Genomic DNA, 72,089 nt, shown 5'->3' with positions numbered 1-72,089 from the left:
GTGGACATTGATCCTGCTCAGCACCGCTCCTACATTGGTGGGGGAGAGAGTCAGAGGTTGGTGGTCTGGTGTCACGTCTGCTTTGGTTGTGGTTGTGGGGTTCCCTCGCTCAAAACGAACATAAAAGTTGTTGAGCTCGTTGAGGAAGGAGACATCAGAGGATGCGGGGGAGGGTTTGGTGGTCCTGTAGTCTGTGATGGTCTGGAGTCCTTGCCACATGCGTCGGGGGTTGGAGTTGGAGAAGTGTTCTTCTACCTTCTTTTTGTAATGGTGTTTGGCTTTTTTGATGCCCTTCTTTAGATTAGCCCTGGCTGTACTGTAGGCGTGTGCATCTCCTGACCTAAAGGCAGTGTTGCAGGCGAAATATTGAAATATTGATTCCTCCAGTACAAGTTATTTATGTTCTAGAATCGATTCTCATATTAAAATATCGATATTTTAGTAATTTGGAGTAAATTTGTAGTTTATCATACAGGAACACAGTGGAAAGAAACTATATCATTCGGATCATCTAACCTTAAAGGAATTACTTCGTCTTCCACCTTACGGCAGTGTAAATGTGTCGCAAAAACATTACGTTTTTGTACAAAGTATCGGTATCGTCGATACCACCCTGAATTGTACTTAGTATCAGATCGGAAAGGAAATCAGTGGTATCGCACATCACTACTGCATGCTCCTGCTCTGTGGAGGTGTGTGTGTGTGTGTGTGTGTTTGGTTTTTTAGCCGTACTGACAAACCTTTAAGTTTAGTGACCAACTTCTGGGTTTTGTTATTTCCTTTCTTTTAAAGGTGATAGTGGCTTTTCAAAAGTCAAAGTAAACTTTATTGTCATCTCTGCTATATCCAGTGCAGTATACAGAGAGACAATGAGGCTCAGTTTACATCAGTGCAAAAACAAGCTAATAAATCGATATAAAAAGGAGAAGAAAATAAATAAATTTATGCATAAGAGTTACAATTAGAATTTACACTTTGGTGTGGTTTAAGGTGACTGGTGTAGCAGCTTGTAAACCCGGAGTAAAGAAGATTGTCCATAGAGCAGCATCAATTGTCCATAGGTCAGCGTGTCTTACAGGGGTAGTGCTGTGTAAAGTGCAAAAAAGTCAGATCACAGATTGTATGGGTGTGTGTGGTGGGGAGAGAGGGAGGGCTGATAGTGAGTTCAGGAGTCTGGTGGATCAAGCACGATGCCTGCAGCCTTACTGATGCAGCGGTTTTGGAAGATTTCCTGTATCACACGGAAATGCAGCTGGTCAGAACGCTCTCTATGGTGCCTCTGTAGAACGTGGTGAGGATGGGAGGAGGAAGGTTGGCCCGCTTCAGGGGTCACAAGAAGTGTAGGCACTGCTGGGCCTTTTTGGTGATGGAGGTGGTGTTGGTGGTCCAGGTGAGGACGTCTGAGATGTGAATTCCTCTTGATGCTGTTAACAGTCTCTACCATGGAACCATGGATGCTGAGTGGTCTGTGGGTGGAGCGAGTCTTCCTGAAGTCAACGATCATCTCCTTGGTTTTGTCCACGTTCAGTGACAGATTGTTTTTGCTGCACTAGAACGGCATCTACTGAACCTCATCTCTGTGTGCTGACTCGTCGTTGCTGCTGATGAGTCCAACTACGGCTGTGTCGTCAGCAGGGTTGGTCAAGTTACTTGAAAAAAGTAATCAGTAACTAATTACTGATTACCTCCCCAAAAAGGTAATCCCGTTACTTTACTGATTACTTATTTTCAAAAGTAATTAATTACTTAGTTACTTTTTAAAAACACGATTTACAACCTGAATAGGTGATAAAGCGATAGATCTTTCAGCCCAATTCTACTTTTTCTGCATAATCCATCATACAAAATGTAATCAAATGGAAACGTCTCTTTTTTTTAACTTGTTTTATTAGTTTTAATCTTTTAACTTTATGCATCAAGCAAAAATTAAGTTATATGCACCATTCTCTGACTGGAAGAAATTTGTTTAACATTTAAACCTATTTAAATAGGATTAATTTCAGGGATAAATTTTTGGATTAGCTGCTGGATTAGCTGCTGGATTAACAACTTTATTTTAAAAATCCTGCAGCTATTCAAATTAGCCACACCGTGGAATGTAAGGAGCTCTCTGATTGGTTGGATCAACAGCTAATCCAAAAGTTAATCCCTGAGCAAATAGGAAAAGGAATTTGAAATGCAGTTTATTAAAGTGCAATTGGGAAAAGGGGTTGGAAATGAAGTTTATTAAATTAGAATTGAAAAATGTTTTTTGAAATGAAGTTTTTAAAAAGCATTTTAAAAATCAGTTTATTAAATTGGAATTCAGAAATGAATTTACAAATGGAGAATTTATTCTACAATTCATTATTTAAGCGCAGAATTCTTTATTTCGATGAACGTGGCTGTTGTGGTCCTCCATACTTTAGTAGAATGTAACAACCACCCATCGGCCTCATCCAGATGCAGGATGAATTTTTAACTGAAAGCGAGCCTTTATTTTGGTGGCTGTACAAAAAACACTTCACAGCAATGAATGAAGGGATGAACTGAAAACACTAACAAAACTAAACTGGGTGAAGCTACACAAAAGAACATGATGAACAATGAAAACCCTAACAAACACCCGAAACCAGGAGCCCGAGCCATGAAACACTGAGGAGGAAATGCAGTAGCAACATGGAGGATGACGAATCAGCAACAAACAGGTGGCAACAAACAGGCTTAAATACACAGCAGGACAACAAGAGAATGGGGAACAGATGGAGACACAGCTGGGGCAATCAGATCACTTATCAAATCACTGAGAATCACAAAGCTAGAAACACAAAAGACTAAACTCTGGAAAACATAAAATCAAAGGAAAACCAAACATAAACACTGCAGACCCAGGACCATGACAGATGTGGCGTGAACCGCACTGACTTTAGCATAATTAAGAGTTTTGTAGATATTAACAAGCATCTTTTATAAGGTAGTAGTTGATGATAAAGTTCCAATCATTGTTATTGAAGTTCAGCCAACAGGTTTCGGAATGATACATTAGGAGAAAAGATCTTTGTTAAAGGCATTTTATTCTCTCTTTTTGCGTGTATAGAAGCATATATGTTGAATATAAAATAAGAAGCCCTTCTCTCAGAATCAGCAGCACCAGAAAATAGTGTATGTAAGACTGCAGCAGTATCACCATGAGTGTAAAGATTTAAAAGAGGCACTTTGCAGTTTTACAGCCTTAATCACTCAGGATCAAATTACATAATGTCAGCAGGAAACCACTTAACCACATCCAAAAATAATCCATCCTTCCTGCCTCAAATCACTTCCTGAAATCACTACAAACGTTGACACAATTCCTACTGCCGATGATATAGAAGATGCAGAAAAGCAAAGGCTCCTTTAATATAGTGATGAAGTCTACTCAGCGTGAAATTATTTGGTGTAAGTTACACTGCAGTAGTTTTACACTGCACTACATACTGTACATTAATGCGACGGTTTTGCACAATATCCAACTACACACCTCTGTATATTTTATATATTTTATTTTATTGTTTACTCTATTTAATTTGTAAAATATATACACACACACACACACACACACACACACACACACACACGCACACGTAGTAAAAAAAATCTAGTATACACATCCAGAAATGCATATACTATTATATATTGTACATATATTTATTAGTCTCAGATTCAGCCATTCTTATATTTTGCTTGTTTTACATTATTGTATTTTGCACAACTCTGTTGCTTGTGAAGCTCGCACACAAGAATTTCACTCACATGTACTGTACTAGTGTACCTGCACATGTGATGTGACAATAAAAGTGATTTGATTTGATTTAAATCAGCTACATTAATCCTTTCTAAAAGTGTCATGTGAATGGCCTTTTCTATGTATTTATAGAAATACCCTGCAACTTTAGGGCAAACTGTTACTGTGTTACAGAGGTTTTGCCAGTGTGTAACATGCTGGCAGAGGTCACACACAAAGCGAATAATGTATATTAATGGGTGAAATGCTTTTAATGTTTTAATGATTATTGGACAAATAATGCTGAAACTTATACACAAAAAGACACATCGCAGTGTTGGTATGAATAGCAAAACCTGACATTTAATTGGACAGCACAAAAAAAAAATCTAAATCTACCACAGTTTCTGCAAAATAAATCATAGAGCCCGTTGACTGTTTTGCATAAATTAAAAGGAAATGTGGCAGTGTATGAAAGTGGTCAGTGCTGAAATTGCTAAATGATAGCTGTAAAAATGAAATGTACACTTAATTGTAGCATAAAAAGTCTATCCACCCAGGAACTCTCCTGCTGACACGCCCAGGAACTTATTTGGTCAGTTATGTTGAAACACTTTTTAATTAGCTGAACTTTCAAAAGTCAGTGCTGGGACATAAAACTGTGCCTAGTTCTTAGAGAAGGGTGACAATAACAAAAACAACAACGCTTTAGAAGTGGCTCTGTCCAAGAATAAAGTTTTGTTTTGCCTTTCATTGTGAAAGCAAAGATGCGAACAGTATCTGATATATGAATAGTGGGAAGACAAATTGAACATGTTACATTACAATTTGGAAGAGTTGACCTCTGTTAAAACTGCTGAGCAACTCTTTTATATTTCCCCATGAGTTTTGCATGACTGCAGTATTTCCATTATTGTGTGTGTGTGGTCTCACAGTCAGGAAGAAAAACAGGACACATTTTTTAACCAGCCACACTAGCAGTCTGCCACTTTAATTCGTTTTGTCCGAAACTTGATGAGGGTCATGGTTTCATGTTTTGCCCAAGGCCCTCTCTAAACATGAACAGAAAGATTCAGTGAAGCAACTGCAGCCAGATTTGTGTTTTTGTCTTTTATTCTCACGACACGAGTACCCTACTAATGTCCCAGCACCTCTAGCATTTACTTTCTGCATATGACAGCCTCATTACTTGTCTGACCTCAGCTTGCTTGAGACACTTGACTCAGTGGCCAACTCTGATATCACCCTATATAATCCTCCAATTGCACATTTTAATCAGTCAAAAGAGGACTTCTGTGCCACTTTCTGTCTCTTTTTAAAGATCAACTAATTCCTTGGCACTGATACTGAAGTCCCGCGAATGACTGAATTCTGCTTGGACTTCACAGGACAGCATACATGTGTCTTTGTGTTTGACACTACTAGTCTGTGGCACGAGATTATAGCAACCAAGCTTTCTGGACATTCCCGGGTTTCAATTCATGCACAAAGGAAGTTTCAGTACTCAGCGGTGTGAAATTGTGATCATGGCACATACTCAGTTTCATATTCTTACAGAAGTAAAAAAAAAAAAACCCACAAAAATCCGATTTAGATTGTCTAAAAGAAAAAGAATGATTTGTGGAAACGTAATCTTTTGATACTTTCTCACACATCAAAAGAAAATTGATTTACTGAATTGGTAAATGGCCTGTATTTGTATAGTGCTTTTCTAGTCCCTCAGGACCCCAAAGCGCTTTACACAACCAGTCATCCACCCATTCACACACATTCACACACTGGTGATGGCAGCTACATTGTAGCTACAGCCACCTGGGGCGCACTGACTGTAATAAATCTTACAGCTGATTTACAGTCACAGTAGCTGCAGGCAGGCTGTGACTTGCCTGCAACTACCGTGATATTTAAAGGATTGTATAAAGATAGTTGTTTTGATAGCTTCTTTCTTGGCAGAGAGCAGCATGGCAGACAGATGAATAAAACACAGGTCTACTTCAAATAACTTTCCTTCTTGGGTCTCTGCCTCTCCTCACAGGTCTGTGGATAGAAACCTGTCTTTACAAATAAAGGCAGCTTTTCATAGCAAAACAAATAAAATAGAATAAATACAAATAAAACAAAATAAAAAACAAACACAAGTAATTTCTAAACAGCCTAGAGGCATGCAAGGATAAATCTTTCATCAGAGAACGCTGAATGATCTCTGACTGATGCAAGCAGAAATATAAACGCAAACGCCCACACAGACACGCACAGGAAATGATGAGCGAGCAACATGTTTGAGTCAGTGACGAAGAGCTGGCACTGAACAGTGTGCTTTCTGTCAGGGACTGATTAAACCCAGCTTTCACAGCTGGGTTTAATCAGTCCCTCGGTTTTAACATTCACATTTGTTGTAAAGATGATGTGTTTGCCAAGGATTTTTTAGCCTCTTTTAATCTCATCCTGTGGGTTTGTTTGGCTTTGAGGGTCCTCGACGTCTTGTTCGCATAATCAATCCTGTGACTGTGGCTGAATTTTCGGCTGCTTTCTCCAAATCTGTTCTTCCTGACATTGATCGTTCTACACCCTCTCCAGTTGATGATTTTGCCAACTCCTTCCTCTATACATGTTCTTCTTTAGAATCAGAATCAGAATCAGAATGGGTTTATTGCCAGATGTTGAGGTTTACAACATTAGGAAATTGCTGCGGTGCTTCAGTGCAGACAATAAGAATTAAAGTGCTATGTAGAAAGAAAGATATGTGCATGAGATATACATGAGATATATACATGAGAATAAGAATTATGAGTGCTACGTAGAAAGATATATACATGAGTGCAGGTGGTGATCAGTGCCAAACATATATACATGAGAGTAAGAATTATGAGTGGACGTTGTGGCCCCTATAAAGGTAAAACAGCTTAGAAGCTGCCCTCAACCATGGTTAAATGACTCTTTACGTGCTCTACGGTGCATTTGCCGCCAAGCTGAAAGACGGTGGAAAAAAGATAAGCTCCAGGTGTTTTTTGACCTCCTTTGCAGGACCCGCCTGGAATTCCAGAAATCTGTTAGGTTGCATAAGGCAGGTTTCCTGTCGGCTGTCATTACGGATCACAGTCACAATCCTTTGCTGTTCTCTTTATACTTGTTACCCTTGGGCCGAATCTTTGACTAATACAATATTTCCTTTCATTTTTACACGGATGACATTCAAATCTATTTTGAACTTGCTGAGGATGTCACGTCGTCGTTGCAACACTTTTTTGATTGAATTTTTCTTTATTTGATTTTGAGTGAAGTTGAAAACTGTTTACTGAGCAATTACCTCATTTTAAATGATAAGAAGACAGAAATTGTAATCTTTGATACTCCCATCCCTCGGGCTGAACTAACTGGTATTTTTGGGCCCTTTGCTGACTCCCTTTCTGATACTGCCAGGAACTTTGGTGTTGTCTTGGACAGTTCCTTCAAGTTGGACAAACATGTGTCCTCTGTAGTTATATCTGGTTTCTATCAATTACGTCTAAACTCTCAGACCAAGCCCTACATACCACGTAAGGACCTGGAAAAACGTATCCATGCCTTTGTTACATCAAGATTAGATTTACTGTAATTCCCTTTATACTGGTCTCCATTCTGCCCTTATTCACAAACTGCAGCTCGTTCAAAACACTGCTGCACGTCTCTTAACCGGAACTGGTAGGTGTGAGTCTATTACTCCAGTTCTCTCCGACCTGCACTGGCTCCCTGTTAAATTTCGTATTGATTTTAAAATTGTATTGCTCACTTTTAAAATCATAAATAACACCGCGCCCAGCTATCTTAAGGGTCTCCTCAGCTTTTATACCCCTGGGAGAGCGCTTAGATCAGCAGGCCAAAGGCTCCTGGTGCGACCTAGATCCCGCCTTAAGACCGGAGGTGGCCGCGCATTTGCCTCTAATGCACCCTACCTCTGGAATAATCTTCCCCAAGCTGATTCAATTCAATCTTTTAAATCTCGATTAAAAACGTATTTATTTAGCCTTGCCTTCCCTGCCTCCTAGACCCTGCATTTTTAACTGTACTGTAACTTATCTTTTTTTGCTTTTATTAATGTTGTTATGTTTTAACCTTAGCCTTTTGACTTGTGCCTACTATGCCTGGTATCATTGGTTCGTTATGGCTCCCACCTGTTAGTATATTCTATTTGTGCTTATATTATTATTTTATTTACTTGTATTTATTATTGCTCTTATTTGCTTTCTGTGAAGCACTTTGGCATACATCTTGTTTTTACATGTGCTATATAAATAAAATTGTATTGTTTTGTATTTAAATAATTTCCCCCAGGGATCAATAAAGTATTCTGATTCTGATTGATTTCAAACTTTCCTTTCCTCTCGTCTTTCTTGATCATTACTTCCTCATACACTTTCCTTTTTGGGTCTCTGCCTCTCCACACAGGTCTGTGGATAGAAAACCATCTTTACAAATAAAGGCTGCTTTTCGCAGCAAAACATAATAATAAAATAAATAAAAAATAATGCAGACTTTAGTGACTCTAAAACATTAGTGTAAACAAATAAATGTGCTGTACATTTACTCTGGATGTCTGCATTTCCAGGTGGGCTTCAGCTTATGACAAAGTTCGACTGCTTTAATAATAATGGATTGCATTTATATAGCGCTTTTCGGGACCCCTCAAAGCACTGTACAATTCCACTATTCATTCACTCTCACATTCACACACTGGTGGAGGCAAACCACAGTTGTAGCCACAGCTGCCCTGGGGCAGACTGACAGAAGCGAGGCTGCCATATTGTGCCATCGGCGCCCCCACAACTCTTGAGCCACGATCGCTTTACATATAGGACATGTTTATGACCACAAATCTACAAACCTTTGGTCCAGTTTGAGCATTGCTCAGTCTGACACTGGGGAGAATTTGCTGGGGCGTCCATTCTCTGGGAAACTTGCAGCTGTTTTTAATTCTTTCAACATGTAGAAGTGTTCTCAGTGTAGAGTTCATAGTATTTGAAAATGGCCTGAAGATCTTTTTCCAAACTGATGACCGACAACAGTTGCTTATCTAAGATAATCTGATGCCTTTGGCACATCATGCCAATGACTCACACCAGCCACTGGGGATCATGTGGCTGCTAATGGAAGTAGCAGAATGAATTCTAAAGTGTTCAGGGCTATGCTCTCTGCTCAGGTTATGGGTAATAGCAGTAACTGTGATATATTTGTTGAAGGTGAAAAAATATTTTTTATAGAGATGCACACTATTGAAGTTTATAAAAGTGTCTTTTTTTAAAAACTGGCATCACTTTATCAAGAATTTCCTGAATACACATATTGTCATCAGCACAGCCACATTACATTTTTATAGTTGAAAAACACCTTGAGGTTCTGCTTAAAAACTGCCTCCAAATTCATCAACAGTCACAATCTAAAACTAAAATCCATTTTTTGTTCAGCTCAGTTTTTTTCTGTCAAGCCACATTTCTATTTCTAAATATCTTAAAAGTGTATTTTGTGACCCAGAAAGAGTAATATTACAACTAAGTAGCTGCCGCCATTGTTGGAATTCAACATTTGCGAGATCTCGCAAAAGTTTTGCGAGATCCCAAGTTTGTTTTGCGAGATCTCCCAAAAGTTCATCGTAATTTTTTTTTCTCCCATGTCCCTTGCGGGGCTCCGTATTTTAAGCATAGAATCCCCTGAGTAATAAAACAAACAACAGTTCCAAAACGTGACCTCCACAGCAGAGTATTTCAGACTCCTGGCACACTGATCCCAATACTGAATACTCCCTTCACAGCTTCTCTCTAAATATTTACAAAGTGGAAACTCTCATCAATGTCCCAAAAGATAAGAGCGCCAGAATATGCACACACACACACACACTCACACACACACCACTGTTGGGTAAATAGTAACTTAGTTACATTACTAGTTACTTCTCTGAAAAGTAACTCAGTTACTTCAAGTTACTCGTTACTTTCAAAGTAACTAGTTACTAGGGAAAGTAACTTTGGTTTTACTCAGAATTCTCTTGTTAATGTGTTTCTTCCATAACTTTGCAGTCTTCTAGCTTGCTTACTTGCCACAAGTGCACTGTGCCACCTACCAATAGAAAGGATATGATAACGTGCATATTTCCACGAGAGAAATCCCACGCCTGGATCCCCGTTGACCGCCGCTATGATTCTAGCCTACGTCACAGCGTCATGTGCGCCTTTTACATCCAACACAAAAACTGCAGTCGTGGTGCTTTCGATTGTACTCAGAACTCAGAAATTCTGCCTTCTGAATAGGAAGATGTAGGCAACACCAGACTGCAGATGAGCTGCATACAGGGCTGGACTGGGACAAAAAATCGTCCCGGGCATTTTGACTAGAGACCGACCGCCATTATAGGAAAAATCATAAAGCCTTTGAATGAAAATAAACACTGTTGTGATAGTGATGTACACTGTTCTGATGGTATATATGCATCAATGGGCGACCGTGGCTCAGGGGGTTGGGAATCGCATCTGTAACCGGAAGGTCGCCGGTTCGATCCCTGGGCTCTCTGTCCTGGTCGTTGTGTCCTTGGGCAAGACACTTTACCCTACTTGCCTACTGGTGTTGGCCAGAGGGGCCGATGGCGCGATATGGCAGCCTCGCTTCTGTCAGTCTACCCCAGGGCAGCTGTGGCTACAACTGTAGCTGCCTCCACCAGTGTATGAATGTGAGAGTGAATGAATAGTGGCATTGTAAAGCGCTTTGGGTGCCTTGAAAAGCGCTATATAAAATCCAATCCATTATTATTATCTATCAATCGTTGGTTGTAAGATTCAGATAATTATTTTTTAAAAGTGAGACATTTTAAATGAGAATAAGAAAGAAAAGTATTTCTTTGTGCCCCCCTTTCCCTGTTAATGCCCTACCTGCCCCCTGGCAACACTTTGCTAGACCCGCCCCTGCACAGTTACCAGCTGTCAGCTACTTAGAAAAGGATCCTGGTGTTATTTGTCTCTCAGAAACAGTTCATAACTTCCCTTCAACTCATTCATGTCACCTAAAAGGTAAACCTGTTCCTCCATCACCTGTTCAGCTCTGATGATCCAGTAAGGACATCTCCTGGTTTCATCTTCATGTTTCCCTCTCACCACATATCCAAACCGACATCATGACCAGCAGCTTTACAGCTGTGGCTCCAGCAAACATCAGCTAATACTAGAAATTAATATTAAATAAATTATAACAACAGCTGATCAAGCTTAAACGTGCTGCTGTTGTTTAGCGCGACATCCGCTGGTTTCCTCTTTCGGCGCAAAGTGGGCGATAAACAAACAAGAGAGACGATCAGCTGATCATTGATCAGTTTCATGATTGAAGTAGAAACGGGAGAGGCAGGGGAGAGAATGAGAGAAGAAGAGGCAGCTGTCCAGCATAACGACAGAATAACTCCAGCTTTGTGTCTTTTTCATTGTAGCTGAATTACGGGACAAACTGTTCCTTTTCACCTCAATAAGAAACGCGTAATATTTTCTCTGAATACCAGACAGGACGGTTGGCAACTCTAATAACTTATGAACAAAATAAAGTTCAACATCAGTAACATAGCACCACCCAGCTGTATAGAAACTCCATCATGCTAGCTAGTACCCAGCACGAAAAAGTCAGCATAACAAAAATGAACTCCACCTAAACTTGGTTCATATCTGACCCAGAGAGACTGCAGGTCATAACTTCTTACCTGAAGTTCAGTTCACCTGACACTCGGACCGGCGCCCGCCTCGGGTCTCTCCTCTTGCCTCCCTTTTCCTTCATCCACCTGCTGGCCTCCACCACTTGCTAATGTTACTGAATCTGTGGAAGCTCCGCGATAGCCACCACACGAAGTAACGAGTAACGAGCCTATCTAAATCCCAGTAACAAGTAACGCGTTCCTGATTTTGGCATAATAACTACCGTGCTCGTTACTACAACAATAACGTAGTTACTGTAACGCGTTACTTAATAACGCGTTACTTAATAACGCGTTAGTCCCTACACCAGGGGTCGGCAACCGACATGCGGTTCTTTAGTCCTTATACTGCGGCTCCACGTGGTTTGGAAAAAAATTATAAGTATTTAACTGAAGTGTATTTTATTTGCGTTAGTTCTTTTTAAACTTGTAGTTCTAAATTGGAAGATTATTGTGATCTTGAAATATAAAAATAAAACTATGTTATTATTTTTCATCGCTCAAAATAAGCGTCACACTCGCATAAACCATACCCGCTGAAATGCTGTGCATTTATCAAGACTTTCAACCCCAGGTAGGCCAAGTGGTAAAAACAAACACCGCTCACACCTCACAGATGACAGCTTACTAGTGACTTCGTACAGCCCCGGTCTGCAGACGCTGTGCGCAGTAGGTCGGGAGCAGAAGTCCCCTTGTCAACATACCACGGCAGACCCGACGATGTTCGCATGAACATGCTTTTTTCCTTTATTGACTACTTTTCACACAGCCAGCTGTAGTTTTACAGCTCACAGCCTGATACATACCAACACAACAGCAGAGAGAGCACAGAATTTAAGCCGGCGAGGCTTGATTGCTGATGCCGCTCAGGTGCGTCCACCTCCCCTGAAGCGGCACTGCAGACTACGCCCTGCCACACACATTAACCACGTAAAATAAGTATTCATGCAGATATTTTGCAAATACTTATTTTTCATTTTTTAGCAGCATATTGCTAAAAGAGGATATAAGATATTTTTTAGAGGTGAATGTTGGATCTACGAACAGGCTGGCTATTGTATGGGATGCTTTGAAGGCATTTATTCGTGGAAAGTGCATAGGCTATAGTTCTAAGAAAAATAGAGAAGATAAGGAAAAGACAAAAACTTTGGAGGAAAATATAAGTAAATTGGAAAAACAATTAGCAGGAAAATTTGATGATAATAAATTTAAAGAGATTTGCCAGCTTAAATATGATCTTCATAAAATTTATAACAAAAAAGCAGAGCATGCCCTCTTTCGTCTTAAAACTAATTTCTATGAGAATGGTGAGAAGACAGGCAGGCTATTAGCCAGACAACTTAAGCAAATGGACAATCAGAATGTTATTACGGCAGTTAAAAAGGATGATAAATTAGTTACATCTTCTTCAGAGATTAACACAATTTTTAAAATATTTTATCAAGATTTATACACGTCCGATAACAAAGTAAGTATGGATCTGCTGAGTCCATACTTTGATAAAATGAAAATACCAAAAATCTCACAAGAGGGTAGGGACAAATTGGAAACTCCACTAACTGAGGTAGAAGTAAAAGAAGCTATCCGTGCAATGAAAGCTGGGAAGTCACCAGGAATAGATGGATTCCCAGCAGAATTTTACCATAAATTTATAGATTTGCTATGTCCTTTTCTAACTGAAGTAGTACATGAAGCCTTTGAATTTGGACGACTCCCTGCAAGTTTTAATCAGGCAGTAATATCACTAATTCCAAAAGGCGACAAGGATTTAACTGATCCAGGTAATTACAGACCAATAAGTTTAATCAATGTGGATTGCAAAATTCTATCCAAAGTTTTAGCAACAAGGTTGGAGGTTGTAATACCACAAATTATTCATCAAGATCAAGTAGGGTTTATCAAGAATAGATCTGTTTCTGATAATATGAGGCCATTACTACACCTGCTGTGGCTGAATAGAAATAACACAAATCCTGTATTGGCTATATCTTTAGATGCACAGAAAGCTTTTGATAGGGTGGAGTGGAACTTTCTGTTCAAAGCCCTGGAAAAGTTTGGAATAGGTGACAATTTTTGCAGATGGATTAGAACCATGTATTCTGGTCCAGAAGCAGCTGTATTTACAAATGGGGTACTTTCTCCTTTTTTTAGTATTTCCAGATCAACACGTCAAGGATGCAATTTAAGCCCATTGCTATTTATAATATTTTTAGAGCCATTAGCTATTCAAATCAGAGAAAATGCAGAGATTAAAAGGTGTATTTGGGGGAGGCAGAGAACACAAATTATTCCTGTATGCAGATGATGTGCTGATATTAAACCAAGACCCAACTAATTCTATCACAAAACTATTAGAGGTGATTAATACATACTCAATGTTTTCGGGGTACAAAATTAATTGGCATAAATCAGAGGCGATGCCAGTTTCCCAGGCTTGCAGTCATAACTTAATATCGGGCTTTAACTTTAAGTGGGTGGACAAGGGAATGAAATATTTTGGAATTGAATTGGACCCCAATATTGAGGATATTATGGCTAACAGTATGGGAAAATTATTAAACAAGATCAATAAAAACTTGAGTAAATGGAGTAAACTAAATTTGACATTGTGGGGAAAAGTGAACACAGTTAAAATGGTTGTGGCACCGCTCATCAACTATTATACAGGAATGCTGCCTATGTGTATCCCGCGACGGATGTTGTAAAGCTACAATAATATGATAAAAGATTTTCTTTGGAAGGGTGGTAAACCCCGTATTAACATAAATCGACTGTCCCAATCTGAGAAAGAAGGGGGACTAGCCCTGCCCAATATAGAGTATTATAGTATCTCTTTTGAAATGGCTAGATTAGGCAAACATTGGGCAGGGAAAAATAATATAGACTGGATTTTAATAGAACAAGAGCTTGCATCTCCATTCACACCAATTGATATTTTATCACAAAAAGTGAATAATCACGGTAAGACGCAAAACCCTATTTTGAAATTTTCGAAAATGGTATGGTTGGAGGTGCATAAGAAATATAAACTTGTGCCATATGTACAGAAGTATGCCCCCTTGTGGTATAATCCTAAAATTAAAATTGGTAAGCAGACTGTTTACTGGACACAATGGCTGAGAAGAGGTATCAGAACTGTTAGTGACCTATTTGAAGGGGGTGTTTTCATGTCGTATGAGGATATTAAAAAAAGTTTTGTTTAGAGGGTAACAGTCATTTCTGGAAGTATTTGCAAATAAGAAACTGTTTAAAAGGAGGAGTTACAATAACATGTGAAAGTAACTCGATAGAGAATTTCATGCTTGTTACAGGAAAAATGATTCTATGTTTCTTTACCTTCTTTTAAATGTACAAAGATGCCTTTTGTCTGCCCTCTGCCTATGGTTAGATTAGTTTAGAATTATCTTTTTAGACTTTCCCAGCAAACACATCTTGTTTCTGGGACATATTGTTTTAGATTGTTTTATCTTCCCTAGCTCTCTGCTGACGAGACTAGCACCATATATGGAGTTGTTTTATTTTATCTGTTTATTATTTGTTATCCTGTTCTCACTGTCTCTGTGCTCTGTGCCTATAAAAATTACCAAGCCACTGTGCATGGGGTGAGTTGTTCTTAGCAGCTCACCCGTGTACACGTTTGATAAAGAAAGTAACTTTGTCTCATTGTGTCTTTATTTCTCCTGGGTCTTTTACAGAGTTTTCCCCCAACAATGCTACTACCCCCATTTCTGTGTACAGCTGCGAAATGGTATAATATTTGCCCATGGATTAAAAACAATATAAATAAGAGCCTGAAAAAAGTATGGGAAAGGGATCTAGGGCGTACAATGGATGAAGATACATGGGATTCTATATTGTCGAACAATGGATTATACATTAGGGAAGCCAGGGGAAAATTTATTCAATACAAAATTCTTAACAGATACTATTATACTCCTTCAAGGCTGTATAGAATGGGGATTGGTAGAGATGACTTGTGTTGGAAATGCCAAAAAGCCAAAGGTACTCTGATACATGCCCTCTGGGAATGCCCGCTGGTTTTTCCAGTTTGGAACACTGTACTGAATTATTTGCAGGGGTGGACACTTTGTAACCTACCCAGATCACCTAAATTATGTTTACTAGGAGACAAAGGAGAGGTGCCGCAATTAAGTAAACACCAGTTTAGAGTGTTAAGTACTGCATTGGTAACTTGTGCCCGTGTCATTTTGGAACACTGGAAGGACTCTCATATTCCAACGCTTAAAATGTGGAAAGACAGAATGATTGGGAATGTTGCGTGCGAAAAGATGCTGGGAAAAATACATCATGTGACAGAAGCTGCGCTGGAACAGTGGGACAATTTTTGCACCTACATGTCTACCTGACTTGGACATTTGAGTTTAAGACAACATATGTTAAAACCTCACTTGTTTTGTTTTGTTTCGTTGTGTTTTTTTTTTTATTTATTTATTTCAGTTATTTATTTTGTTTGTTTGTTTTTGTTTGTTTGCTTCTTGCTTTTGGTTGTTGCATCTCTGTATTTGCTGTTATAAAATGCAAAATCTAATAAATACTTGAATTATAAAAAAGAATGAATCTTTTCTTATGGACTCAAACACGTTTTGCTGAAAAACTGAATATGGAACAAGCAAAGCTTAATACTAAACAATATATATATTAGCTGTATAATACCAGTAGGCCAGCTCTAATAGTAATTTGGTATGGCTTTGCCAAATTTGGCCCGCGGGCCAGAGTTTAACACCTATGCCATAGAGCATGTTCTTGGTGTGCGTTTTGATGTGCGCAAAGATAGAACAACAGGGACATACAGGCAAGTTCCTGTCAATGATAAATTCATGTACGTTCCTATCATGGGATCCTGTTAAGAGATATACTCTAAAACACTTCTTCAGTAGAGAATCAGAGAAGAGAAACACGCAGAATTTCTTGCTAGCAAGGGCAGCCTCCAGAAACTGAGACTCGCACTGAGAAACTGCCCCGGTCTTTATTTATACTTCAGTGGGTGCCTGTGTGTGTGTGTGTGTGTGTGTGTGTGTGTGTGTGTGTGTGTGTGTGTGTGTCCATAAACGACTTCCCTAAACCTGCTGGACTGGAAGTCCAGCAGTTCATCTAAACAAAAAGCACTTAGACTAGAACAGACATAGCTACGTTAATCCTACCGTAAAACAATAAGACAAGGTATGACCTGGTGAAGCCAGAACACCCTGGAATGTTACAGACCTCCTAGGATGAGACATTCTTTCAATATGCCACCAACTATATACTTCTAAACACAAATGATTACATGCAGTATTCTACCATATGTAAACTCATATCATTAAAAGATTATACTGACTACTAAGTAAAATTTTCCATTGACAGATCCCTTTCATCTATGTTTCGAAACAGTGAACTTTGTAGCAGTTTCCAAAAAACAAAACTAAACATGGAGGGATTTTACAGAGATTTAAATGACGGCTCCTACTTCAAAAATCACAGTTTATTCTCACAACAAGAACATGCTCTCCAGATCCAGCTCTACTATGACGATTTTGAAACTGCTAATCCTCTAGGCTCAAAAAGGGGAGTGCACACACTTGGTTGTATTTATTTTGTTTTGAGAAATTTGCCACCAGAGTTAAGTTCTGTGTTGATGAACATTCATCTTGTAGCCCTTTTTCATTCAGAAGACTTAAAAAAATATGGGTTTGATCCTATCCTAAAGCCACTTGTTGATGATCTAAAGATTTTAGAGACTGAAGGAATGCCCTTTTCAGCCACACCTGTGAGAGGTTCGCTTTTTCAGATTACAGGTGACAACTTGGCTTTACATAGCATTTCTGGTTTTGTTGAATCATTTAGTGCAAACTAGACACCCTTGATAGGAAGAAGTGGAGGAAGGCATGCAAGATAGCGGACCCTGCGTCGCGAGATATAAACCGCTAGGAAGAAGAAGATTATTTAGTGCAAACTATTGTTGTAGATTTTGTTTAACTGATAAGACAGAGTTGCAGTCAGTTTTTAGTGAAGATCATGTAGGCTTAACACTGCGTTACAAAGAACTTCATTACAAACACTGTGGTGCCATTCAAGGAAATCCTGCTTTGGTCTCAACATTTGGTGTAAAAAGAAATTGTCTACTCAATTCACTTCAGCTGGTCCATATTTCAGACAACTATGCTGTAGACATAATGCATGATCTACTAGAGGGAGTGGTGCAGTATGAGTTAAAGCTTGTGTTTCAGTACTTGATTAAGACCTCTTTGATATCCTTGAATTCATTGTCACAGAGAATTATAAGCTTTAACTACGGATATGCACAGAGAAGGAACAGGCCAGGTGGGCTAAAACTGGATGACAACAGCAAAGATCTTGGGCTTAATGCTGTGCAGTCATGGTGTCTTTTGCGGAATAGCCCATTGATTTTTGGTGATATCGTTTGCAGAAATGATGGACATTGGAACTTGCTACTTTTGTTAGTTCAAATTGTGAACATTGTTTTTTCACCCATTATAACTCATGGCATGACTTGCTATTTGAAACATCTGATTGCCGATCATCACAAGGCTTTCAAATCTCTTTTTCCAGAACGGAGTTTGATTCCAAAGCACCACCTAATGATCCATTACCCACGCTGCATTAGAAAAATTGGGCCACTCATACATATGTGGTGCATGAGATTTGAAGCAAAGCACAAATTCTTCAAAAGATCTGTAAAGAACTTTAAAAAATATCACAAAAACACTAGTAAAAAAACATCAGAATCAATTAGCCTTTCATTTTGAAAATTTTTATTTAAAAGATTACAGTTTGGCTCCATTAATGAAGTCTTGGCCAGCAGCTTAAACGCAGTGAAGCACTGAATAAAACGGTCTCAACAATATATTTATATATATTTCAATGATCACTTAAATGCATTTGTTATTGAGGATGGATTAGATGTCTTTGCACTGATCTCTGTAGATGATCTGGTGTACTATAGACCTTATGATAGGCGATTTTCAAATGGCACTGATGACAAAATGTACATTGTCCCATACTGTTATTTTGTATAACTTGTTTACTTGTGGTGTATCTGAATACAAAGTATTTTGGAATGTTAATGTCTTGTATTTCTTTTTAATGGGTAGATGTTAGAAATATAACACCTTGAAAAGTGTTAATTTAAAACTCAAAAGAGTGGACAGATATAGACACTTTTCTAGTGTTAAATTTAACACTCACAGTGTTAATTTCACACCAGCGATTTTGCTGCAGCTCCCGTTTCTGCTCGGAGACAGCTCGTACTTTTCCACTCTCCTTTTTCTCCCTCCTCGCGCTCAAAGACACATAACAGGTATGGCAGTCCATTCTCCCTGCAGCACAGACTACACTGCCCATGAGGCTACATTCTTTAGGACTGTAGCACTCTGCCTGTTGCCTTCATATTAAATCATTTTTTGAATAATAATTCTTAAAAATGTTTCTTCATGTCATTATGTGGGCCACAAGTAGGGGTGACATGGGCCAGGAGATTGAGACCCAGGCATTAGAGCCTCTTAATGCCTGTTTTGTTTGTCTATCACAAGTAGAGAGGGCATAGCCTAACATATGAAACAGGAAAGGACTGCCATGTAATCCATTTATTTCAACAAAGTAACTGTATTATGAATACAATACCACCTTTTTAATCATGAGTGATGTATCTTATCATCTTTTAATTTTTACCGTTTGTACCTGTTTGGAGCATGTTGATAAAAAGCTAATGAAGAGACTCTCCAATGTCAAATGTCCAAGGAAAGACAAAAAACCTCCTGCGAAGAAGCCAAGAAAGGATGGGAATGAAAGCGTTGCAAAAAGTGACAGCAGTGGGGAGTCCAGTGCATCAACTATTATTCTAGATAAATCACCAGTTAGATCGATGGGCACCCCAGTGCACCACCAGGATGGCAGTGATGAAGAATGTAAGTATAATATGATGCACCCTCTTATTACAGCCTGAGTGTAAATGTGGTTTGGACGATACTTTTTGTTTTTTTGTTAAAAATTCTGCTAACAATGGAACACAATTACTTCACTGTTTATCTTGGAGTCTTTGTGTTCCATTTAATAGTGACAACTTCACAGGATTAATGAACAATTTTAAGATAGGTGGTTAGTTAATTTGTTGATCTAATTTACAGATATATTTTGGTATTTTTGTTTTATTGTTTTGCACCAATAACATATATATAAAGCCTTACTGTGGCAATAAATGATTTGCACACCTCTGCTCTGTGTGTTTAGCTGGTTCAGCTGACTTCTTTGACAGCCAAAAGACCCAGGCAAGACACTACAATACACTTCAAGAAATATACAAGCCCAAAAAACCAAACAAAGCTGCTGTTACCCAACTGCTGAACCTGGAGTTTGAGTCTAGAAGACAATTCATTAACTCTGATGCTATAAAGGAGCAGGACAGAGCAGTGAAGATACTAGAGGCATATCCTTGTTTCAGAGAACTGGACCATGTAAGCCGCACTTATTTCTTTTAGCCATCCTGTTATTCCTTTGGGGACATTTTGATATGATTTTCAAATTTCTTAAATACTGGCCCTCATGTTTAAATTGTTATCACTTATTGTCAAGACCAGATACAGAGCTAGACAGATCTATCTCAGTTGGGTTTCTGTCTGTATTTTTCAGGTCCTTGATGAGCTGCGGAGAATTATTCAACCATCCAACTTGAAATACATTTCTGAGATGAAGGATAGATGGGAAATCTTCTACTCGAAGGTGCAGTTTTATGGTGTCATGAAGAAAGTTATGAAGCCGCCAAAAACTTTGGATGGAGGTAATGCTACAGTATCTTGATTTGTCTACATTTATGCTTTGCAGATTACATTATTTGCAATGCTTAATGGTGTTGCCCTGTCTTATTTTTCTTTTTTCAAACCAGTGGAACATGCAGCAGCTGTGTTCAGAGCCCTTCCCGTGCTTTTCCCTTCCAGCACAGTACCACCTAAGAAGCTGGGCATCTGTAGTGAGGCTTTTTTCCATGTCCTAAAGGTAAGGCTGGAATATTCTATGTGTATATATTGTTGAATTTTGCAGTTACTCATGTTTTCATTTTATATATTTTACTGTGGAGTCAGTCAAATATTCTTAAAGTTCAGATCCCCATAACATGTTGATGTTAGTAAAACCTACAAAAAAAGTTGATCTATTTTAAACTCTAATGCAACTCAAAAATTGTGTTTCTTACGGTCTTGTTCTAATCCTCTTTTTTTCTGTCATGTAGACTTCAGAAGACCCTGAAGGCTACCTGCGTCAGCGACCCCTGGCTTGTCCAGTTCTGCTTGTCTCTGAAGGCAACTGCATGATAGCTGTTGGAACCACACCGGTGAGCACTTTTGACCGGAAGGATCTTAATGAGGGACTGCTCTATCTGATGGCATATTACTATGCCCTCCACCTCACATATCCAAAGTGCATTTCCACGCTGCTGTCTGTCTTGCAAACTGAAATACTCAAAGACTCCATCCATGACCGAGATTCAACCCCTTCTTACAAGAAGGCGCTTGGTGAGTGGAAGTCATTCATTGAGTGAGTCTCCCAGATGACAGACTCCATCTGCCTTGTTTATCAGACTCAGTGTTAGTCAGTGAGGTTGTTTTTTTTTTCTTTAGAAAAGTTGTTCAAATGTAAAACACATGTTTGTTTGTGTGGTCGTTAAACTTGTTCTTCTAAAATGTTATGTAATATAGGATTTGAAATAGTGATTGTTTTAAGCTTCAGCAAAATTTATTTTTGATACCAGCCATGAGTGTGTTATACTGTTATTATTCATGTTAAGAGTATCTGGAATATGCACTTCTTATATTGGCCATGTTACACAGTACCCTGTTGAAATGTATAATTTTAGACATGATTCTCCTGGAACAGACCTCAGTGAGTTACTGACCCATTGCTGTGTCAATAAAAGCGCAAAAACTAAGAGTGCTTTTGCTGTCTTAATTTAAGATGAATTCCCTTATTTTTAGTAGCTTTTTGAAGAGATGGTGTCTTATTCTCAGGAATTTTTGCTGATTATTGTTCTCAGAGTCGAAACATAATTCTTATAGTTAGCTCAATCAAGAAAGAAACAATTCAGTTTTAAGAAAATTTGTCCTATAGTAAGGTGTTTTTTTTAATGTGAAAAATCTAAATTAAGGTGTAGAATCTTAAAGTAAGCAAATAATTCTTGAAAACAGCTTGTTCAAGAAAGCATAATACTCATTTTAGGTAGATATTTTCTAAATATCAAAGTGTCTTTTACTTATAATAAGTCACATTTTCTTCAAATAAGCATACATTTTAGACAATTTTGTCTAGTTAAAAGGCATATGGCAGTTAGATTAATTTGCTAGTTTTAAGAATTCTAGTCAAGCAACTTTTGCTTACCCCATTGGCAGATTTTTTTTGCTCAAAACAAGAAAATTTTGTCAGATTTAAGAATATTTAGCGTGTTTCAAGTATAGCTGTTTTTGCAGTGCAGCCATTGACCAAATTTAGGCTTACTGATACATTTGGGTGAAACCAACCATTCCAATGTAAGGAACAAACACCCACCGATATATAAATAAAGACCAGGGCAGTCACAGAGCTGCGAGTCTCAGAGCCCTCACTCTCAGTGCGAGTGCTCTGTGCTGCCCTTGTATACAAGTAAAACTGTGTTTCTCCTCTCTGATTCTCAACTGAAAAAGTGTTTAAGAATGCATCTCTTGACAGTCTCTTATATATAATACATTTATACATACAGTGTCAAAGGAACCTGTCTTTGAATGAAGATTTAAGGTGACAGGAAATATAAATAAATACTGAAGCTCAGTATTTGAAACAGAGTTCATTCACTGCTGTAATAACTAATAATGATTGAAATAATAACTTATTATATTTGCATCACCAAAGTGAGATGACTTTAGTCTCATGAACAACATTAGCTAATTGTTATTTACTAGCTAATCTTAAATGATTGTTCAGTACAGAAGTGAAGCCCAATAATCATGATTTCACAGTCCTGTGGTCTCAGCCTCAGATACTTATCAAATCAAAGCTCATGTAGAAACAAACAAACAAATGAACAAAAGATTTTCTCCTTTATTTCTGTCAAACAAAGCTGTATGAAACGTTTCCAGCAGTTAGTGTCATGGTTGCTAGGCAACCTGGGCAGCGCAACGGAGGCTAGACCGTCCCATTTCAGAAGCCTTGCACTTCCAGCCTTAGCAGTCTTTGAGTACGCGGCCCGTGTGGACCGTCAAGGCTGCGTACTTTAAGGCTGCAGACCCTGAATTGGGATACAGCCAACATGTCCTGAAGTTCTCCAGAGGCCTGGTAATGAACTAATCACGTGATTCAGGTGTGTTGACCCAGGGTGAGATCTAAAACTCAGGGGTTTGGGAAGCGCATCTGTAACCGGAAGGTCGCCAGCCAGTTCGATCCCCGGGCTCTCTGTCCTGGTCGTTGTGTCCTTCACCTGCCACCTACTGGTGTTGGCCAGAGGGGCCGATGGCGCGATATGGCAGCCTCGCTTCTGTCAGTCTGCCCCAGGGCAGCTGTGGCTACAACCGTAGCTGCCTCCACCAGTGTGTGAATGCGAGAGTGAATGAATAGTGGCATTGTAAAGCGCTTTGGGTGCCTTGAAAAGCACTATATAAATCCAATCCATTATTATTATTATTATTATTAAAACCTGCAGGGACACCGGCCCTTGTGGACGGGGTTTGGGGACCCCTGGTGTAGATGAATCCTTAATGTGACTGTTTCAATTAAAGAAATGTTTTTGTTTGATTTTTCTTTTTTATTCATTTCTTATTTATTACTTGGTTTTAAATATAGCTTTTTATACACTTTACAAGTCTGGCTCCTGTGCTCAGATATGTTCACCGGGTCCGTTCTATTATCTGCTTACATTTTTCTCTTTTCAGTCTGGACATTTTTGTTCCACACCAAGGAGTATGTATGGGAATCATAGATACTTGTCTAAACTCACATCTACACATTCAAAAACAAAACAAAAAAACTCCTACTCAGTCTCTATTACAAACACAATAAATAAAGTGGTTGGCTTAAAAAATATATAAAAATAAAAATTTTTACATAAACAAAAACTAAAATATATTCCACAAATGCATCAAAAGCCAAAAACTGAAAACACAGAACAATGTCTACAGTCTTCCATATGTGAGGGACAGATATGTGGGATAATTACACATACACAAGAGTGGACCAAGTAAAGTGCTATACAAATACAGACCATTTACCATATATAAGAGTGAAATAACGTGACAGTATGAAAATGAAAACGTGCAGAGAAGACCGCTTTTTTCACATCTCTTTGTTTTTGCAGTGATTTATGAAAATAATAAAAGCATTGCGGTAGGTAATTTTCTATTTATACTTCCATGAAACACAAACACATTCGATGGATGTATGAGGACTGTACAGTGAGAACTTATCTAGAACAACTGTTAACAGATAAGATCACATTTTAGGGGTAAAGCTAGCACAGCTGGCTTAGAAAAAGGTAAAAGTTCAATTTTTTATGGTGGCTTCGCTTAATGTGCATTGTGCAATAAAAAAATAATAATATTTAATTTTTTTTAGGCACTTTTAGCTTTTCAGCTGAAGCTTTATCACAACATACTTAATACATACAAGGAATAGAAAAAAAGCCACCAAACCTTTCCCCAAATATGCACACATGAACAGAGGCAATTAGTCCATTAGCCATAAAAACGTAACTTTTTTCTTTTGCAGTCGCACTAAATATAGTAGTCTGCACAGTGGAACACTTGAACACACAGAGACACACACATATATATGTTTACTCACTACATGCATAATCTGTGTCTTTGTGTTTAAAATTATTCTAAATATGACAAAAAACCAACTCGTTATTGTTCGTGTTAAAACAGATTTTCTGCAGTGCACTTCTTCTGGTAAGACTTTGGGCACTTAAAACCAGCACAGCAGTAAAACATTTTGCATGAGGCGGACAGAAAACAATCTTGATGTGCGACTGCAGAGCAGTTACATGAACAGGCATGCTGCGGCTTGTTTGGTCCCACTCTTCTTCACATTGGAAGCTTATCCACCTTTGGGCGCAGAGGCCTTCACAGACCACCTTTACTTCACCTGGACTGTGTAAGTCCAGATCTGTGTAAGGCAGATCCTCATATCCAGATTTATCCAGATTCTCAGCAGCTCAGAACTTCTAATGGTGTGTTCTATTTGGGCAAGGGCTTTAAATTATGGTGTTTTCAGGTGAATTTATGATGATGGAACTCTCGGGCGTCTGTATGACAAAGAGAAAGAGAAAAGCACTTAGTCAAGTGTGTCTTGTTCTAATCCTCTTTTTTTCTGTCATGTAGACTTCAGAAGACCCTGAAGGTTACCTGCGTCAGCGACCCCTGGCTTGTCCAGTTCTGCTTGTCTCTGAAGGCAACTGCATGATAGCTGTTGGAACCACACCGGTGAGCACTTTTGACCGGAAGGATCTTAATGAGGGACTGCTCTATCTGATGGCATATTACTATGCCCTCCACCTCACATATCCAAAGTGCATTTCCACGCTGCTGTCTGTCTTGCAAACTGAAATACTCAAAGACTCCATCCATGACCGAGATTCAACCCCTTCTTACAAGAAGGCGCTTGGTGAGTGGAAGTCATTCATTGAGTGAGTCTCTCAGATGACAGACTCCATCTGCCTTGTTTATCAGACTCAGTGTTAGTCAGTGAGGTTGTTTTTTTTTTCTTTAGAAAAGTTGTTCAAATGTAAAACACATGTTTGTTTGTGTGGTCGTTAAACTTGTTCTTCTAAAATGTTATGTAATATAGGATTTGAAATAGTGATTGTTTTAAGCTTCAGCAAAATTTATTTTTGATACCAGCCATGAGTGTGTTATACTGTTATTATTCATGTTAAGAGTATCTGGAATATGCACTTCTTATATTGGCCATGTTACACAGTACCCTGTTGAAATGTATAATTTTAGACATGATTCTTCTGGAACAGACCTCAGTGAGTTACTGACCCATTGCTGTGTCAATAAAAGCGCAAAAACTAAGAGTGCTTTTGCTGTCTTAATTTAAGATGAATTCCCTTATTTTTAGTAGCTTTTTGAAGAGATGGTGTCTTATTCTCAGGAATTTTTGCTGATTATTGTTCTCAGAGTCGAAACATAATTCTTATAGTTAGCTCAATCAAGAAAGAAACAATTCAGTTTTAAGAAAATTTGTCCTATAGTAAGGTGTTTTTTTTATGTGAAAAATCTAAATTAAGGTGTAGAATCTTAAAGTAAGCAAATAATTCTTGAAAACAGCTTGTTCAAGAAAGCATAATACTCATTTTAGGTAGATATTTTCTAAATATCAAAGTGTCTTTTACTTATAATAAGTCACATTTTCTTCAAATAAGCATACATTTTAGACAATTTTGTCTAGTTAAAAGGCATATGGCAGTTAGATTAATTTGCTAGTTTTAAGAATTCTAGTCAAGCAACTTTTGCTTACCCCATTGGCAGATTTTTTTTGCTCAAAACAAGAAAATTTTGTCAGATTTAAGAATATTTAGCGTGTTTCAAGTATAGCTGTTTTTGCAGTGCAGCCATTGACCAAATTTAGGCTTACTGATACATTTGGGTGAAACCAACCATTCCAATGTAAGGAACAAACACCCACCGATATATAAATAAAGACCAGGGCAGTCACAGAGCTGCGAGTCTCAGAGCCCTCACTCTCAGTGCGAGTGCTCTGTGCTGCCCTTGTATACAAGTAAAACTGTGTTTCTCCTCTCTGATTCTCAACTGAAAAAGTGTTTAAGAATGCATCTCTTGACAGTCTCTTATATATAATACATTTATACATACAGTGTCAAAGGAACCTGTCTTTGAATGAAGATTTAAGGTGACAGGAAATATAAATAAATACTGAAGCTCAGTATTTGAAACAGAGTTCATTCACTGCTGTAATAACTAATAATGATTGAAATAATAACTTATTATATTTGCATCACCAAAGTGAGATGACTTTAGTCTCATGAACAACATTAGCTAATTGTTATTTACTAGCTAATCTTAAATGATTGTTCAGTACAGAAGTGAAGCCCAATAATCATGATTTCACAGTCCTGTGGTCTCAGCCTCAGATACTTATCAAATCAAAGCTCATGTAGAAACAAACAAACAAATGAACAAAAGATTTTCTCCTTTATTTCTGTCAAACAAAGCTGTATGAAACGTTTCCAGCAGTTAGTGTCATGGTTGCTAGGCAACCTGGGCAGCGCAACGGAGGCTAGACCATCCCATTTCAGAAGCCTTGCACTTCCAGCCTTAGCAGTCTTTGAGTACGCGGCCCGTGTGGACCGTCAAGGCTGCGTACTTTAAGGCTGCAGACCCTGAATTGGGATACAGCCAACATGTCCTGAAGTTCTCCAGAGGCCTGGTAATGAACTAATCACGTGATTCAGGTGTGTTGACCCAGGGTGAGATCTAAAACTCAGGGGTTTGGGAAGCGCATCTGTAACCGGAAGGTCGCCAGTTCGATCCCCGGGCTCTCTGTCCTGGTCGTTGTGTCCTTCACCTGCCACCTACTGGTGTTGGCCAGAGGGGCCGATGGCGCGATATGGCAGCCTCGCTTCTGTCAGTCTGCCCCAGGGCAGCTGTGGCTACAACCGTAGCTGCCTCCACCAGTGTGTGAATGCGCGAATGAATGAATAGTGGCATTGTAAAGCGCTTTGGGTGCCTTGAAAAGCACTATATAAATCCAATCCATTATTATTATTATTATTATTATTAAAACCTGCAGGGACACCGGCCCTTGTGGACGGGGTTTGGGGACCCCTGGTGTAGATGAATCCTTAATGTGACTGTTTCAATTAAAGAAATGTTTTTGTTTGATTTTTCTTTTTTATTCATTTCTTATTTATTACTTGGTTTTAAATATAGCTTTTTATACACTTTACAAGTCTGGCTCCTGTGCTCAGATATGTTCACCGGGTCCGTTCTATTATCTGCTTACATTTTTCTCTTTTCAGTCTGGACATTTTTGTTCCACACCAAGGAGTATGTATGGGAATCATAGATACTTGTCTAAACTCACATCTACACATTCAAAAACAAAACAAAAAAACTCCTACTCAGTCTCTATTACAAACACAATAAATAAAGTGGTTGGCTTAAAAAATATATAAAAATAAAAATTTTTACATAAACAAAAACTAAAATATATTCCACAAATGCATCAAAAGCCAAAAACTGAAAACACAGAACAATGTCTACAGTCTTCCATATGTGAGGGACAGATATGTGGGATAATTACACATACACAAGAGTGGACCAAGTAAAGCGCTATACAAATACAGACCATTTACCATATATAAGAGTGAAATAACGTGACAGTATGAAAATGAAAACGTGCAGAGAAGACCGCTTTTTTCACATCTCTTTGTTTTTGCAGTGATTTATGAAAATAATAAAAGCATTGCGGTAGGTAATTTTCTATTTATACTTCCATGAAACACAAACACATTCGATGGATGTATGAGGACTGTACAGTGAGAACTTATCTAGAACAACTGTTAACAGATAAGATCACATTTTAGGGGTAAAGCTAGCACAGCTGGCTTAGAAAAAGGTAAAAGTTCAATTTTTTATGGTGGCTTCGCTTAATGTGCATTGTGCAATAAAAAAATAATAATATTTAATTTTTTTTAGGCACTTTTAGCTTTTCAGCTGAAGCTTTATCACAACATACTTAATACATACAAGGAATAGAAAAAAAGCCACCAAACCTTTCCCCAAATATGCACACATGAACAGAGGCAATTAGTCCATTAGCCATAAAAACGTAACTTTTTTCTTTTGCAGTCGCACTAAATATAGTAGTCTGCACAGTGGAACACTTGAACACACAGAGACACACACACATATATATGTTTACTGACTACATGCATAATCTGTGTCTTTGTGTTTAAAATTATTCTAAATATGACAAAAAACCAACTCGTTATTGTTCGTGTTAAAACAGATTTTCTGCAGTGCACTTCTTCTGGTAAGACTTTGGGCACTTAAAACCAGCACAGCAGTAAAACATTTTGCATGAGGCGGACAGAAAACAATCTTGATGTGCGACTGCAGAGCAGTTACATGAACAGGCATGCTGCGGCTTGTTTGGTCCCACTCTTCTTCACATTGGAAGCTTATCCACCTTTGGGCGCAGAGGCCTTCACAGACCACCTTTACTTCACCTGGACTGTGTAAGTCCAGATCTGTGTAAGGCAGATCCTCGTATCCAGATTTATCCAGATTCTCAGCAGCTCAGAACTTCTAATGGTGTGTTCTATTTGGGCAAGGGCTTTAAATTATGGTGTTTTCAGGTGAATTTATGATGATGGAACTCTCAGGCGTCTGTATGACAAAGAGAAAGAGAAAAGCACTTAGTCAAGTGTGTCTTGTTCTAATCCTCTTTTTTTCTGTCATGTAGACTTCAGAAGACCCTGAAGGTTACCTGCGTCAGCGACCCCTGGCTTGTCCAGTTCTGCTTGTCTCTGAAGGCAACTGCATGATAGCTGTTGGAACCACACCGGTGAGCACTTTTGACCGGAAGGATCTTAATGAGGGACTGCTCTATCTGATGGCATATTACTATGCCCTCCACCTCACATATCCAAAGTGCATTTCCACGCTGCTGTCTGTCTTGCAAACTGAAATACTCAAAGACTCCATCCATGACCGAGATTCAACCCCTTCTTACAAGAAGGCGCTTGGTGAGTGGAAGTCATTCATTGAGTGAGTCTCTCAGATGACAGACTCCATCTGCCTTGTTTATCAGACTCAGTGTTAGTCAGTGAGGTTGTTTTTTTTTTCTTTAGAAAAGTTGTTCAAATGTAAAACACATGTTTGTTTGTGTGGTCGTTAAACTTGTTCTTCTAAAATGTTATGTAATATAGGATTTGAAATAGTGATTGTTTTAAGCTTCAGCAAAATTTATTTTTGATACCAGCCATGAGTGTGTTATACTGTTATTATTCATGTTAAGAGTATCTGGAATATGCACTTCTTATATTGGCCATGTTACACAGTACCCTGTTGAAATGTATAATTTTAGACATGATTCTCCTGGAACAGACCTCAGTGAGTTACTGACCCATTGCTGTGTCAATAAAAGCGCAAAAACTAAGAGTGCTTTTGCTGTCTTAATTTAAGATGAATTCCCTTATTTTTAGTAGCTTTTTGAAGAGATGGTGTCTTATTCTCAGGAATTTTTGCTGATTATTGTTCTCAGAGTCGAAACATAATTCTTATAGTTAGCTCAATCAAGAAAGAAACAATTCAGTTTTAAGAAAATTTGTCCTATAGTAAGGTGTTTTTTTTATGTGAAAAATCTAAATTAAGGTGTAGAATCTTAAAGTAAGCAAATAATTCTTGAAAACAGCTTGTTCAAGAAAGCATAATACTCATTTTAGGTAGATATTTTCTAAATATCAAAGTGTCTTTTACTTATAATAAGTCACATTTTCTTCAAATAAGCATACATTTTAGACAATTTTGTCTAGTTAAAAGGCATATGGCAGTTAGATTAATTTGCTAGTTTTAAGAATTCTAGTCAAGCAACTTTTGCTTACCCCATTGGCAGATTTTTTTTGCTCAAAACAAGAAAATTTTGTCAGATTTAAGAATATTTAGCGTGTTTCAAGTATAGCTGTTTTTGCAGTGCAGCCATTGACCAAATTTAGGCTTACTGATACATTTGGGTGAAACCAACCATTCCAATGTAAGGAACAAACACCCACCGATATATAAATAAAGACCAGGGCAGTCACAGAGCTGCGAGTCTCAGAGCCCTCACTCTCAGTGCGAGTGCTCTGTGCTGCCCTTGTATACAAGTAAAACTGTGTTTCTCCTCTCTGATTCTCAACTGAAAAAGTGTTTAAGAATGCATCTCTTGACAGTCTCTTATATATAATACATTTATACATACAGTGTCAAAGGAACCTGTCTTTGAATGAAGATTTAAGGTGACAGGAAATATAAATAAATACTGAAGCTCAGTATTTGAAACAGAGTTCATTCACTGCTGTAATAACTAATAATGATTGAAATAATAACTTATTATATTTGCATCACCAAAGTGAGATGACTTTAGTCTCATGAACAACATTAGCTAATTGTTATTTACTAGCTAATCTTAAATGATTGTTCAGTACAGAAGTGAAGCCCAATAATCATGATTTCACAGTCCTGTGGTCTCAGCCTCAGATACTTATCAAATCAAAGCTCATGTAGAAACAAACAAACAAATGAACAAAAGATTTTCTCCTTTATTTCTGTCAAACAAAGCTGTATGAAACGTTTCCAGCAGTTAGTGTCATGGTTGCTAGGCAACCTGGGCAGCGCAACGGAGGCTAGACCATCCCATTTCACAAGCCTTGCACTTCCAGCCTTAGCAGTCTTTGAGTACGCGGCCCGTGTGGACCGTCAAGGCTGCGTACTTTAAGGCTGCAGACCCTGAATTGGGATACAGCCAACATGTCCTGAAGTTCTCCAGAGGCCTGGTAATGAACTAATCACGTGATTCAGGTGTGTTGACCCAGGGTGAGATCTAAAACTTTGGGAAGCGCATCTGTAACCGGAAGGTCGCCAGTTCGATCCCCGGGCTCTCTGTCCTGGTCGTTGTGTCCTTCACCTGCCACCTACTGGTGTTGGCCAGAGGGGCCGATGGTGCGATATGGCAGCCTCGCTTCTGTCAGTCTGCCCCAGGGCAGCTGTGGCTACAACCGTAGCTGCCTCCACCAGTGTGTGAATGCGCGAATGAATGAATAGTGGCATTGTAAAGCGCTTTGGGTGCCTTGAAAAGCGCTATATAAATCCAATCCATTATTATTATTATTATTATTAAAACCTGCAGGGACACCGGCCCTTGTGGACGGGGTTTGGGGACCCCTGGTGTAGATGAATCCTTAATGTGACTGTTTCAATTAAAGAAATGTTTTTGTTTGATTTTTCTTTTTTATTCATTTCTTATTTATTACTTGGTTTTAAATATAGCTTTTTATACACTTTACAAGTCTGGCTCCTGTGCTCAGATATGTTCACCGGGTCCGTTCTATTATCTGCTTACATTTTTCTCTTTTCAGTCTGGACATTTTTGTTCCACACCAAGGAGTATGTATGGGAATCATAGATGCTGTCATGAATCGCTGTGCGGCAGGCAGGAGTTGGACCCAAAGTGCAGGACTCACAGACTCAGGGAGGTGAACTCAAAACTCAGCTTTATTTGCTGGCAGGGAAAAAACATACAAACTAATCTAAACTGGGAACTTGGAAAACTCACAGAGAGACACACAGGGAGATCCACACAGCATGAGGGATGATGCAACACTGACTCAGAGAAACACAGGGTTTAAATACACTGGGAAGTAACGAGGGGAATGAGACACAGAAGGAGGGCACAGCTGGGAGAAATCAGGACTGACGAGACAAGCAAAGCAGGACGCATTCACATGAGACACAGACCATCAAAGTAAAACAGGAAGTATCACACAGAGACGCGAACTTGACACAGTGGAGACAGCAACTAAGAAATACAGAGACATAAACCATAAGGCAGAGGTCTAAGAACCAAAATACACAGGGAAATACTCAGCTGGGAACACAAGAGACTAGACTAGAGAGAGTAACAAAAGACCAACCATGAGAACATAATGCACAATGCAGAGTGACAGAAAACAAGAAACTCAAACATGCAAAGACACAATTACACAGAACAGAGGGGGCACAGAGAGACATGAAGGGCAAGGGATCAAAACTAGAAGCCATAGAATAAATCACACACAAGTACAATAATCACAAAGAACTAAAAACGCTGGGTCAGGAGACCCAGGACCGTGACAGATGCTTGTCTAAACTCACATCTACACATTCAAAAACAAAACAAAAAAACTCCTACTCAGTCTCTATTACAAACACAATAAATAAAGTGGTTGGCTTAAAAAATATATAAAAATAAAAATTTTTACATAAACAAAAACTAAAATATATTCCACAAATGCATCAAAAGCCAAAAACTGAAAACACAGAACAATGTCTACAGTCTTCCATATGTGAGGGACAGATATGTGGGATAATTACACATACACAAGAGTGGACCAAGTAAAGCGCTATACAAATACAGACCATTTACCATATATAAGAGTGAAATAACGTGACAGTATGAAAATGAAAACGTGCAGAGAAGACCGCTTTTTTCACATCTCTTTGTTTTTGCAGTGATTTATGAAAATAATAAAAGCATTGCGGTAGGTAATTTTCTATTTATACTTCCATGAAACACAAACACATTCGATGGATGTATGAGGACTGTACAGTGAGAACTTATCTAGAACAACTGTTAACAGATAAGATCACATTTTAGGGGTAAAGCTAGCACAGCTGGCTTAGAAAAAGGTAAAAGTTCAATTTTTTATGGTGGCTTCGCTTAATGTGCATTGTGCAATAAAAAAATAATAATATTTAATTTTTTTTAGGCACTTTTAGCTTTTCAGCTGAAGCTTTATCACAACATACTTAATACATACAAGGAATAGAAAAAAAGCCACCAAACCTTTCCCCAAATATGCACACATGAACAGAGGCAATTAGTCCATTAGCCATAAAAACGTAACTTTTTTCTTTTGCAGTCGCACTAAATATAGTAGTCTGCACAGTGGAACACTTGAACACACAGAGACACACACATATATATGTTTACTGACTACATGCATAATCTGTGTCTTTGTGTTTAAAATTATTCTAAATATGACAAAAAACCAACTCGTTATTGTTCGTGTTAAAACAGATTTTCTGCAGTGCACTTCTTCTGGTAAGACTTTGGTCACTTAAAACCAGCACAGCAGTAAAACATTTTGCATGAGGCGGACAGAAAACAATCTTGATGTGCGACTGCAGAGCAGTTACATGAACAGGCATGCTGCGGCTTGTTTGGTCCCACTCTTCTTCACATTGGAAGCTTATCCACCTTTGGGCGCAGAGGCCTTCACAGACCACCTTTACTTCACCTGGACTGTGTAAGTCCAGATCTGTGTAAGGCAGATCCTCATATCCAGATTTATCCAGATTCTCAGCAGCTCAGAACTTCTAATGGTGTGTTCTATTTGGGCAAGGGCTTTAAATTATGGTGTTTTCAGGTGAATTTATGATGATGGAACTCTCGGGCGTCTGTATGACAAAGAGAAAGAGAAAAGCACTTAGTCAAGTGTGTGCTTGACTGGCGAAACGCATGGCTGATAATTTTTAATGGAGGTTTCTGTGGCAGAGTGACTGTAGTCAGCTCTTATCAGTCCCAAAGATCTGACTGAGTAGTCCATATCTTTGGGTAAGCTTTCAAATGGAGCATCCTGGGCTGTGTATTTGAACTGTGATCTTTTCCCAAAACCTGAGTAGTTTTCTTGCTTAGACCTCCATGTATCAGACAATACAATAGAGATAGAGGTAGTCAGTAAGTGAAAGTACATTTAAAATAAAAAGTCCAAAAGACATGCTTCAAACTAAATGACTGCGTTGAAAGTCTTTTTCACACCGTGATTTCTTTGGACTGTTATAAAAGCGTACATCTTTTATAACTTTATGAAAACAAGTATTTGGTGCACAAGTTTGAATTTATTTTGGACTTTCTCTAATCCGCACTGTGTCAGAATTATACATGCGTGCTCCAATATATAGATCAGCCACCCTCATTAATATTAATGTAAATGTCCTTTAGCCACATCAACCAAGTGCTTTTCATAGCCAAGAACGGTCTTATGGCTGGATATCTGAACCCTCTCCTTGACCAAACTGGTAGAGTCATTCGTGTCAAATTCTGTAGAATTTTAGCTTTAAATATCACACATACTTTACATACTACATACTGACATTTTCAGTGGCCTTTCTTGCCATCAAAATAAACCTGGATCTGTAATTTGGGACATTTAAAAAAATGTCTGCGTGCTTGCTAGTTGAAAATATGTAAAAGAAAGATATTTAAACAGACACTGGTAAAAAATAATAGTAAAAGTCAGCTTGTGATCATCTCTGATCAACAGCCTTATTAAATGCAGAGTAGTTTGGGCCCATTAGCAGGATTCATCATGTCATCACTTAAAGACCAGTTACAATAGAAACAGAGGTGAGAGTCAAGTTACAAAAAAATAAAAAGCCAGTTAAAATGAATGTGAAGTCCAAAAGACACGCATCAAACAAAATATCCGTGTTGTGTCATGTGGCCTAAATCTTTTTTCACGTCGTTGGCAAAGATGTTGTGGAAATTTGGGGACTCCTGCAGAAACCCATATTTGAACAGACTCAATAGAAAGACTTGCAAAAGTCAGCTGGTGATAATTTCTGAATGGTGTATTGCTGAATTTCACAATAATGCAAAATAAAACAGGTAGATTATTTTTCAACATGAAATTGTTAGTCACAAAAAATAAGAAAATGCTACTTTTGTCTAACGTTTTTTTAATCAGCTCCTCACAAAGGAAACTTAACCCAGTGATCTGTGCGTTTCTTCCCAGCTGAGAGAAGTCCAGTATCGAGCACATAAGCAGACACAGTTTTGTTTTGTTTTGTTTTGTTTTTTTACCTACAGTTGTTGGAAAAATAGATTTTTGTAGTTACAGCTGGACCTCTGCTGACAAAAAAAAAAAAAAAAAAGCACACTTAGTGGGAACAAATATCAAATCAGTCAAGGCTGTGTTTCCATTCGGGTCTTGTCTGGTCTCATCAGTCAAGGAAACCACGTGTTTGAAACATTAAGTCTTTTACAGGCACCGTTTATGAAAGTAGTAGTACAGTAAAAATTACCGTTAATAAAATGGGACCCTCTTCAACATCCCTGGGAAATGTGTTTTGCTAAAAAGAGAAGAAAATAATACTGTTAAAGCAAAAACACGCAGACCAGGGTTTAACACAAAGTTGACTCTCTACCAATGTTAAGAAACAGATAAATCACTTCTGTTGTTCTTATTAATGAAATGTAATATCTAAGTAAGACTATCAAATAACTGCAAGTTTAGTTGTATCCTAATCCTCTGTGCTTCAGTTACAGTGAGTTAGCATCCACATTCTACAAAAATACCTGCATCTCTGTCATTCTTACTTCTTCCCTCAAGTTTGGAATCTGAAGCAGAAATGAAACAGAAGCCATGGTCAACCTTCATTTCCGCATCAATGTGACAAATTTGTGCTATTACATAAAAGGTTTAACACTCTGTCATACTCATGTTCTCACAGAAACTGATTCAAATCAAAAATCTACGTGTAAAACTCTCAAGTTCCCTCGCTTGCGTGTGACTTTCAACTTGCAAGTACAAATTCGTTTAAGTCGATTGGTCTTTGGATTGTTAAATTTGTGGTTGCCATGACAATCAGAAATCAGATGAGTTTGGCTTACTCAGCTTTACTGAGCTTCAGGTCCTGGAAGGGTGATACAGTTTGAAGCTGGAGGATCTCTATATTAATATCCCATGAGGCTCATACAAGCTAGGTCCCTTAACTTTCGGTAGCTGTTGGAAAGATAAAGTTGTGCTATACCAGTCAGAAATACCATTATTACTTTAGTATTACGTTAACACAAAGTCAGGGCTCACCCGGGACCTTTGCTGTGAGTCACACGGTGCAGCATAAAGGCCCTTTTACAACAGATACGGCATGCGCTGCACTCATCGCTAACTAAGAGTGAAGGATCCAACATTTGTTGCGCTGGCCGCTGTCGTTTTTTTGCAGCAGCTCTTCGTGTACTAGATGCGCCTGCTCCTTGTCGTTTCAAAACATGTACCTCTCTTACTTTATATCCTCTACAAGAAGTTGTGTTGTATTATGTTGAAATGTTCAATAAAACACGTATCGCTCATTCATAATGAAGAAAGCTTTGTAACTGTCCCGACTAGTGAGGAGTCTGTTGTTTCCACAGCACTGCTCTCCCCCTGAACTGAGCAGTTGAAAAGGCTCTGGGTCTGTATAAACACATAAACCTGTGACTCAAAAAATTTACCGAACTCAGACACGCACAAAATGTTTTCATTCGTGGTGATGAAGGAAAACACTGGCACATGAAAGGGCATTTACCCTTCAAGGGCCTGAGGCTAAGTAAAGCCCACCCATCTGTTATCTGATTGGATTGTTAAATTTGTTACATGACATTGACCGATCTGCTGAAAGGAACCGGGTCAAACTTCATAACTGCAAGTTGAAAGTCACACACAGCCTTGAGAGCAGAGTTTTACACATAGTTTTTTGCTTTGTATCTGTAGCCAGACCTCAACAAAAATATTTGTAACTTGTGTAAATAGTTTTTACAAACTCATAAATTCTCATCGATCACAAACATAAAATTTTCAGATATTTTGGTTTACAAAGTACTCAGTCCACAACTACACATTGTGATTTACAAGTACAAAATATTTATGACCACAATGTGAGCCCATATATGTCTGGGTACATGCTGCTACGCCATTCTTTAAGCCACATGTATCACACACACGGCCCAGGGCCCAGAATCAGTCTGGCAAAGACTCTAACCGGAGTCTTCAATCATTTTGTTTTTCAGTGGGGTTTTTTTTGTTTTTTGTTTTTTTAAACAGGAAATGTTGGTAAATTTATGGAATTACCCTCTTTTATCTGGAATTTTACACATTTATTTATTTTTATCAGCATTTGCTGTCCTGCTTTATTGTATTAAATTAAATGTGTAGTTGAACATCCTTACATCCCTGCATTAAGCAACATTCACATCTGAGCTGCCACTCACCTGCTGAATCTGGTTACGCATGTACAGATAAATTGCCATGGGGACAATGATGTTCGTCATGATAAGAACTCCTATTAAAATCTTTTGGATGTCACTTCCTGTTTGAGAAGAAGTTGAACATGTATTAATTTTCAAAGTAACACTCCCTTGATAACACATATTTATGCATGAATAAAGTTTTTAAAGTGCATGAACTATTAATTTTTGTCTTGTTTTCTATAGTGTGGCCAATCTGTAAGATTCACACATTTAATAAATATCGTACATGCTATATGGTTGTTTTAAAACAATTATGTTGAATTCTGTATTTGTTTTATCAGTTTTTGGAACCTGAAAAAGAAAATGAGGACTTGGGCTCTTTTGGAATGTCGGTACTACAACAAACTTGTCAATATACATTTTACTGAAGCAAAGAATAAATAAATAAACAAAAAACACAAGCTTACCCGTTTCTTTTTCTGAACCTATGAAAAAACAGGAAAGACTGTATGAGAACATCTGCAAACTAAACGTGTGTCGAGAGTATTGCGGTTTGTTTCTTTCAGTACATAGCTTGTTATAGAATGTTAATTATAATGCCAGTGCAATCTTGTTAATATATATAATTGTATCAACCCAAATAAACACTAAAATATTAATAAACAATAAAAATGAACTAAAACTATACAAGTGGACTTGGAGAAGGCATTCGACCGTGTCCCTCGGGGTGTCCTGTGGGAGGTGTTGCGGCAGTATGGGGTGTCTGGCCCATTGCTACGGGCCATTCGATCCCTATACAACCATTGCAAGAGCTTGGTTCGCATTGCCGGCAATAAGTCGGACTCGTTCCCGGTGGGTGATGGGCTCCGCCAGGGCTGCCCTTTGTCTCCGGTTCTGTTCATAATTTTTATGGACAGGATTTCTAGGCGCAGCCAAGTGGCGGAGGGCTTTCGCTTTGGTGGCCTCAGAATCTCATCTCTGATTTTTGCAGATGATGTGGTTCTGTTGGCTTCATCGGGTGAGGGCCTCCAGCTCGCACTGGAACGGTTCGCAGCCGAGTGTGAAGCAGCGGGAATGAGGATCAGCACCTCCAAATCTGAGGCCATGGTTCTCAGCCGGAAAAGGGTGGAGTGCCCACTCCGGGTCGGGGATGAGTTCCTGCCCCAAGTGGAGGAGTTCAAGTATCTCGGGGTCTTGTTCGCAAGTGATGGGAGAAGGGAGCCGGAGATCGACAGACGGATTGGGGCTGCAGCTGCAGTAATGCGGACGCTGCACCGGTCCGTCGTGGTGAAGAGGGAGCTGAGTGTAAAAGCGAAGCTCTCAATTTACCGGTCGATCTACGTCCCTACCCTCACCTATGGCCACGAGCTGTGGGTAGTGACCGAAAGAACGAGATCGCGGATACAAGCGGCAGAAATGAGCTTCCTCCGAAGGGTGGCTGGCCTCTCCCTTAGAGATAGGGTGAGAAATTTGGCCATCCGGGAGGGGCTCAGAGTAGAGCAGCTACTGCTCCACATCGAAAGGAGCCAGCTGAGGTGGTTTGGGCATCTGACAAGGATGCCCCCTGGGCGCCTCCTGGGTGAGGTGTTCCAGGCATGTCCCACCGGGAGGAGGCCCCGGGGCAGACCCAGGACACGCTGGAGAGATTATATCTCTCGGCTGGCCTGGGAACGCCTTGGTGTTCCCCCGGATAAGCTGGAGGAGGTGGCTGGGGAGAGGGAGGTCTGGGCCTCTTTGCTTAGGCTGCTGCCCCCGCGACCCGGCCCCGGACAAAGCGGATGAAGATGGATGGATGGATAAAACTATACAAGTACAACTGCAAATTAAAGTAACTCTTAATTTCAGTATCAAAAGTATATTCAAAAAACTTACAAATTCCTCCCTGTGAACCTATGGGAGAAAGGAAAGACTATGAGTACAATCGCAAGGAACGGTTTTTAAATCAGAGTACAGCATCAAGTTAGTTAAACTGATCTGTTCAGCTGTAAGTACCAGAGGGGGGATGTGGATCAGTTTCATCTGCTTTAGTGTTAAAGAAATTGACGACTGGTGCACTACAAGGGCAGCAATGAGAGATAATGGTTTCACATGTGGGGGACACTTTTCCCTTCTCATCTTTTCTTACTGTTTGTTCACTAGTTTTGCATTTGGCTGCTGGTAGCATGAGGCGATATGGATACAGAGGTTGCACAGGCAGTTCATCTCATCCAGGATACGTGTTATTGTCAGAAGGTTTGCTGTGTCCCAGCACAATCTCAAGAGCATGGAGGAGAATCCGGGAGATAGGTTTTTACTCTAGAAGAGCTGGACAGGGACAGAGAAGATCCTTAACTCATCAGCAGGGCAGGTATCGGCTTCTTTGTGCCAGGAAGAACAAGATGAGCACTGCCAGAGCTACAAAATGACCTCCAGCAGGTCACTGGTGTGAATGTCTCTGACCACAAAATCAGGAACAGACTTCATGAGGGTGGCTTGAAGTTCTCTAGTGGGCGCTGTGCTCACTGGCCGACACTCCGGAGACTAATCATCATATCCTCCTATAAGATCTCACATCATTAGATGTTTCCAGGTCCAAACTTCTCTTCAGCTGCCAAACTCAAACAAATACTGCGGGCTTCACTGAGAGTTAAAATCTGTCTAAATTATTTCATCTTCAATATAATGATCAGTGTGGCTGCTCTACTAGATGAAACAATAAAGCTTAACATCCAGGCATCCCTTAAAAACAGGATTTATGAAATTTATGAAATATGAAATTTAACAGAGTTAGAAGTTAGCAGGGAGTTAGGGTTAGGGTAGATGGTTAGTTTCCATCTAAAGATGATACACCAGGTTCTTACTGAGGGATTTTTGAAAAATTAAAATGTACAGCTCTGCTGTCGCTTCAGACATATATAAAGACAGTAAAATAAACAGCAGTAAAGTTTGTAGGGTTACTGAAGTTAGCTCTGTAGCCAGCCACCGTTATATGCCAGCAAGCCTATGGATAGCATAATATAAACACATTATCACAGTAATGCTGGAGGATGAACAATCCCCCCCCCCCCCCCCCCAATAAAAGTGAAAAAAACAATACAAAACATCGGGTCCCTGATCCCAATCACATAACAGAAAAAGGATGAAAGACGACCAAACTTCAGCCAGGAGAATACCTGATATAATCTATCCACAATACGAGGTTAGTCATTAATATACTGCTGCATGGTTTTGGATATAATATAATTCCTGATCCTCAGCTGCCGTTAAGGTTTCAAAAACGGAGCTTTAAAACATGCTGCAGATGAATAGTTGTAATAAAACCTCAGAGGCCAACAGTGATTACTGACTATTTTTCAAGGCCTGTTAAAAAGAAAATAGTCTTGTTGAACACTGTGTAGTTTGCACCCAGAACCTGGACCAGGACTTGAACACAAAAGCGAATCTAAGTCCCTACCCTCACCTACAGTCATGAGCTTTGGATTGTGACTGGAAGATCGAGACTCCGAATACAAGCAGTGGTAATGAGCTTGCTCCAAAGGTGGCTGGCCTATCAGATTAGACTCTCTACTCGTGCATGTGGAGAGTTTTTCAGAATCATTGTTAAACTTAAGTTATTTATTTGAACTAAAACTATTACAATATATTTTCCATGACACATCAAATAAAGTTCTATTAACGTAACTTACGTGAATTCACCAGGAATGATGCTGCTGTTGTACTTGTTGTTGACGATGTCGTTGATGGTGCTGTTGTTTTTGTTGTTGATGCTGTGCTTGGGTTTTTTGTTGTTACTTCAATGGTTGGTGTTGCTTCGATGGCTGGTGCTGTTGATGATGTTGCGTCGATGGCTGGTCCTGTTGGTGGTGTTGCTTTAGTGGTTGGTGTTGTTGGCAGTGGTGTTGATGGTGTTGCTTCAATGGTTGGTGCTGTTGATGGTGTTGCTTCAATGGCTGGTGCTGTTGATGGTGTTGCTTCAATGGCTGGTGCTGTTGATGGTGTTGCTTCAATGGCTGGTGCTGTTGATGGTGTTGCTTTAGTGGTTGGTGTTGTTGGTAGTGCTGTTGATGGTGTTGCTTCAATGGTTGGTGCTGTTGATGGTGTTGCTTCAATGGCTGGTGCTGTTGATGGTGTTGCTTCAATGGCTGGTGCTGTTGATGGTGTTGCTTTAGTGGTTGGTGTTGTTGGCAGTGGTGTTGATGGTGTTGCTTCAATGGTTGGTGCTGTTGATGGTGTTGCTTCAATGGCTGGTGCTGTTGATGGTGTTGCTTCAATGGCTGGTGCTGTTGATGGTGTTGCTTCAATGGTTGGTGCTGTTGATGGTGTTGCTTCAGTGGCTGGTGCTGTTGATGGTGTTGCTTCAATGGTTGGTGTTGTCGGTGAAGGTTTTGGTGGTGCTGTTGGTGGAGGTGGATTGAGTAAACACAAGAGTTTGTAGCTATTTTTTTTCATGTGTTAATTATGTTAGCGGTCATAAAATTACATTTTTGGGGAAATTCTAGACTGTTTCCAAATTAATTATTTAAAATTCAATATCACTACTTATATTTAGTTTGAATAGAAGGGTAATTTAAAAGGCTGGTGTAAGTACTACAGAAACTGCTGATCTCCTGGGATTTGCATCTATACAGTGGGGCAAAAAAGTATTTAGTCAGCCACCGATTGTGCAAGTTCCCCCACTTAAAATGATGACAGAGGTCAGTAATTTGCACCAGAGGTACACTTCAACTGTGAGAGACAGAATGTGAAAAAAAATCCATGAATCCACATGGTAGGATTTGTAAAGAATTTATTCGTAAATCAGGGTGGAAAATAAGTATTTGGTCACCTCAAACAAGGAAAATCTCTGGCTCTCACAGACCTGTAACGTCTCCTGTAAGAAGCTTTTCTGTCCCCCACTCGTTACCTGTATGAATGGCACCTGTTTGAACTCATCATCTGTATAAAAGACACCTGTCCACAGCCTCAAACAGTCAGACTCCAAACTCCGCCATGGCCAAGACCAAAGAGCTTTCGAAGGACACCAGGAAAAGTATTGTAGACCTGCACCAGACTGGGAAGAGTGAATCTACAATAGGCAAGCAGCTTGGTGTGAAAAAATCAACTGTGGGAGCAATCATCAGAAAATGGAAGACATACAAGACCACTGATAATCTCCCTCGATCTGGGGCTCCACGCAAGATCTCATCCCGTGGGGTCAAAATGATCATGAGAACGGTGAGCAAAGATCCCAGAACCACACGGGGGGACCTGGTGAATGACCTGCAGAGAGCTGGGACCAAAGTAACAAAGGTCACCATCAGTAACACACTACAACGGCAGGGAATCAAATCCCGCAGTGCCAGACGTGTTCCGCTGCTGAAGCCAGTGCATGTCCAGGCCCGTCTGAAGTTTGCCAGAGAGCACATGGATGATACAGCAGAGGATTGGGAGAATGTCATGTGGTCAGATGAAACCAAAGTAGAACTTTTTGGTATAAACTCAACTCGTCGTGTTTGGAGGAAGAAGAATACTGAGTTGCATCCCAAGAACACCATACCTACTGTGAAGCATGGGGGTGGAAACATCATGCTATGGGGCTGTTTTTCTGCCAAGGGGACAGGACGACTGATCCGTGTTAAGGACAGAATGAATGGGGCCATGTATCGTGAGAGTTTGAGCCAAAACCTCCTTCCATCAGTGAGAACTTTGAAGATGAAACGAGGCTGGGTCTTCCAACATGACAATGATCCAAAACACACCGCCCGGGCAACAAAGGAGTGGCTCCGTAAGAAGCATTTGAAAGTCCTGGAGTGGCCTAGCCAGTCTCCAGACCTCAACCCCATAGAAAATCTGTGGCGGGAGTTGAAAGTCCGTGTTGCTCGGCGACAGCCCCAAAACATCACTGCTCTCGAGAAGATCTGCATGGAGGAATGGGCCAAAATACCAGCTACTGTGTGTGCAAACCTGGTAAAGACCTATAGTAAACGTTTGACCTCTGTTATTGCCAACAAAGGTTATGTTACAAAGTATTGAGTTGTATTTTTGTTATTGACCAAATACTTATTTTCCACCCTGATTTACCAATAAATTCTTTACAAATCCTACCATGTGGATTCATGGATTTTTCTTTCACATTCTGTCTCTCACAGTTGAAGTGTACCTCTGGTGCAAATTACTGACCTCTGTCATCATTTTAGGTGGGGGAACTTGCACAATCGGTGGCTGACTAAATACTTTTTTGCCCCACTGTAACTGTCTGTAGGGATCACAGAGAGGACCCTTCTGTGAAGGGTTGCACACTGACCAGTACATTTAAAACATGACACTGTTTTACAAATGACTGTTGTCCACTCGAAGAGACCAGATCCTTAAAAAACTAGAACTTTCTGTTACAAAATGCTTATTTAGCTATTTGACAACAGTTTGGTGTTCTCTAGCACAAAACAAAGAAAAACTTACTAACAAAACTTGAATTGTCATTGAAATGTTAATCTGAACAGATAATACTTAGTAAATATGATCAAATATGTATTTTGTCCATGTGTGAAACTCAAAGCTTCTGTAAAGTCAAAATATTTTTTACGAAAAAAAAAAAACCCTTGGAGGTTTCTTTAAACATTTTTCTTGAATGGATGGAGTCTGACTGCGTTTAATCTCATTTTTGGGCAAAGAATAGAAAGACAACAGCAGCTGTCAAGCACTGAAAAAAAGGTGAAATATTCGTCTTTTGCAATAAAATGTCAGTGTCTGGTCTGCGCTTCCACAGGCCCCACTGGTTTTGAAACTTATTCCCGTTAACGAAGTAAGGAAGCAAGACGAACAGTTCAACCGGTTTTTCACATGCTAGTAAGGGAAGGATCTCAGAGCAGCCCTTCTGCCCTCAGTCTCAGACCACTTCAAAGAACCATCACCCCATAGCAGCCTTTTATTCTGTTACACACAGTTTACACAAACACCCATTGTAAATCCCCCCATGGTCACAAAAGGTTAAAAAAACTGTGTGTGTGTGTGGGGGGGGGGGGGGGAGTCAGAAACAAGAGAATGCCTTTAATCATATAGTTCGAACTAAGACTTACAAATTTAAGTCTTACAAATTTAAGTGACACAATGACATTATTTAACAATTTTAACCTGACAGTCAGTAGCACTGTACGTGTATGTGTGTCCTCTTTTAGATGTGTTTTAGTTTTTCTGCTTTTAATGACTAATCTTGGTCGAATTTAACGTTTATGGCCATATGAGGGTCATTTGGGCGTTTTTTGTTTTTGTAAAGTAAATTGTCCTGACTTCTTTGAGAAAACATCTCTCTGTATATCTGTATATCTTCTGTCCTGTACCTTTAAAGTGATATTTACTTGAAAAGCTGCACTAAGAGCAGCAGTCTGTCCACAACGTGGAAGTCAGAGAGAATGCATGAAGTAGCAAAAAAATGTTGAGTGAAAGCCTGATTCAAGAAAGTGGGGAAATAAATAAGATGCAAAAGTTATTACACAAAAAGAGCTGAAGTATATTTTAAGATGGGAAACAGCAGTAGTGCGGCAGTCGGCGTGATTTATAAGATCTAACATCAGCTAGAAGCAAAACACAAACATGTACTGTTTCAGCATTAATATCCAGTCCAAGCCAACTTTATTTCTGGAGCACTTTAAAATCATCTTTGACCAAAGTGCTTTCCAGTAAAAAACAATGAGAAAAGTAAAACTGTGACAAAACTATAAATAAAATGTGTTTCCTACCTGGGGTGGCAGAATCTTCCCCACAGACTTTTTCTAAACAAAAAAAGAAAAAAAGAAAGAAAAATACAAGCAACAAGTTGTGAATTTTAAAATCAGCACACCGAAACAAAACAAGAGGAAATGTGGATGTAGGTCTCAGTACCTGTACACACATCCACACTGACAGACACAATAGCAGCATGGATACACATCACACACACACACACACAAAGTCTTGATGTTTTGAATGTCTCTGTTCATGGTGTGTGTGTGTGTGTGTGTGTGTGTGTGTGTGTGTGTGTGTGTGTGTGTGTGTGTGTGTGTGTGTGTGTGTACTTACTGTATACTTCACAGACTTCAGGTGGTTTTGTTTTATCTTTGGTGAAAAGAAGAAAAATGTTAGCGGTAAGAACCAGAAGTTCATTTTAGGTTTATTGTAGGAGATCCACATTTTACGGTTTGAGGAAGACCTGCTCCTTTTCTTTCTCTGAATTTCTAAAACGTCTAAGCTCGTTACAACAGTCGGTGTCACAGTGTTGCTTCTCACAAAGACATTCAAGCAGCAAGTCTTTAAACTAACCACAGCTGAATGTTAGACAAGTATCAAAATGAGGCGATACCTCGTAGACCCTTGGCTATATTTGTCAAGCACATGAAGTGGTAGAAAGGGACACTGATGTTCTCATCCGCCTCGTTACATGGCGGTTTATAGTCCTGCAGGACAAACAACATGTTTATCAGATATAATCCTTGTTTAACCTGAGCAGGAAAAAACAAACAAAACTTGAAGAAGAAGAGATTTTTTTCCTTGCCATGTTATTCTCGTCCTTAAAACAGTCCCGTAGAAAGCAGGTATTTTCTGTTTTGCTGTTATCACAGTCTTCAGCTTCCGTTAAACTACATACAATGATGTCCTGCAATGAAAGAAGGGCACATTTATCATTAACCAAATATAAGTCACTCCAACATAAACTTAAATACATTTGGACATTTTCTAGTTTTTAAACAATGTTTCACAAAGTTACCTCAGACTTGTTCATTATTTTGACAGGAATATTCTCTGGCAGCTCACTTGATGCGTTTGCCTTCCAAGTACAGAGAGATGGTAAAGAAGCAAAAGACATCATTAGTTATATATTTGTTTATTATTAGTGAGTGATCATCACAACTAAAACTGCAACATGTCCAAAGAGAGTTAAATATACAAACACACAAATCTGCTGGGGTTAGAGGCTCCCAGAGGGCTGCAGGTTGTCAAAAGCCTGATCCCAAAACCCAAATCTGATTTATATCATCCTCATATTACCTTTTATCTTAGCAGCCTTGTCATCCAGCATTAGAGATCAGCCTATTAAGAAATTATAATAATTAGGGAAAAGAACATGTTTTTTTCTTACCAATCCTTTTTTTGTGAAGTGGTCCATACAACCTGCTTTTGATGGCTCGATCGGGATTACCTGGTAGACAAAAGGTTGTTTAATTAGACGGACAGAATTACCACCATATAATGAACATAACTTGTATAACACTATATAAACTAAACTAATGCAGATGTAAATTTAAGGAGGACAGGCTACCAAAAAAATGACAAATGAGTACTTTAGGTCTCATAGCTTTTTAATAAAACCAGAAGTTACAGTAATCAACAAAACATTAAAACTAAAAACATTCGCGCGCCTCTTGAAACTATTAAGTTCGGATCACCAAGAGCACATTTTACAGCACTTATATAAAAGCAAATAGAGTAAAACTGCAAAGAGAACACTCACACTTAAAAGCAACAGGCAGAGAAAACAGCCGTGTGACGTCATGATGCCCTCTGTGATCTTTGCAAACTACAGTGAAACAAAAAAAAGCAGGAGAAAGGTATATTATGGACACAGACACACAGAAGATTTAAACAGATTTAAATAATAAACAATAATAAAACAAAACCGATAAAACTTGTTTCCGTGGCCAGTGCTTTGCAAAAGCAAAGTGTTCACATTTTAAACATCATCTTGATGACATGTTAAGGCTTCAGGGTTAGATCAGTGTTGTAACGACTTCCATTTAGAAAGTCGTTGAGAGAAGAAGTAGGATTTGATGTGCCATACGAAGTCCATTATGAAAACTAGTTGTCTTTGAGGATGCTGATTTCATGAAAGTAAAATGTCAGCAGTTAATAGACAAAAGCTCAGATGACACAATCAACAGGCAGGTCAACAATATCTGAGGCCTTCTCCCTCTCCCACCATCCCATCGCAGGGAGGATCTCCGCTGGTCTTGGACATGATAAATATTGTTTATTAAAAGAAGCTAAAGCTTAGGGCTTTGACCAAGTAGCTATAACACTGATATGATCTCTAAATATGTCCCATGATGTTATCAACACAGCTTTTCTCCAAACTGCGTTCTCTTTTTGTGAACAGCAAGTGACTCTGAGTGCTCTGCAAGAGCATCTTTTAAGTATACACTGTGAAAGCTATGCACTGCAGGCATTTCTTGTTTTAGCACAGACAGCTGACTGTCACACTCTGAGAATGGCTTAAAGGTAAGTGTAGTCAGCTCCACAAATCATGAAAAATAGCATTTACATAAATGTACATGAAGGGCAGAGAAACAATCAGTTCATGTGTATCATTTCACGTTGTATTGGGCTGTAGTATAGGCTGAAACCTGCGGTTAACATCCAAAACTAAATCATATAATCATTTAATCATATAAGCATAAAACACATGTTCAATCTGAATTTATCCAAGGACGAGGGATCAGGAAGGCTGGACAGATGTGAGTATGGATGGTGTACCAGGAAGAGGGGATAAGGCAAAAGAAGGAGTCCAAGTTGAACCGAGGCAAGCAGAAGAAGAAGAAACAGGCGTACAATCCTGAGCCAAAGAGACGATACAGCCAGGACGAGAGAGGGGAGGAGACACTTCCCTGAGATTATTCCCAGTGGTACCCATATTAAAATGTCAGAAGTTCAATAAAAGTTGGAAAAGAAAATGCTGTGTCATGTAAAAATGATAATAATCTTTTGAATGAGTATTGAGCAATGTCGCTTTAAAAATGCAATGAACTAACTTGTGCTTATCAGATTTAATTTAGCAAAGAGGATTTTTTTCCAGTGCACTGTTGAACTTCATGCAATTTTTTTTGTATGTGCATTTAGACAAATTCAGCACAGCTGCATGAGCGGCGTTCACACAGAATGAATATTACCTGAGTAAAGACTTTTTTTGTTTTCTTCTTTGATGCCTTCAAAGTTATTTTGACTTGATTTGTGGGATAGACTCCTGAAAACCAGCCAATTCATTTATGTCCTCTGTAATGGGTGTTTGTTTTTGGTCTACATCTTTTGACTTATCTGTGCTACACTAAGTCCTGATGTAATAAGGGGCGTAAGGGGCGATCGTGGCTCAAGAGTTGGGAGTTCGCCTTGTAATCGGAAGGTTGCCGGTTCGAGCCCCGGCTTGGACAGTCTCGGTCGTTGTGTCCTTGGGCAAGACACTTCACCCGTTGCCTACTGGTGGTGGTCAGAGGGCCCGGTGGCGCCAGTGTCCGGCAGCCTCACCTCTGTCAGTGCGCCCCAGGGTGGCTGTGGCTACATTGTAGCTTGCCATCACCAGTGTGTGAATGTGTGCGTGAATGGGTGGATGACAGGTTGTGTAAAGCGCTTTGGGGTCCTTAGGGACTAGAAAAGCGCTATACAAATACAGGCCATTTACCATTTAATTGTCACGGTTCTGGGCCTGTTGGACCCAGTATTTTGAGTTTATTATGTTTTGGTTTAATTTTGCATCATGGATTGTTTTCTTGTTCAGTACCACATAAATATAGTACACGCCCAGGAAAATGTAGCCACATGTGCAAAAATATCTGAGACTGCAGAGGTGAAGCAGGAAATAAACGTGAGAGACTTTATCTCCAACTCCAGAAGTGGATCAATGAATTCACCATGCACTTGGACAGTAGGCTGTGAGTATGCAGTGTCCTCAAAGCATATTCCACATGTCTTTTGCAATTTTCCAGCAGGCCCATGATTTAAAACTAACTACATAAACTGATAAGTGACCTCTTTGTTTTTAAAGTGACATGAAGGAACTTCTAAAAGTCTGGCCAACTTAATATTCATTCAGCGTCCTCATCAGTCCCACTGCTTACCATGACTACTGAAGAAGCACCTTTTGGTAATATGTGTTTTTAAGTTTTTCATTATATGTTATTAACTTATAGTTGAAGTATATCTGTACACAAAGGCTAAAATTTACAGAAAATATAGACGATATAAAGGGTTGCACAACAGTTAAGGTAAACAAACACAATATATAAATATTAACACAATCTCAGAAATGTTAGTCTTGACCTCTTCAGAAAATATAGTTTTCACTCGGTCATATAAAGAATCAGTCAGTTTAAAGGTCAGTAAATCTGAGCAGAGACTAATACAATACATGAGTTTCCTGGGGGTGTCAAGACACAGAAAATTATCATTGTTTTGATGATCTGCCGACAGATATTGTGCAGAAGTGAAAACAGTGGCGTCTCATGGCACTAGAGATGGACTGATCCGATATTAGCTATTGGTATCTGTCCGATACTGACCTAAATTACTGGATCAGATATCACAGAGAAATAAAAAATGTAAACTGATCCATTAAATTTCACAAAAGCACCTCACAAAACCTCACAAAACAAAAAGCTCATGACCATAGCACGTCAGAGCAGGATGCCTTGTGGTGTAATCTATATTGGTGAATATCATGCGCCACTAGGGGGCAGTACTTACCCTTCTAGACAGGAGGTGATGCTATGTCATGAACATAGAGTGAGCTGGAATAAAGATGGTGGGATTCCACGTTATCGCCTAAATGAGGAGTTTTATTAAAAGAGCCCAACGCAACATGGTGTCAGAAGTGCACTCGCTCTAAGCGGCGAAGAGAGACAGTGGAAAAAAATAACCGTCAGCTTGGCGAACGGCTAGTGACGAAAATGACGGAGCAAGCAGCAGCATTACCGGCGACTCCTGGCCCGGTTACGGCAGCTCCACCAGCGGCTACTTTCACCATCAAGCCACCGGAACCGTTCGACTTCGCAAAGCCCCAAGAATGGGAGAAGTGGATCAGACGTTTCGAGCGTTTCAGAATGGCAAGTAATCTGAATGGTTCAACTGATGCTAACCAAGTGAACACATTAGTATACTGCATGGGAGACGAGGCTGACGACGTGCTAAGGGGACTAGACCTAACAGACGGGCAGCGCCAGCAGTACGATGCGGTCAGAAACGCATTTGACAGACATTTTGTCCCCAGAAAGAATGTGATTTATGAAAGAGCAAAGTTTAATAAGCGAGTACAACAGCCAGCGGAAACAGTTGACTCCTTCATAACAGCTCTATATGCTCTCGCTGAAAACTGTGAATATGGTGAACTCCACGATGAACTTTTGAGGGATAGGCTCGTTGTGGGTCTTAAAGATTCATCACTGTCGGAGAGAATGCAGCTCAACAAAGATTTGACGCTAACCAAAGCTATCACAATGGCGAGACAATCTGAGGAAATAAAAAGACAGCAAACTGACCTCAGAGGCGAAAGCAGCACAGGCAAAACAGCCATGGACGCCGTGCATGTCAGAAAGTCACAGCCCAATAAATTCAGAAGCAGAGAGCAAAAGCAGTTCAAGCCACGAAAACCACAAATAACAAAACAAGAAAATAAAACGTGTTTTAAATGTGGAAAAACACAGATGCACCCAGCAGCACAGTGCCCAGCTAAAAATGCAGAATGCCACAACTGCGGGAAACGTGGACACTACGGGAGAGTTTGTAGGTCTACAGCTGTGCATGAGGTGGCAGACTGTGCAGATGGACTCTTCCTAGGTGAACTGGATTCAGGAGAAGACCCGTGGCTTGCTAACATCTGCGTGAGAGGCAAAAGCATGACTTTCAAATTAGACTCGGGGGCAGATGTCACAGCTATCTCAGAAGAGACATTCAAAGACATTAAGCAGCCAAATGAGCATCTGCAAAAAGCTGAAAAGCCACTGTATGGACCAGGAGGTGCAGCACTGACCGTGCTTGGGTCCACAAAGGAGGACATTTCCTACAGTGACAGGAGCACTGCAGAGACAATCTATGTAGTCAGAAATCTGCGTGTAGCTCTCTTAAGCAGGACAGCTTCTGTGAGACTGAAACTAATTGCCCGAATGGACAATGTTGACCTTGAGACAGTGAAGAAAGCGTACCCGAAGCTATGGGATGGGCTCGGGCTTGTTCAAAAACCGTACACGATTAAGCTGAAGCCCGACGCTAAACCTTATTCACTGAAAGTGCCCAGGCGTGTTCCGCTCCCACTACTGGGCAAAGTCAAAGCAGAGCTACAGAGGATGGAACAGTTGGGGGTGATCAGTCGTGTGGAGGAGCCCACAGACTGGTGTTGCGGCATGGTCGTAGCCCCTAAAAAGGACAAAGAGACAGTCCGCATCTGCGTGGACATGACACCTTTAAATGGGTCGGTGTGTCGTGAAAGATATATTCTTCCCTCTGTCGACCAAACACTAGGCATGCTCACAGGGGCGCAGTATTTCTCCAAGCTCGATGCTAACATGGGCTTTTGGCAAATACCGCTGTCCAAAGAATCTGCTCTCCTCACCACGTTTATTACGCCATTTGGGAGGTACCATTTCAACCGTCTGCCATTTGGTATTTCCAGTGCACCAGAGCATTTCCAAAACATGATGGTGACAGAAGTGACAGCCGGCCTCGCGGGAGTCGTATGCCACATGGACGACATCCTGGTCTGGGGATCTACGAGAGAGGAGCACGACATGAGACGCCACGCTGTCCTCGACCGTGCAGAGAAGGCAGGCGTCACCCTGAACATGTCAAAATGTGAGTTTGGCAAAAGAGCAGTGAAATTCTTAGGATTCATTGTGTCATCTGAAGGCATGAGCCCCGACCCTGACAAAACTAGCGTGGTGCAGAAGATGAAAGAGCCAAGCACTGTGAGTGAGCTTAGGAGCTTCTTAGGAATGGTGAACCAGCTGGGGAAATTCATCCCAAACCTTTCTGAAAAAGACAAACCACTGAGAGACTTGCTTTCAACTAAAAACATGTGGTACTGGGGGCATGAGCAACAAAACGCCTTTAACAGTTTAAAACAAGAACTGTCATCTGCACCAGTGCTACAGCTCTACAACCCAAACAAACCCCAGAAGATCTCAGCAGATGCTTCTTCATACGGGTTGGGGGCAGTCTTACTACAGAAAGACAATGACGTGTGGTCACCTGTCGCGTATGCCTCGCGATCATTGACAGCCAAAGAGCAGCGCTATGCTCAGCTGGAAAAAGAAGCGCTAGCGCTCACCTGGGCCTGTGAAAGATTCAGTGACTTTATTCTAGGGCTACACTTTGAGCTTGAGACAGACCATAAGCCACTAAGATAAGATAAGATAAGATAAGATAACTCTTTATTGTCATTGCACAGTCATACATAGTACAGTAGTACAATGAAATTGGAAAAACTGTCCTACGTCGGCACTACATATAACACAACACGACACGATATGACACATCACAACGTAACAAACAACACAACACAGTATATTAACTTAGTATAAAAAAGAAGAATAAGTGTATGTGTATTGCACACTGTTATTATTGCACATTAATTATTATTGCACCTTGTTATAAATATAAATATTATTGTTATCGTTTTAAACATTGTTACCTCCCCCTAAAAAGTCCAGGGAGGTATCCAGTCAGGTCAGCTATTTACATTGATCAGGGCTATTGCCCTGTTGTAAAAGCTGTCCTTGAGTCTATTTGTTCGGGACCTCAGCAGCCTGAACCTCCTGCCAGACGGCAGCAGCTTAAACACCCGGTGTCCTGGGTGTGTGCAGTCCCGTAGGATGCTGCGTGCCCTCTTGAGACAGCGAGTGCTGTACAGGTCCTTCAGGGAGGGAAGAGGATGTCCAATGATTTTTTGGGCCATGTTGATGACCCTCTGGAGTGCCTTTCGGTGTGCTGTGGTGCAGCTGGAGAACCACACACCGATGCAATATGTCAGCACACTTTCAATGGAGCAGCGGTAGAAGACGGTCAGCAGCTCCTCCTTCAGGTCCATTTTTCTGAGGATTCTCAGAAAGTGGAGACGCTGTTGGGCCTTCTTTAAGACCGCAGAGGTGTTAGAGCTCCATTGGAGGTCTGTGTCTATGTGCACACCCAGAAACTTGAAACTGGAGACCCTTTCCACGCACTCCCCGTTGATGCTGACAGGCTGCAGCTCGGACTTCCTCCTTCTGAAGTCAACTACCAGTTCTTTTGTTTTGGTGGTATTGAGGTCCAGGTTGTTGTCTGCACACCAATCTGACAGCCTCTGAACTTCAGCTCTGTATGCAGTCTCATCTCCCCCTGAGATGAGCCCCACCACAGTGGTATCATCTGCAAACTTGATGACTGTGTTGTCTGGGTGGGAACTAACACAGTCATGTGTGTACAGAGTGTACAGTAGGGGACTCAGTACACAGCCTTGTGGAGAGCCGGTGTTGAGGCTGAGGGCTGAGGAAAGATGAGGCCCCACTCTAACTCTCTGTACACGGTCTGAGAGGAAGTCTCTGATCCAGCGGCAGGTGGTGGAAGGAAGTCCAATTTCCAGCAGTTTATCTATTAGTCTGTCCGGGAGTATCGTATTGAAAGCAGAGCTAAAGTCAACAAAGAGCAGCCTGGCGTAACGGCCCTGCACTTCCAGGTGAGAGATGGTGGTGTGGAGCGTTGTAGCAATGGCATCTTCAGTTGATCTGTTAGCTCTGTATGCAAACTGGAGCGGGTCGAGTGTGGGTGGCAGGCAGGACATGATGTGACGTCGGACCAGTTTCTCAAAGCACTTCATTATAACAGGTGTTAGTGAGCCTACTCGGAGGACAAGCCCTGGATTTGCTTCCACCGCGGATACAGAGATTCCGCATGCGCCTGATGAGGTATTCTTACACTATAAGGCACATTCCAGGCAAAAGCCTCACCACAGCCGACACGCTGTCACGGTTGCCGTTGGCAGGCAACGTGATTCCCAGAGACAATGACCTTATGGAGGACACTGATATCTACGTTGACACAGTGCTGGAGGGCCTTCCTACTAGCAGCAAATACCTTTCAGATCTCCGTGAGCAGCTGCAGTCTGACAGCGTCTGTTCGCAAGTCATGAAGTACTGTGCAGAGGGCTGGCCGGACAGGAACCAGCTGCAGGGAGTGGTAAAGCACTACTGGTCTGAAAGAGCAGTTTTGAGTGTACACAATGGACTACTACTGAGAGGTACAAGGTTGGTCATACCTGCAAACATGCGAAACGCAGTTCTGGACAAAATACACGAGGGACACCAAGGAGTAGTCAAGTGTAGAGAACGTGCGCGACAAGCAGTGTGGTGGCCAGGCCTGAGTAACCAGATCGGTGAACTTGTCCTTAAGTGCAGGCTGTGCATTCAGGAGAGAGTTAATGTGAGGGAACCTCTTATGCCCACACGTTTACCTGAGAGGCCATGGCAGAACTTAGGAGCTGATCTGTTCACACTAAAAGACAAAAACTATCTGTTAGTAGTGGATTACTTCTCGAGATATGTCGAGATTGCTCAACTCAGTCCAACTCGTTCAGCCAATGTGATTGTGCATTTAAAGTCAATATTTGCACGCCATGGAATCCCTGAAGTATTGATCACCGATAATGGGCCACAATTTGCATGTCAAGAAATCAGAGACTTTGCAAAGGACTACTGTTTTGAGCATGTTACCAGTAGTCCCAGGTACCCGCAGAGCAACGGCGAAGCGGAGAGAGGCGTCCAGACCGTCAAGAATCTCCTCAAAAAGGCTAGCGATCCATACAAGGCGTTGCTGGCATACAGAACAACAGCACTGGCAAATGGCTACAGCCCGGCTCAACTTCTCATGGGGCGCAGGCTTCGTACTACCTTCCCAATGCTTCCTGAAACCTTACAGCCCCGTCTGCCTGATTTTCAGCAGGTTAGTTGTTCGGAGAGAGAGAAACGGCTGAGACAAACCGAAAGTTTTAACAAGAGACATAGAACAAGAGAACTGGATAAATTGGTGCCAGGACAACCAGTCTGGATCACGGACGCAAGAGCACAGGGCACAGTGACAGCAGTCCACCCGACTCCACGATCGTACGTCATCAGTGGGCCCCAAGGGACAATTAGAAGGAACCGCAGTCATCTTGTGCCGATCCCGCAAACAGAGGCTCAAACCGAAGCCACACAGATCCAAGCTACTCCTACAGAGACAGTTTCTGAGCCAAGCGCACCCCATACACCAGGTGTGGTTAGAACCCGGTCTGGTAGGGAGGTGATTAAACCGAAAAGACTTGATCTGTGACGCTGATTGTTTGAAAACGGAAAAGTGTGTTTCAAATGCTAAGTTGTGGTTTTAAGAGTAGCATGTTGAAAAGAAAAAAAGTGTTTATTCTGTTACAGGTTGAAAAGAAAAGAGAAAGTGTTTATTCTGTTACAGGAGGAAAAGAAAAAGTGTTTATGACAATACTGACTTTATGTTTCCTGAAATGTTGGGGTATGCCTGTATTGAAAAAGCTATATGCAGTTATGTTTTGTTTGAAGAACAAAAGAATGTACCAGTCTGACTTCAGTAAGGGGGATGTGGTGTAATCTATATTGGTGAATATCATGCGCCACTAGGGGGCAGTACTTACCCTTCTAGACAGGAGGTGATGCTATGTCATGAACATAGAGTGAGCTGGAATAAAGATGGTGGGATTCCACGTTATCGCCTAAATGAGGAGTTTTATTAAAAGAGCCCAACGCAACAGCCTCACGTGATAGAGCGGCTGTGGCGTGCGAGACCTGTCAGCGGTCACTCCACGGAGCCTCGCTACGTGCTTCCAAACCGGCATTTCATCTTGGAGAAAGCTAACCCAGAGAAGTAAAGCGAGTGTGTAAGTTCATCTCTGAATGTTTGTAAAGCATTCCCACGTTAAGCTTAACAACCGATATATGGAGCGACTGCCTCTCTCTCCCTCCGTCTCCTGTTGCTACTTCAATCATGAAACTGATCTGTCATGGTCATTTTGACCCAGCGTTTGTGTTTCCTTTTGTATCGCCTTGTGTTTTGTGTTAATTCTGATTTTGTATGTGTGGGTTGGTTTTGGTGTTTAGTGTTTTATCATCCCTACCTGTGTCTTTCCTCTGTGTTAACTGGTATTTATTCCACGTCTCTCTGCCAACATTCTCCGTGCATTTTGCTCCTTCTCCCGTGTGTGTTTGGTTTCAGGTTAGGTCTTTAGTTTTCCCCAGTTTAGGTTTGTTTACTCCCCGCTCTGCTCTTCCTGTTTTTGCCACTTTGTCACTTCTGTAAATAAACACTCACTCGCACCCCGGCCAGTACCTGCATTTTGGATCCTTTTTCTCAATACACCACACGACTGCTGCCCCAGTCGTGACATGATCAATGATCAGCTGATCGGCTTTTCTGTCATGAGTCCGTCTCTCTTCTTTGTTTTTGGTCCACTTTGCACCAGAAAGAGGAAACCAGCAGCTGAACAACAGCAGCACGTTTAACCTTGATCAGCTGTTGTTAGAATTTATTTGCTTTCTACACCAGGATCTTTTTCTATGTAGCTGACGGCTGGTAACTGTGCAGGGGCGGATCTAGCAAAGTTTTGCCAAGGGGGCCGATAGGGCATTAACAGGGAAAAGGGGGCACAAAGTCATACTTTTCTTTCTTATTCTCATTTAAAATGTCGAGCTTTTAATAAATAATTATCTGAATCTTACAACCAAAGTTTTCATCTGATGTAAAATGTATAAAAGTCCATTATTGTATATAGTAAATATTAAGTCAAATTTATGACCTAGTAAGCGATAGTACTTTTTCCTTTGGGAAGGTACCATCTGTGCAGTCAATTCTGTTGAATTATTGTAGAAAAATGATTGATTTCTGTGAATTTTTTATTTTTTTATTTTTATTTTTTTACACATGCATTAAATTAAAGTTGATTACGTCAATTAAGCATTATGAGGTGGAGGGTGGCTCCCTATACCAGAATAGGGAGGATGGAGCAGGTTTAAGTTTATTGGATTGATCAGTTTTGCTGAACTATGAAATATTTTGGGTGCAGTGTGTTTTTTGCATACAGGTATAACAGAAAAGCTTTAGTTTTGTTTTGTTTTGTTTTTTTAATCTTCAGTATGAACTTATACAAAGTGCCGCAAGATATTTAAAAAACAACAACAACATTTTATTGATTATAAAAAAGGCTATATTGGATTTATATCGGTATCGGCAGACATCCAAATTTATGATATCGGTTTCGGACATTAAAAAGTGGTATCATGCCATCTCAAAACAGTCCACGCAGGAAGCAACAAAACTTAAAGATTGCCTCCTTACTTCTACTCTTATTCCTAACTTGACATCTGAAATACCTCAGAGCTGACAAGTCTCAGACTTGCAAAGAGTGATGGTTCCTACCGCTCTCCCACAGTGTGGGAGTTTTTCAGATCATGTTGTTCGAACAGTTCAAGCTCCCCTAACTGTGGCATTGCCTGTCAGCAGTGCATCTTATGAAAGGCCCTTTTCTGCTGAAAGGATAATCAAAAGTCATTTGCGATGAACAGTGACTGAGGACAGACTATCCAATAAGTCTACACTCCTTCCTTATATGAAAGACATTTAGAATTTAGAATTTAAATGCAAGTCAAAGCCTAAGAGGACTCAAATATTATTAAAGATTTCAAACAGTAGACTAAACAGAAGCAAGTGCTAAATTGATTTTAGTATGTAATTCAGGAGGATCGACAATCACAGCCTTGTTGGAGTTTAAAACATGGCAAAAGTGGACAACAATGGACAGCCAATCCAGCCGGCAAGGCTTAAAAGACGTGTAACTAAGTGTTGTCTGCATAAAAATGATGAGAAAATGTCATTAAAAGATTGAAGGATCAAAGCAGAAGGAATAACGTTGACAAAAAAAAGAACGCACCCAGGATTAAACCTTGTGGTCTCATGGTCTCATTGGAGCTTTTGAGCCCAAAAACACAGCCACGAATAAAGAATGGCACCAAAACACCCTCCAACAGCAACTTCTTCCAACCATCCAACAACAGTTTGGTGAAGAACAAAGCATTTTCCAGCACGGTGGAGCACCGTGCCATAAGGCAAAGGTGATAACTAAGTGGCTCAGGGAACAGAACATTGAAATTTTGGGTCCATGGCCTGGAAACTCCCCAGATCTTAATCCCATTGAGAACTTGCGGTCAATCCTCAAGTGGCGGGTGGACAAACAAAAACCCACGAATTCTGACAAACTCCAAGAAGTGATTATGAAAGAATGGGTTGCTATCAGTCAGGATTTGGCCCAGAAGTTGATTGAGAGCATGCCCAGTCGAATTGCAGAGGTCCTGAAAAAGAAGGGCCAACACTGCAAATACTGACTCTTTGCATAAATGTCATGTAATTGTCGATAAAAGCCTTTGAAACGTATGAAGTGCTTGTAATTATATTTCAGTACATCACAGAAACAACTGAAACAAAGATCTAAACGCAGTTTAGCAGCAAACTTTGTGAAAACTAATATTTGTGTCATTCTCAAAACTTCTGGCCATGACTGTACATTATTATCATTGTTTTATGTCACATGACAGGACTGGCTTCTAAGTACTTTGCCAAGCAGCCGACGCGCTCTGGCAGGACTCTTGCTTTCACAACACTTTATAATGATAGTTTATCTTTGTTTTTACACACATAAAAAAGCAGATATGTGAAACATACTTGTGGTTACTTGTAGTTTGCTCAATCAGTAGTGCTTTTTGATATTGGCGACATGGGCGGTTGCCCAGGGCGGCATCACAGGCATCGGCAACCCTCGGTGTGCCTGCTCGCTGCTGAAGTCAAAGTAAACTTTATTGTCATCTCCGCTACATACAGTCCAGTATATAGAGAGACGAGACAACGAGGCTCCAGTTACAGCAGTGCAAGTAAACAAACAATAAATATAAGAAGAGTAAGAAAATAAATATATACTTCAGGACTCGGGGTAAAGGATCAATAACAATTTAAAATTTATAATTTACAGTTTGATGATTTAAAGTCTCACACACAACCCGTCGAAAGGGGAGGGGCCGGCTGCTTCCAAACAGAGCACATTTCATTTATAATGTAAATCCAAGCCCATCATGTATTCATGATTTGAATCCTGATTTGTGCAAAATACCAGAAATAAAGACAAAGTGAATCTGTGAACTAAGGTGTAGGGTTGTTAGGTTATGTTGTGGTGATCCTCGGGTTGGGGGATTTGTGTTCATACTGGAGTGCAAAATTAAAACCAATGGAAGATGGACAAGAAAAGTTCAAAGCCATCAGGTCCTCAGTTTAGAAAAAAGAGAAAAGAAGAGGAGGAGAAACGAGCAACAGATACAGGTAAGCAGATGTGTGATTAGATAATGGCAGGTCATCCTGAAACAATCAGAATCAGAATACTTTATTAATCCCGAAGGAAATAATGTGGGTTACAGTTGCTCCAAGAAGAAATTCTAAAAATAGTAACAGTAACAGACTGAACTCCAACCAATACATTATGTTACAGATGTTACACATTTAAGAAATAGCACTAATATACGCAGATAACTCAATTATAATTATGAAGGATTAACAGAGGGGATTATAAATAAAGATCAAGAAAATTGACAAGAATATTACAGAGTAGAAAAGAGCGTGTGTAAAAAGGATGTAACCATTGCAGTGTTTACAGTGTGTTAGATGGAGGAGCTGTACAGGGAGATGGCCACGGGCAGGAATGACTTCCTGTGTCGTTCGGTGGTAATCTCTGGCTGTATCCCAATTCAGGGTCTGCAGCCTTAAAGTACGCAGCCTTGACGGTCCACAAGGGCCGCGTACTCAAAGACCACTAAGGCCGGAAGTGCGAGGCTTGTGAAATGGGACGGTCTAGCCTCCGTCGCGCTGCCCAGGTTGCCTAGCAACCATGATACTAACAGCTGGAAACGTTTCATACAGCTGTGTTTGACAGAAATGAAGGAGAAAATCTTTTGTTCATTTGTTTGTTTGTTTCTACATGAGCTTTGATTTGATAAGTATCTGAGGCTGAGACCACAGGACTGTAAACATGATTGTTGGGCTTCATTTCTGTACTGAACACTCATTTAAGATTAGCTAGTAAATAACAATCAGCTAATGTTGTTCATGAGACTAAAGTCATCTGAGACTAAAGAAATGAAGGACGCATTTCGAGCAGCCTTTGTATTGGGACAGCCTTCGTCGCGTCGCTGTGACGTAATCGGCCTTAAAATGCGGCCTTTAAGACTGCAGACCCTGAATTGGGATACGGCCTCAGTCTCTCACTGAAGGCTAGGACCGCCCCTGTGCTCAGTATAATAAGGTGATCCATGTCCCCCTTTCATCAGTGTTAATTAGTTCATGAACAGCTCTAACATTTGTCTCTGTGCTGGTAAATCACTGCATACAAATTAATGACAGAGTAAATCAAGGCATTCATTATTGGGATCCACGGCACCACGCGCCACTAAATGTTAATGCGTTTGTTTTACTTAGCATCAATGTGTTACTGTGCTACAAATGTCCTCACTGTCAGGGTTTTGACTAAAGGCTGTTTTTATTGTTTCTGCACTCCACACATCACGAGTCTGCATCTCTGATGGGGTGTGGGGGTTGAATGGCACCATAGACGTATCACAAGAAGATTTGTTGAATGTGTTTGGCTGGATAAGTAAAAACAACATGATCTTAAATGTATCTAAATCCAAATCTATGTTAATTGGAAGTAGATTACGCTTAGTCAACAGCCCACAACTAAATCTTTCCATAGCTGTTCCATCATTTGGTCAGCAGCTAATAAGACAGATCTGAACAGACTTCAGTTAGTCGAGAACAAGGCGACCAGATTAGTGTTAAGGTGTTCATACTATACAAATATCAAATAAAATGCATGATAAACTTTCCTGGCTTCCTGTACAAGCTAAATTATACTGTGGCTTAGTTGTATTTTTAAAGAAAGCAATACTGTTAAACACACCACATTTTTTTCTGCTCAGTTGCAGCATCCAGATAAAATACATAATCATACTGATTATTAACAAACCGCAATTTAGTAATTCCTCGAGTTAAAAGCAACTTTTTGAAAAACTCTGTTATATTTAATGCAATTAGAGAATTAGCTTCTATTCATAATTTCAAAAATCACTTAAAAGCCCTGCGACAGACTGGCGACCTATCCAGGGTGTACCCCGCCTCTCGCCCTATGACAGCTGGGATAGGCTCCAGCGCCCCCCGCGACCCTGAAAAGGATAAGTGGAAGTGAATGGATGGATGGATGGCACTTAAAAGCCTATTTAGGCAGCTTTTAATTGTTGTAAATATTGTAAGAGGGAGATGTGATTTGTAATAGAAATTTGTGTATTTTGTCTCAGAGTTATTAATATTTATATGCTCACATTTTCCAAATTGTAAAACCTCACTGTGGATGTAAGAGCCAAATTATGTGGATATTTTGCATCCACTGTTTTGCTTAATATTTTATTTGATTCTATTTCATGGCTTGGGCCCCAGGAAGACTGGCAACCACTGTTGTGGAAGCTAATGGGGTTCCTTATAAATGAACAAATGCTGAAAGCTATATATGCAGGTTTTCAGAACAACATCTCCTCCCATCCAGTGACGCCTGGGAAGGCTTTGAATATTTCAGCAAGATAATGCAAGACCACACACACTGCGTCTGTTACAGCAGCATGACATCATAGTAGAAGAACAGCCTGTCTGCAGTCCAGACTTTTTACCACCTCAAAACATTTGAAGCGTCATAAAACCAAAAATGTATAAAAGCAGACCCAGGACTCCTGAGCAGCTAGAATCCTCCAGGACTCCTCAAACATTCATCTCCAGCATCTGCTTCCTCTGTTCCCAGCCTGTTGTTACAAGAGGAGCAGATGCTATACTCTGGTAAATGTGACACTGTCCAAACAATTTTGAGACACGCTGTAGTTATCGATTTCCAAATGAGCTCTTTTTTCTATATAAATAAAATGAGTGAAATGTCTCAGTTTAAACATTTTTTTCCTTGTTCTGTTGTGTAAATCAGATCGGTAACTGGCAAAGATCAGTCCCAACTTTGGTTTGAGGGGTTTTAAACGATCATCACATAAACTTTTGTTCTTAAACAAGCAAAGATCAGCTGAAGAATCCTCATTTACACCTACATAAAATTTACTTGGGACAGAATATTAAAATTAAACCTTGTTTCACAACAGCTGTACTTTATTTTGAAATTTCTTACTTGGTTACGGCGTTTAAAAAAATTTCAGAAGCAATGACTGAAATCTAAAAATCCCTTTTCCTCCCCACCAGCATAGCCTGCAGCTCTACTATATGGTGAATTTTGACCTTTTGCTGATAACTAAAAATGGTCTTCACTGTGCTTTTCTACAGATAATTGAATATACGCAGAGTAGTCGAGGAGCCTTCCTTCAAATGCTTAGCACGTTAATTACAGCAGAGCACTCTGTAAACAGCAGTAGTCAGTTCCTACAAGGCTGCAACAGGAAGAAAAACTGTGTGCTGTGTGACACAGACCGCACCATAACGAAAGGAGGGGGGACGTTACCCTGGACATGCCAGATATCTGTCTAAAGATCATTTCCATTCACAAAGGGAAAAAAATCAGCTGTTAAATAAATATTATTATAAATAATAACGCAATTGTTTGTTCTGTGTTATCATACCTGTTCTGTGTGCAACACTGTAATCAACCCAATCCTGTTTGGTCACTAAGAATATGTTTTTATTACTGTTCCTAGCAATTTGAGCTCCTGGCCGCAACTCTCATTGCCAAAGGGACTGCAGCTAATCAGTTGATATGCGTTTGACAAACTCCATCGCACCCAGTTTCACCACCAATGCCACCAATTTGGCTGATGACCAAGTTTCGGCAACAAGAGAAAAGTACTTTTCCCTGCTCGTATTTAATGTATCACTGAGTGATTGTTAATCATTGTCTTGACATGAGGACTCAAAGCGGCCAGCAAATTCCTCCAGGGAGACCACCGAAACAACAAGAATGGAAAGGACGTGGGGAAACTCGCGGCACAAACGGGGCTGAGGTGCCAGGATTTTACTGCTTTAACCGCTTGGATATGACCCCAAACTGATTGTTCGAACACGGGAAACATGCAGCAGAAGCATGAATGCTGGTGACCAAGTTCACCACGTATGTGCGTCACGTGGGAAGCGATAATCATGCTGGTAGTTATGATACCCACCTATATCCTTTCTACGTGTTTTCTATCATTGACGGTGAACGGCGACGGGATTTACCCCTTCCCCTCCTGCTCCCCTGCTCCTCGCGCTCCCGTGTGTGTGTGTGTCATACATGAGAAACAGCTGACCTTGAACACAGGTATGGTCTGCTGACAGCGCACACATTGTATGTCTGAGTCTCCCCTTTGCGCAAATTCCACATTACTTTGGTCCGTCACGCTGAGCACAAGATAACTTGACAGCACCTCTGTACCACAGATCAAGCACATTTCTGTCCTCTGTCACCACAGTCCAACTAAGACATGCAAAAGCGATTTCTCAGAAAAGCTAAAGACGGCACATTTCAGCGACACACAGTGAACACACATTTAGAATGCAGAATGCTCTCTGCAGCCTACCTCGCCTTGGAGAGGTGCTGATCCATTCTGGCATCTTTACTTTCACTTTCATCTTATGTAGTCTTAGATGTCGTCATCCTCCGGAGTTTCCACACTACTACCCGGGGTCTATTTAAATAGACTACCTAATTATGTGTGTATACATTTATTTTTACCAGTTAATGGGGATGAGCTTTTGGAAAGTTATGGAACTTCCAAATACTTACTTGGCTCCATCATCTCTATAAGATCAGGACCCGAACACTACTAGACATTTTATACAAATCAACTCTTCCAAGTTTGTGTTTTTCCTTCTGACCAGATGCAGCTCTGGATGCAGCTCTTTTTAACGTATCTGTGTTTATCACTGTGTTCACGTGTCCTTGTCACTAAAACAGACTCTGAAGAATGATTTCGCCAAGTCAGAGCAGCTGTGGCAGTTTGTCTTGAAACAACTACTTCAACGTTTCAAACTTCTTTTTGAAATAAAATTACGACTTTAATCTCGAAGTTTCGACTTTATTCTAAAAATTATCGATATTTTTTCTTAATGTGGCCCAAAGACTCCTTTAGTTATTCTTTATGTCACAGCAATGTGCACTCTTCCCTCCATGGAGGAGCTGAGCCTTATGTATGGAGGAACATTTGTGCCAGTAAGAAACAAACAATAAAATCAGAATAAATCTGTACTTTTTAGTATACTTGCTATCTTATTATATTTTCTATTTGATTCTGTGGAATGAATGATGAGGGAAAGACCTTAAGAATGTGTGTCTATGCTAATCCACTAGTTGAAACATACACTGCTCCAAATTTACTGTACAATGCCCATGTGATGATGACGAGAATAATAAAAGCTAAAAAGAAATATTTTTAAAAAGTGTCCCTGGTGTTTCCCTGTGATCGTTTGGTGATGTGTTTAAACTACCCCAGACTCCCATGAGACGTCCCTGCAGGATAATCAGTACTAGGATGGTTGGTTTCTTCCCATTGTTTGCCCCAGCCTCCTTTTGTGACCTCCTTGGTGAGTTTTTTGATGTCTTCTTGAAGTTATTTATGTAGGCTGGCCCACATCCATTTCCATTCACTCCAGATGCAGCTTATTTGGTCATTTGCTCAGCTGCAAGTGAGGGACGGAGGAGTGGGTGAGAAGTTTGGTGTCAGGGCAGCTTGACCCACACACCTGGCCTCCATCCAGTGTCTCCCCCTTCTGAGGTTGTTTCCGAGGCCAGAGAGGAGAGCAGTGTGTGGTTCTGAGCTGGGAGTGCAGCCGGAAAACTGGACCGTAAAAAGCGCACAGATAAAGGACGTGCCTCGGTCCTTTATCTTCACAATTCTCTCTCTCTCTCACACACACACACACACACACACACACACACACACACACACACACACACACACACCCACCACCACCACCACCAGTCAAATGTTTGGACACACCTTCTCTTTTAATGCTTTTTCTTTATTTTTACTACTTTCTACATTGTAGATACTTACTGAAAACATCAAATATATATGGTATGTTTGATAAGTTTGGTTCCACCTGCCGTGTGTGTGTGTGACGCAGAAAAGGCAAACGGATGACAATGGCTTTTTTAGCCCACTTTATTTATCTTGAGGGAAATTCTTTTATCATGAGCATGCTCACAGCAGCAAGATGAAAAGAAGAAAAAAGAGTGCACAAGAATAGAATAAAATAGAATACAATAAAAATAATAATAATATACCTATCAATAACGTGGCATACGTTGTGCAAAATGAATACCAAAAAAACGCAATCAGGCGTGAATTGGCAAAACTGAACGGAGATTTCCAAAGATGTGGTTAATGAGCTCATTTCTGATTGATCAGTTTTTCAAAAACGCACTGAAACTTTGTTTTTGTTTTTTGATCTAGAGGGTTACCTACTTTTCCACATACGACCTGGTATGTTTGTACAGAACTTGTTTGATTTCACAAATGAAATAATAGTTTTAAAATCTGCCGTTTGTATTTACTTGGATGCCCTTGAATAATAAAATTTGCCTGATCTGAAATGTTTAAAAATCAATAAGAATACTTGTTCACAACAGTGAATTAGCTTCTGCCTTCAACTTCAGGTCTTTGTGTTGTGCTGGTAGAGATGGTCTTTCATCTCTAGTTACTGTTTAAATCTTTATCAAATGTCATGTGACTTCTGAGTAATAAACACCTGGTTCTAATTATAGCAATTCTGGGCTTCTTGTCCAGAGAACAGGTGGGAGCAAGCAGTTTGATCATTTATGATACATTCATGATATTAAGACATCACACACAGACACACACACCAGTGTGGACAGTAAATGTTTTATTTTACACAACACACCACATCCTTCTGCTGAAGGTCGTCAGAGTCCACATGCTAGATTTAAATTAATTTTAGAAAGAAAACAACATACCGAGAAAAAACAAAAACAAACCTCCAGCAACACAAGAAACTGAGGAAACAACACGAGTAGAGACAGAACCATTTACCAGTTTACACACACACACACACACACACACACACACACACACACACACACACACACACACACACACTAACCAACAAGACAAGAAAACAAAAGTATTCTGATCCTAACAGGAAGCCAACTGCTACGACTTTGCTTTCCGTTTTACAGGATCGTCATCCAAACTGTGAGAAGCCTGGCCACAACGAAAACCTTTCTTTCCTAGCGACATTACTTCTTAAAACAAGACCAATTCTGTCTATGCTGCAGCGAAGTCATCACGGCACACGGATGATGGATTTTCAGGCAGGTTGTGGCATCAAACTTTAGGTTTGGTTTTATTTAACAGAAGCTGCAGCAGCAAAGCGATCTCTAAATACCAACATTACCCATTTCCCCAAATACATTTATGGAAACTATTCCTATTATAAAATTAAAAAGTATTTTTGTTTCAGTGTTTCTAGAAAGCAAAAACAAACTGTTTTTGCTTTTGTAAATTCAACCACAAAGCATTTAAAACAAGAAAGGAAACTGAAACCAGTGATGACACCAAGCTGTCTCCTTAAGGTTTCATTTTCTATTGTTGGTTTGGAAAATAATTTATGAAGTTATTAAAATGACTTCCATAAGTATAGAGAGGTAGAGACATTGTAGCTGTAAATTGCAAGCATTTTACTAAACTGTAAAAGGGACATGCAGCTTCATGAAAAGAGGAGGACAGCTAGGCTGCTCTGACAGACGGCAGTCTGAAATATGAGCTAGTTAAACAGAAGCAGAGGCCACTCCGGTTTGAACTCATTACAATATCAAAACCAGAATCTTTACAGCCTTTGAAGTTAGAAATACAGTCAGTGGAAACACGGCAAACGTCTGTCTGAATATTTTGTCAATAATAAGAGACGCACTTTTGCTTTGGACATGTAAACATATCCTGGCACATTTAACAGATGCCAGCTGCACTACAGTCGTACACTTTGTAAAAGTCAGCAGGCATGCCACACATGCAAGGTTTGCTGTAGGAAGTGCACCAATTAAAAAAAAAAAAAAAAAAAAAAAAATAGCGTTGAAACAGTTTTTTCTTGGTGAGCACTTATGTCAGACACATGTGGCTCTGTGGGAAGGAACCACTTCATTGCCCCTGGAAAATAGAAGCATGTCAACAAGTTGGCTCTTCATACTTCCTTCACTCTGCCCTTAACTGATAAGCAGCTCATGTCTGGCATGTACAGACAACAGATACAACTTTGGAAGTGACATGAACCCAAGTACCCAAACGAGTCATTACCCAGAGCAAGAGACAACATTAAATGAAACAGATTAACAATAAATAATTTTTAAAAAATTACAAATGTAATGAGTCAAAAAAACAAACACAGCTGTATTCCCAGCTGCCAACATCTGGACATCACACTGCCATTCCCCCCTTTCCATAACCCCTTAGCAACTGTTGCTACACAAACTTATCAAAAACAAGATTCCCCTTTTTAATCACCGCACTAAGCACACGACACAAAAGAACGTTACTGTTCTGTTCCCATTTTAAACACACGTAAAAGCTGCAGCTTGATGTTGTGAGCAACGGGTAAATGACCACTAGGTCATCCACAGCGATATCTCATCCATTATTACATCTGTTGTGCAGTTTGTTTCTGGCGTTCTCAGCAGTTTCCCAGTAAAGAAAGGAGAACTGAGTCACAACCTTTCAGCTGGGCCAAATACATCACAGTAATGTTTGTTCTAATTACATTGCATTGCCCAAGTTGCGTTTTTGGATAATGTTTGTCCAACTTTATTTTGCTGTTTTACTCGAGCTTCTTGGAGTGGATGGCCTGTGAACGTGAGGAGAGTCAAACTTCAATTTAACAATTCAAACAGGCTTCAAATGATAAGAGACGTTTGAAACTTGTTGCTTGGAGGTCTGAGCCACAGTTCTTCCTTTACTTTACTAGTAGATTTACTCGCTACTTTACACGCTTTAATGAATTCTACGATTCAAATGAATCTTCCATGTTAATCATATATTAAACACCAGAAGCACAACAGAAAGGCTTGCTTTGACAGTTTAGGTACATTTACTGATAATACTTGTGCAACTCTTTGAATGCAGGACTCTTACTTGCACTACTATGAGCAGCGCGTCGCAAGCCTTAGCAGAGTGTGGCTAAGCATCAGCAAAGAGAGCGAAGAAAAAGCTCAAAAGTTAGCAAATAAACTAAAAACACAGCATTTGTTATTTTAAATGTGATGATAATCATTTTAAAATGCAGCTTTGCATGGCTTTGATGGCTTCCCTTAAACTCATCCACATGCAAAGCGATGTATGGCTGAACAGTTGGTCACTAGTGGAGATTCCACAGTCTGGCTGTGATGATGACGCCATCCTGCTTTCCTATGGATGCATAAGTCATTCCTGACAACAGTGGCCAACGTTCTCTCTCCAGCTAAGTAAATTATTAAGTCAGGCTGATGTACTGCTCTTGTCTGGAGTTCAGGTGATCAAACGATTACACCGGGTTTATGGAGACTACACCACTTCCATCCGTCAACACAAATGGCACATAAAGAAATAAATGAGTGCAATTTGGCCAGAACTTCCTTTTTCCTGAACACTGACTTTAGCGAAGCCATACAACATGCACTCTAACCTCCAACATCAAATTGAAATGAATGGTGTCAGTGCGCTCTTCACTTTTAGTGAGATTAAGGGTGTCTTAATGCTTTCCACCAGTTATCAGGGACATTTGTCTCACTTTCACTCTAAGTATGTATGTTGAAGAACACAGATTTTCCGAGTGCTGATGCACAACAGCCTTCCAAATAACTGGGGTTTGGTAGCGTTGAGGCTTATCTTTTGTCACTGAGTGGGAGGTTTAAAAAAAGAACAGTAGTTTATGTGTTGGCCTGTAAAAGGCTGCTGTACATCTGCATCTATGAAACAAGCTCTCTGTTGTTTGCCTCTGACTTTAACTTTGTCAATTAATGTCTTGTTGAGCTGTGCTTTCAACATTGTGGGTTCTGAATCATTAAGGAAATATTCGGCCGACATTTGTTTTTACTGGAGCTTCTTGGACTGTGGATGGCCTGTGCCTTCGGATGACGAAGAGGTTTTGGGATCAGCTGAGAGAAGAGCCATGATGTCCTGCATAGCCTTACTTATCTGAACTCCAGAGTCCTGGGAGGGGAAAAAACGAAAAAGTAAGTATTGAGAAGTGAAAGGGAAGTGTAAAAAGCAGACAAATGTGTTACTGGGAAGACAATTAAAACCACAGAGACAGAAGAGGGAAGAAAGAGAACATGGACAGAAGTGAGAAGTCAACCCCTATTTATAATGAAGAAGGGATTTTTGGAGAGTTTCAAAATGAAAAGAACAAAATATTTATAGACATTCATCTCGTTAAAATATATTAAATTCAGTGTAAGCCTTGGGTTCAGGCATTCGTGTGGGCCCTTCTTAAAAACCATTAGACCCATCTATACACTCTTGCCACCAAAAGACCCATTAAAAGCTCTGAGAACAGGACACAACGTGTGAGGTATTAACCCACTCTCAAATTTGAATTTCCCCAGATTCCAGTCTGACTGCACAATGACAGCTTTCTGCAAAAGCAGAGGCTCATCTGAGGAACATTTTGGCCAGGGACCGGACTGAAATACAGAAAGTGTGGCATATCAAACAGTGTCCGTATAGGGCTGAAATATGCTCAACTCCATGAACTCAAGGACATAAACGACTGCTTTAAAATAGGACCGAGCTCTCTTTCCAAAAACGATCAGAAAACGCAAAAATGTCTGTTATTACATTTATCTTTGCATAAAGTGAATCAGTCAAATCTAAACAATCACAGAAAAAACAGGAAGTATTGTGTCATTTTCTTGAGTAAGAGTCATTTTTTGTTCTGTTTTGAAACTCAAACGGCTTTCATACTTTCAAACGGAGATTTACTCACGCAACATCAAAGGTGTGCGCCTTTTTTGACGTGACACTGCGTGCCGCATGATGTTTACATGAGATTCATTTCTACAATCGCGGAGACAAAATGCTGTTGCTGTTAATCTATCTGCAGTTTTTACGCGCTTACATATTCACACGCAGTTACTGTCCCTCCATTTAGAAAGATGGAGGTGTCAGAGTGAACTTCTCCGTTCAACACAGACGCTCTCACAACCAAAATCCTGGTTTTGAATAAATGTATTTTTTCTTAATTAAAAGTTATGCATGCTGTATGCATTTTTTTAATTCCTAAGTTGAGAGTCTACATCAGCCAAAAAACTCTGTTTTCAGTTTTTAACATTTGAAATGATGAAGGCACTTGAAAAGTAACACAAAATTAGCTGCCTTTCCAGAAAAACAAAAACTTTTCATAAGTACTGATGGGTTGGATCTTTCCCTCCGAGGCTTCTAGACTTCTAATTGGCCAACACTTCTACAGGGCTGGGATTTGGCTTGTTCTTAACAATGTTTCACAGGTTTTTGGCGTTTACATGTGGACGAAGATATTTTTTAAAACTGCACAGATGGATGGGATTTTTAAAAAAATTATTTTTATGTTTTCTTTTGTTTGTTTTTAAGACACTGATCTGAAAGGTAAATGTGTGTGTTAGAAGCAGCATTGCTGGATTTGTTTTAAGTGTGAATCTTTTTCTTTGATCAGCTTTTCCACAGGTTTGAACTGTGAGGCCTTTCTGTCTTTCTGGGAAAACACAGGCCAACATGTGAAATGAGAGCGTGCACCGCCCTCAGAACTTTGCTCCTGTTAATGAAACTGAATATTTTATGGATCTAAATGTTTAGAGACAATAGTGAGGTACTGACCTGTCTGTCTCTTTAAGTTGTAGATGTTTAATTCTAGGCTACATGTTATTCATCTCCCAATGAGTCTGCTTGGCATATGCTATGTATAAAGGCTCTGGACTTTTCCAAAATGGCATAAAAAGCCAGCTTTAGCGTGATTATTACTATTTCAATTTCTGGGAAGTTTTCAATTGTCTCTCCTGTGACTATGAAGAGTGTGGCTGGTGCAAGTTTTTTGTTTATTTGTGAAACTGAGCGTGGGTGTGGAGATTTCTGATGCCGCTGCTGATTATTCAAACAGTGTTTAAAACGTGAGTCATTTGGTACAGTCGTAAACAATGCACCCCAGTGCAGGCCTTTGAACTGTATGTTAATAAGTACATGAAGTGTACCTGTACCTCAATAGCTGAGAAGAGTCTTTATCCATCATTTGGTGATCTACTGATTTGTTTTTTTAATGTGGCACCTTTTTTTCATGAACTGCAGATGATGAAAAATGTGCTTAAATTAATTTTGTTCATACTTACTGAGCTGCTTAGCTACTTCTTTACTATGTGAATAAACTATTTGAACAGGAAAGGTATCGTAGAATTAAAAACACATCTCAATAGAAGCAACTGTTAAAATTTGGAATGAAATTTATGATTGAATATGAAATCCAAAAGCTGCTGCAATCCTTCGTATTAATGATCTCACTCTCTCTTCCTGTGTGTGTGTGTGTGTGTGTGTGTGTGTGTGTGTGTGTGTGTGTGTGTGTGTGTGTGTGTGTGTGTCCTTCCTGAGTTGACATTTCACCCGTAATGAACCATGAAGTCAGTGTGGATTGAGGACTTCCTGAGCTGTTGACGAACATAAAAGTACAATCACTCTGGACAAAATTAGTTTTTATTTACCATCATGTATTTTCAAACACCATGCTATAATTGTGTTTAGCTTTTGAATGCAAAAACTTATGTACATAGTAAATACACAGTCAGCTTATTTACATAGTTGTCCCCAACTTTTCTCACTTCTCGTTTCCCTGTCAGCAGGCTGGATAAGTTATCGTTGCAAGAATCATCTCATGATTCTTAAGACTCAAATTCTCTAGACCAGCGGCCTGCAATCTCTTTTCAAAAAGAGTCATTTTTGGCTAAAAACACACAGAGCTCCAAGAACACACTCAAGATTTACAATGAAGGCAGCACCGATTAAAGCACCAATTAGTCTATCAGCATGACTATCAGGTGTAAGTACAATATAAAGCGCCTTGAGGCGACTTTTGTTGTGATTTGGCGCTATATAAATAAAACTGAATTGAATTGAAGTACCC

General features: G+C 40.0%; 2 protein-coding genes across 6 annotated transcripts; one reads left to right on the top strand and one right to left on the bottom strand.

The window, feature by feature from the left end:
• The first annotated feature begins 19,211 nt into the window (after positions 1 to 19,211).
• LOC309705946 (uncharacterized protein) lies at positions 19,212 to 21,045 on the top strand. 2 transcript variants are annotated; one of them, XM_082532031.1, is made up of 6 exons: positions 19,212 to 19,366; positions 19,689 to 19,912; positions 20,088 to 20,235; positions 20,341 to 20,450; positions 20,683 to 20,784; positions 20,872 to 21,045. In XM_082532031.1, exons 1-6 carry the CDS (start codon positions 19,324 to 19,326, stop codon positions 20,989 to 20,991), a joined length of 747 nt encoding a protein of 248 aa, XP_082388157.1. In that variant the 5' UTR covers positions 19,212 to 19,323; the 3' UTR covers positions 20,992 to 21,045. The 2 variants fall into 2 exon arrangements, with proteins under 2 accessions (XP_082388157.1, XP_082388156.1); XM_082532030.1 differs by having other exon boundaries at positions 20,683 to 21,045.
• Positions 21,046 to 31,675: 10,630 nt separating this feature from the next.
• Positions 31,676 to 63,600, bottom strand: LOC309704685 (uncharacterized protein). Of its 4 annotated transcripts, none has more exons than XM_082530040.1 (14): positions 63,539 to 63,600; positions 46,630 to 46,695; positions 46,258 to 46,317; positions 45,886 to 45,945; positions 45,673 to 45,774; positions 45,481 to 45,574; positions 45,201 to 45,236; positions 44,882 to 44,914; positions 40,853 to 41,560; positions 37,655 to 37,672; positions 37,209 to 37,306; positions 35,538 to 35,579; positions 35,264 to 35,311; positions 31,676 to 33,637 (listed from the first exon to the last, which is right to left on the bottom strand). In XM_082530040.1, the coding sequence occupies exons 2-14, from the start codon at positions 46,669 to 46,671 to the stop codon at positions 33,587 to 33,589; spliced, it is 1,392 nt and encodes a 463-aa protein (XP_082386166.1). In that variant the 5' UTR covers positions 46,672 to 46,695; positions 63,539 to 63,600; the 3' UTR covers positions 31,676 to 33,586. The 4 variants fall into 4 exon arrangements, with proteins under 4 accessions (XP_082386166.1, XP_082386164.1, XP_082386167.1 ...); XM_082530038.1 differs by lacking the exon at positions 63,539 to 63,600 and adding an exon at positions 51,490 to 52,139; XM_082530041.1 differs by lacking the exon at positions 63,539 to 63,600 and adding an exon at positions 46,167 to 46,208 and having other exon boundaries at positions 46,290 to 46,317.
• Positions 63,601 to 72,089: the final 8,489 nt, after the last annotated feature.

The sequence above is a fragment of the Aulonocara stuartgranti genome (assembly GCF_965226115.1).
Source record: "Aulonocara stuartgranti genome assembly, chromosome: 4".
In the NCBI taxonomy this organism is placed as follows: domain Eukaryota; kingdom Metazoa; phylum Chordata; class Actinopteri; order Cichliformes; family Cichlidae; genus Aulonocara; species Aulonocara stuartgranti.
Note: the sequence above shows the minus strand (reverse complement) of the source record. Positions and strands in the feature narration are given on the sequence as shown.

What these genes read in the sequence shown, in the direction of transcription:
- LOC309705946 (XM_082532030.1), top strand. Translation starts at nt 19,324, where the DNA reads ATGGGCACCCCAGTGCACCACCAGGATGGCAGTGATGAAGAAT. An exon ending in GGATGGCAGTGATGAAGAAT is followed by an intron (nt 19,367 to 19,688) that starts GTAAGTATAATA and finishes CTGTGTGTTTAG; the next exon opens with CTGGTTCAGCTGACTTCTTT. An exon ending in GCCAAAAACTTTGGATGGAG is followed by an intron (nt 20,236 to 20,340) that starts GTAATGCTACAG and finishes TTTTCAAACCAG; the next exon opens with TGGAACATGCAGCAGCTGTG.
- LOC309704685 (XM_082530038.1), bottom strand. Translation starts at nt 51,951, where the DNA reads ATGTTTTTAGTTGAAAGCAAGTCTCTCAGTGGTTTGTCTTTTTCAGAA. An exon ending in TGAAGTCTGTGAAGTATACA is followed by an intron (nt 44,915 to 45,200) that starts GTAAGTACACAC and finishes TTTTTTGTTTAG; the next exon opens with AAAAAGTCTGTGGGGAAGAT. An exon ending in AGGGTCCCATTTTATTAACG is followed by an intron (nt 33,638 to 35,263) that starts GTAATTTTTACT and finishes TTTGTCATACAG; the next exon opens with ACGCCCGAGAGTTCCATCAT.